Below are 72,089 nucleotides of genomic sequence, written 5' to 3'. Positions count from 1 at the left end.
AGACACAAAAGCATTTCACATATTTTGGACCTGAAAAGGGCTCTAATGAAAGTGTTCAAGAAAAATAAGCATATCCCAGGCTAATGATATGGTATGAAACCTTACATGGCTCATTTCTTGAATTTCATTCAAATGCAAATATGCTATGTACATCCAGCTTTTGCACAGGCCACTAGAAGGCAGAAAGGCAGTACTCAGAAATAATTATGAGGCAACCAATTTACAATTCTGTACTTAGGTACAGAAAATTTAGAATTTTAACATTAGTCACTTATGTATGCTTGTGCTGAAAGTGTAATTCCCAAAGAGGTTACAAAACTTGTACAAAGGCATAGGATACAAAATTAACACTTTTTAAAGGATATCAAACAGAAATACCACTACTCAGAGATACAACTGCAAAATATGGCCCTGCAGTGAACAGAAAGTGTGGATATAGGATATTTTAGTGGGAAATAGCATCTTTATGTTGTTATGTACTAACATTATGACAAAAATTAAAGAAGATCATAAACTACCCTAATGTAGCCATGCAAAGAAGTAAATTGGCGTTAAAAAAAACATATATACACGCTTCCATTCTCCCATTCACTCTACTTGAGCTTTAGGTTCAACTGCAGTACAAAGTCTGAACACTTACTGTTTCTGAAAACTTGCTGATATTTAAACAGGAAAAAGATAAAGAGAGGACAGGGTGTGAGCAAATGCTTGTCTCTGCCTTCCAGACATGCTAGTCAATGGTAATGAGAAAACGTAGGAGATTATTTGATTTTCTGGAGAGCAGCAAGATGACCTCTCCTTAGGAGCTGAAGTGGAATGTGGTTGCCACTCCTCTCCTGGACTGTCTCTTTAGTTGTGTGTGACTCAGGCAGGAGCATACTCAGAAGCAGATGGACAAAGACATAGTCCTTCCTTAGCAACAGAAGAAGGACGTGATAAAGAGCTTTAAAAATGCCAGCACATCTTGCCAATCACATGGATGGGAAATTGCTGATGGAACAATTTGCAAAATGTCTTCTTTATCGTTGCAACAGGCTTTAACTGTCAGATTTTAAAATTGATATTTAGGGAATTGCTGCTTGCAAAAGCTGAACCACAGAATTCAGTAGAAACCACAAAGCCAACGAGAAGCCTGGTTAGTTAGTATTCATGTATGCGGCTAAATTTCAACTTCTTCTCAGGTTCAGGAAGAGCTGCCAGACACATTGAGGGAATCTTGGCATTTGAAACGTTTAAAATATAATGTTTATTTTCCTTTATGCCCACTCTTAAAATTACAGAAAAGCTTTTCCAACATACACACTCCATGCTCCATACACCTATCATGTGCTCGCAAGGCAGTATGAACACTGTTGGTATTTAGTCTGGTTTAAGTTCCCAAGAATTACACATACCTAATGGACAGCTATAACAACACTGTAATGTAGCACAATCTAGGCATGTTTGTGTATATAAATCTCAAACTGCTATTCAATTCTACACTGTTTCATAGAACTAAATTAGTCATAGAGTACAGATACAGTGCAGAATAACGTCATCTTGCACAGACAGGCATGTTCTGCCCGAAGGCCTGTGCACTACATATAAGCAATATTGAACACACCAATACCTCTTCATATTTGCAGGCTAAATTCAAGTTTGAAGTAATCAGAGTCAAATCAAGACTGAAGTCAGGCTACTTTGCTTTAAAAAAAAAAATTATTTGTCCCAACTTTTCCAGTGTTTCAGTAAATACCACAGGTGTAATAAGTGTGTTTTGTTAGTTAGGTTTGATTGCTAAAGACCCTTGCATAAGTGAGCAAAAAAATTCTTCAGAATAAAGACTTGTGAGTTTGGGTGCTGAGCACATAACTATGTCTCCTCTGGGCCATAGTCCATACCAAATAAAGCACACGGAACTGCCTTGGGGCCCAAAAACTGGTGACATAACAGCTGCCCTTGTTGCTACCATAACTGGAGCTGATCCCTAGGAGGGATTGGAGCTAAAATTTGCTGCCTGTGGCCAATAAACACTGCATGCTAGTAACTGTAGGAAGAATTCACTTACTCAGTATTTGTTTAGGTCCAATTGCTGTACCTAAATTTCTTAATTAATTTGGTGTTAGAGAAACATAGGACATTTATTTGCAAAAGGAAAATGCTGCGAAGGCCTCAAAAATAATAGTAAGCAGATCTACATTTTAGTCATATGTGCTAGAAATTTTTTTCTGGTGAAAACTAGCTTAAGTTTAATTAATTTATATCATCAGGACATGTGGAGTGCAGTTGCTGATTTTGCAGCTCCTGCACGTACCCAATTTGGAAGAACTATCTAAAGCAGGGATTTCACCTGAATTACTGAGAGCAATTTGGTTTAGTTACTGCTAAAATGTTACCATCACAGCCAGACTAGGTTGCTGGGTTTCCTTTTTATAATGAAGCTTTTCAAATCATCATCTTAAATAAAGATTATAATGTCTCCAACTGTGTTAATTTAATGGTAAATTTAATCCTAAATATGCAGAGCAGTGCAGTTCTACAGCAAAAAAAATCCCTAGAGACTTACCTCAGGTGTCTCTTTTAAAATATTATTATTTATCATGTTAAAATTGCTAGAAAGTTAATCTAAATGGACACACAGCTAAACAAATAAAGGCATAAATGCATGCCTGTACCATTACACTGCCCCAAACCCATACACATATTATATGCTTTGATGAATGCAAATAGATTGATGTATTGAACAGTGTCAGTTTTTACCATATTATATATTTCAGGAACTGGCTTTTTGATGTACTGTTATTTTATATGCTGTTCCTATTGTCGTAAGAAAAACATTCTGAATACAAATAAAGATAAAAACATGCAACCTCATTAGCCATCTGACCCATGAAATTGTAATGATCGTTAGTCTTGTAAAGCTAAGTAAGTAAAATTTTTATTAATTTTGCATCCGTTTTTGTGAACTGAGATACTAATATCTTATTAAACAAAACAAGCACATGAGCACAGGACCAAGATGGAAAATACCAGTACCTGTTTTTTCTTCATCATGTACTCCTAGAAGCCAATCATCAGCTAATATTCTACAGAAAACAGTCTCCTGCTACTGGAATTAGCGTATACCTGATAAAATTTAGAGAATATGCGCTGTTTATGTTTCTAGTACTACAGTCTCTTATATTTTAATGGCTTACTAAAGCAGTCAAGTATGCTAAAAGAAAGTTAGGCATCATCAGAGCAATATACTAGAAAGTTTGACCCTTCCTCTAACAGAATCTACTTTCCTCTGTGAAAATAGTAACCTCTTTACATCCCAAAAGACCATATTTTATTCAGAAATTGTTTTACTGGCTAAGTGAGCTGTAGTATTTATCTAAAAAACCAAATTAATCATGTTGTATATGTTGTGTACACAGAATGACATTTGACGACAAACAGCAAGAAAGAACCGTGAAAGCAAATAAAGGAAAAGAGGAGAAATAACAGATACCTATTTCAGGAAGAAGTGCAAAACATAATAGTGGTTACAACTATTTTAAAATGAGGCCACATTGCCCTGTACTGGAGAGTCCGTGGACAATCCCAGGCTTACAGGACAAATGCAGCCCTCCAGAGAAATTAACCAGATCCAGGTCCATGTTTTCTCTAATGGATTTCCCCCAAAGGAAGCTGGAAATAACATTTCCTATAAACTCCAAAGGTATTAATTGCAATCCTGGAGGCAATGCATATACTCATTCAGCAGAAAGCAGCACACTGAAGTAAGAAGAGCTATGGATCTCCTTATCAAGATTATGTGAAGAAAAAGACTCTAGATGCAGTGAGGACCTGAGACGAGGACAACAGGGTATCGGCATCTGAGTGAGTGGGTGTTTTATTTGAGAGGAGAGTCTCCAGTGTAAGGGGTAAGAGAATCATCTGAATGAGTCTGAATTCAAGACAGAAAGGCTGGGACGGAGGTTAGAACTGAAGAAGAGGTGAGGCTAAAAATGGGATCTGAGGAATAGTAGGGACTGAGTCCAGGAAAAGTTTTGTGGAATCAGGAGAAAGCTGAAAGTACTGGGGTAGAAGTGGAAGAGCTTCCCACACATATATTTAGTACTCCTAACTTTGAGAACATAAAAATCCTAAAATTGTACAGACCATAAAATATTTAGATATATGTTGACTTCTTTTTATTTACCTTTCTTGCCAGGGACTTATTTCAGGTAGTACCAGCTCAGGGGTTCTCCACTTCAGTGTAGACTGAGCTGTAGATAATCCAGCTGTATATTTCTTTAGAATATGCTGCATTCAAATCCCACAGCAACAAATGCTTCTGAAAGACAGAAAAATTTTTTGCTTGAAAATTCTGTACTTAGCATTTCTTCCTTGGAAAAACACTAAATAATAATAATAATAATTTAAAAATCTTCATTTGTTAATAGGAAAAATACTTAAAATGTTTAAGTCCAAAACAAATACAAAATTCAAAATCACAAAATTTCATAGCCCTAGCAGTTCCTTGCAAATTGAACACTGGGCTTAAAAACCCAGTCAGTCCCAAAACTATGTATGCACTACTGGTATTAGAGGTATCTACTATATAGCATGGATTTCCGAAAAAGCAAACATTGCCATGAAAACTCCATCATGCATTCCCAAAATAACTCTAGAAGTTAGTGGATGAAAGGTATAGAGTACTTTAGAATGATATACAGTACAGCAGACTTTAGTAAATCAAAGTATGTGTCAAATAATCTCCCTTCAAAGAAATCATTCAGATTGATTTGTTCATGAGCACAGGCTGAAAACTGACTAAGGGACTATAAACAAAGAGAGAATGATAAATGACAGAGTATCAGTATTTAGGTACCCAGACATTATTGGACTGGTTTTAGTGCTGGACTTCTTTTACCTCCTTTAGCCAAGATAGAAAATTGGATGAAAAAAATTATTAGGTATAGAGGAGTCAGGTTTTGTATTCTGCTTACCTGGAGAGCCCTGTAACACAAAACATAACAAACAGCGCTTTTACAAAACATATAAAGAAATTAAAAGTATTTGTGAATAGAGTTAAAAAATAAAAGGTAGTGTTTCTATAATGACATAATCTCTTTTGGAGAACTGAAGATGTAAACAGAACTCATTCTGATTTTACTACAGCTTTTCCACAGTGGATCAGCACAGTGGAGTAGTGGCAAATGAGAACACGTAAGCTATCGTTGCTTCACATCATAGACAAATTGAGCATATACATCTCTGGAGACCATAAAAGCTGTTTCACAGGGTAGTAGAGAGTAATGCTGTTATTTAGTCTGTCTTGAACCTGTTGTGTGTCCTTGGGCATTTATTTCCGCTATGGCTCCGTTTCACTATGGGAAAATGGACAGAAATATAATGTTTCTAAATGAATGAGTATCCAGGACTTTTATGTCTAACTGTCTCTAGCTGGGAGTGGATAATATGAATAAGGGACCCCCTCAGCAGTGCATTTTAATTAGGGGTGCTAGGGTAAGCATAATTCAGGTAAAATGAAACACAGTTATGGCCACTAAAATGAAACTTGAAAAGTATTGTACCTAAATTCATGTTCAGTTGTTGGCATGCTGGGAAAGAAGCATTAATCATACAGGAAGTACCTTGCTTAGCTACAAGCTACACAAAGAGAAATACATGGACCTACAGAATGTGTGATGCACTTTGATCTTGAGACAAACTCCGCTAAGTATCGATGAGATTTTCTTCATGCGGTGCTCCCCCCACCACCATTGGGGCAAAATCTCAAGGCTGTCATGGAAGGATGTATGTCCCAGAGTGTGACAACCTATTCTGCCTTCATACTGGGTTATCTCTACAGGATAGTCTGACAGGAGCCCCAGATTAATTAGGAGGGGCTAAAGGCTGAGCTAAATCTGTCAAATGCAATCCCCTAAAGCATTATGGTGGTTTGGACTTCAAAGTAAAAAGCAAATGTGAACTATCAAGTCATCCAATGCTACAGCATAGGTCTCATTTGTAAGATGCGCATTAATACCTGCAGTAATATAGTCCAGAACCTTATTTTTAATGAAAAGGCTAACTGTATGTATTCTGACAGCTAACTGGAAATACATAACTTGGAATTTTTCCAATATCATAATCTTGAAAATTTCAATAAAATCTTCACAATTTTTCCAGTATGTATACTTCCTATATTTGCATAGGCATCTGTGCTTGCAATGTGGAAACACTTAATTTTTAGGCTCTTGGTAGTAGTAAGATACTGGGATCCTCACCAGTAACACTAACTTAAGTGAAAGCATACCCCTTTACACCAACTCAACATATGATTCTCTATGTTATCATGTTGTGTAATAACAAAACTTTTTAGCAATAATTTATCTGAGGGGTTTTTTTTTCAAATGAGCTATCAATAATTTTGATTTCTTTGTTTCCATCCATCCATAATTTTCAAATATTTATGTATTCAGTACTAAAGTGTTGCATTTTAAGCATGAAGTCAAACACCACAGACCATTTTTGTTGTATTTTAGATAAATCTTTTCATTCCAATTTGCAATTAACAAAGTGAGCAGCAGCTTAAAAATGCAAAATAAACATCATGATAGTTCATAGACTATGGGATACAAACAGAATTAATTATATTTCCAGTTGAAACAAATGAAGTGCTGTTAAACTGTTCTTTTTCTTGAAAACTTTAGTTTTTAAAATGCATCAGAAAGAATATCTTTTTTGCCCAGTCCCTGCAATATTGCATTAAACATCATCTTGAAATACAAGCAACTTTTTAAAAGCCACCATTTTGCCTCAGCTGAGTATAATCAGTGAAATGCAAATTGATGTGTAAAAATTGCCTACAGTGCTTGATGTAAATTAAAATTACTCCTATAAATTCAATGTTCAAATTATCTGACAACTGCCGTTGTATTAATTTTGCTGCTGAATACATTAAACAACTGCAAATTCATTTTCTCACTCACATCACAATTACTTTAGATGCTGGTCAGGAAGAGCTACTAAATATACCAATAATCATTTAATATTTAAAGCCTGTTTAAAAATACGAGATTTATCTAAAGTGAATGACCTTCCTAGTGTTGGTATTTCTCTCGCAAATTTAAAAAAAACCTTAATGACAAAACCTTCTGTAAAGTGAACAAGTTGTATTTCTTTCCTAGAAAACACCAACATCAGCCAAAAGAAGTCTTTGCTGTTCCTTACAGGAGAGAAAGAATATATCCAAACTGCAAGTTAGGGTAGCCTCACAAAGACATGCAAGTACACTCATGTATATTAAAACAGAGGCACGGTCAAGGCTGTGTGGGCAAGGACTAGATATATCAAATGAGCTGCAGATCACACAGGAGGACAGTAACAGAATTAAAATTCAAGTCTCTGAACTCTTATACTAGTGCCCGGGCTTCTAGACTAACCATTTTTTCAAGATACTTACAAGGACTCTTACAAATGAAATTAAAATCACTTCACCCTTTTTCTCCCCTTTTACTTTGAAACTTTGAAGAGATACCAGAAGTGTAGAATGTGTCTCATGCTTTTGATTTTGAGTGTTTACCCTGATTTAGCACTAGTTCAGATATGCTGCTCAAAATAGACATCTGTGAAACATTTATTGTATTTGAAGGCTGTATTTTTTTTAAATACAGCTAAAAGGCCTAGCTATATTCCCAAGGTAATTTTGTCCTTAGCTAGTACTAATTCCATGGAGTTTCATTTCGCTTAGCAGCCTCTGTGTCAGGGTGCAGCATGGAGAGGTGCTGCCTTGCACAGGAAGGAGAGCCAGGAGTCAAGGGTAACAGCAAGGCAGGCAGGGTTGTGCCCCCACCAAAGGGGACACGGGGACACAGTCCCACAGCTCTTGAGCAAGGTGAGCAGAGCAGGCCCAGGGCCAGAAGCAAGTTCAGCCATGCTCCAGTGATGGCCAGGTAAAGTCCACAGTGACGAGGCACAGAGCTGGAGAGGTGCTAAGTGGAGGAAGAGGCACTCTGACCAAGGAAGGGGACCCATCTTATTGCTACGTGGTATGACCATCCCACCTTCTGTCCTAGCTGTTAAATTAGGCTTAATGTCAAGTTTCTAGCAAATATGTCATGCTCCCAGACACTCGAATAAAAGCTGGAGGCAAGATACATTCTCTTTGATTTTCTTTTAGCCACAGGGCATTTGAGAAAGAACTGTCAGTCGAAACGTGTTAACTTTTCACCAAAACTGTGTAAATAAAACATTTCAGTCAATTATAAAAAAATATTTTATAGATTTTTTCATGTAAATTTAATTTTCCTAGTTTTCCTTATTTTAATTTTTTGCTAATTTTCTTGGAAATATCAGGACAAAATACTTTCAGATTTTTCACTAGCCCTAACAGTGTTTACATGCATACAAATAAGTATAACAAGGATCCTCATTACTTTGCAATCTTCAACCTTTAGACTGGATTAGGTTTTATTTAAACCAACTCGAGAACTGCATTGCCTCTTTCTTTCCATATCATACCCCACTTTTCTCACATGCATATAGGGTCAGAGACAGAGAAAGGCTTTAGGTGCAGAAACACCCTTGCAACTGAGATTACACATAATGTTGAATCATTTCACAGAAACATTCAATTTACCAGTTCCAATTATTATGTTCAACAAGTACCAAATTGCAAATGACTTTTTATGTTTAATATGTCAGTGTAACTTTAGGGTATAGTTCAAGCATTCACTGTAGTGATTTCTCCAAACATTAACACCTTCCCTTATGTGTCTATTTCCAGCTAAATAAGAGAGAAAGCAGTTGCTGGAGGTATTTCACATGTACAGTCTTGCATCTCCTTCACAGCCTGGCTGAGAAAGTCTTGCCTTTAATTAAAGAATTCATCCAGCTCACAAAAGATTTTAACACAAATTCTTCAGTCTTGACTGATTTCAGAAGTTTTATTGAAGCTGCAGAAAATTGCAAAGTCAAGTCACATACCTAATTCACCACATTTTCCAGCTTACTTCATTTTCATGCCACAACTTGTTTACAACAAGACAACCCAGTTTAAAGTGGAAAAAAATATTTCTATATTCACTGTAGGAAGTCAGTGATAAGCAGAAAAATAGGTATTAAATTCTGTTTTTTCCCAGGTTATATCACTGAATATCACCAAAGTACTTACCTTTCCAAACTGCAAGTCCTTTCCTTTGGACTTTTGTAAATATTTATAGGGGATTTGATTACATTTGCCTCTACTCTCTTACCAATCTCTTCTGCCAGCTGAGTTCTTAAGTGCCAGGGGAAACAAAAAAATTGTTTCTGTCCTTTCACCAGCAAATCACTTTCATCCCTTGTTATCTCAGAGTAACCAACTTCAAGGCGTATTTGTTGTAACTTCCAGTATTGACTTTCTCCTCCCTCCTTTGTCACTGTTATCACACATGCCCCCCAAATAATTTTAAAAGGTTCTAAGTACCAAGGACAAGCTGTTTCCTAATTGTTGGGAGGGAAAAGCAACTTTGTTATTCAAGCTTGTTCCCATAAACCTTGGCAGATTGGTTCTCAGTCTTTTAACTATTACGAAGGTTTTTAAGACCTCTTGTAGCCTGTGGCTGCAAACTTCTCAATTCCCACAGGCCAAGCTCTCTGCTGGCACAATTCCCTTGATTTCTCTGGATTTAGCTTAGTAGCAAATTTGCCCTCTCTATGTCTTTGTACATTACTGAAACTGTTTTAAAAGGCTAGAGCGTACGGATAAACCTGCCAGGATTTCATAACTGGACATAATATGGGGAGACGTGATATTATATGATGAAAGAATCTGCACCTGAAACAACAGAAGCAATACTGGCCTGGTGAAAGTTGGTAGTGTCAGGTATTCAGAGTTTAATGGTTAAAGATTGTTTCCTTACTTGATATGATGGAAATGGCAGAGTGAAAGTTTGAACAAATATTTAGTTATTTTCCATTTTCCACAAAGAAGAGTTTACATTCCTACTACATTTAAACTTAAGTAGGAATGTCTCTAATTTCAGTTGTATGTCTGAAGTTTCTTTAAAAAGTGTGCTGCTCTCTTCTATTTCTAGTCTTTAAAAAGTTTTTCAGCCTAATTTAACAATGCAAGTGAAACAAAACAAGCAATTAGCTAGTCATTAGGTACTGTAAATCAACATGGACCTTCTGAAGACAGTGAAGTGATATCATTTAGGTAACACTGCTGACTTCCTCCTTACTTTTTTTTTTTTTAAACTTGAGATTTTTAAGGAATTCTGTCATGATGTTGGAAAATAAATTCATAAATATTTAGTTTTTCCTTCTTTGACACCAGCCTTCAGTTCCAACAGTGAAAACTGGAAAAAGATAATATACTTTCTAGTGTTTTGTTTGATTTTTTTGTCAATAGCACACAAGCCATATTTATCTTCTAAATGTCAAGGTAGATTTTAAATGTGTTGTAATATATACTTAATTTTTTAGGGAGGAATGAATTGGTAATTAACTTTCCTAATGAAATGTGCTGTAATTTCAGTTAGATTTTAAATGGGGCATGACTCATATTTAAAAGGACCATTGCATAAATGCCTATTAGTTGCAGTTTAATGAGTTAATGCCCAACTCCTATTTTTTCTGTCTCTTTATACATGATTCTTACAAACTTATTCAGTACAAGGGAGCAACTCGCTTTCTTCAGAGTAGGATGAACCACTATAAAATGAAATTATTGAGCACTGTAAACAACAGTGCATTTCTTGCTAGTCCTTGCCTGTAACTGAACAGCAAATAAAAAGAATTAGAACACGAAAGCAGCAGAATCACATAGAACTTACCAGTTGCTACCCAAAAATAATTACATTGTTATCCTGGTAGTGGTAAAGCACTAGTCTTCATTGCTAATAACTCTCATAGGGCCCCTATCTTTACAAGGACCATTGCCTTTAAGTCATTAATGTGTAATAGATTTGCAGTGGTGAGTAAACAGGATTGATCCTGTTCTACCTCTTACCTTACCCTTTCCACTAATGAGGCAAAAATGCCTGTGTTTAATGGCTTTCCTCTTCTAGTGGCAGAGAAAGAACTTTGCACCTCAGTTAATTACTGTGTGCCTTGGTTTACTTGATTTGCAAAGCGTGATGTCTCACTGGAGAAAATGAGAATTTGAATACATGTCCAAAGTACTTTGCTAAACAGAATTGGACTTCAGCATATCCATGTTTACTTGCATTATATCTATAGTACTACACCCCTGAAAGGCATTCACTCCACAATATAACTTCACGAAGTCCACGTCCCAGTTCTCACCCCTATGAATCACAAACACATCTTATCTCACACGGATTGCACAGGAGAGATGTCATCCCTGTTCATACATGTAGATATGGACAGTGACTTATCACTGAACTTGGAGTCATCTCCAATAAAAAAAATTATCTGCTAGCTGAGAGAGCTGGTAAGAAAGTGGGAGATAAAGCAGATCCCTAGTGTGGATAAGGTATTTCCATTATAGCAATGTTTCTCAGACATAATACATATTCTTTCTAAACTTCTAATTTATTGCTATTATTATTTCTTATTCTTCACTGAATTTTAAAACTGTAACAAAAGGAAATTGAAAAGTTCATGACAGCAAAATCAAGCCTTAAGTGTATTTATCACACAAACAACTTTATCCCTGGGTATTTTATGCTCCAATTCAAACAACACATCTGTTCATAATTGCATGCATGACTCGGTAAGATTACTACAGGCTATAAATTTATGTCTATGAGTACTGGAAATATTGTAGGAAGACAAGGATAAAGCATTTGAAGTGGGAAGACCTTTTAAATAGTATATATAAAATATAATTTCAGACTTTAAAATATATCTTAACATGTTTTTTTCTAATTCAAAGCCGAGGTATATCTGTACCTAAGTCTGGTTGTATTGATGGTCTACCACACAATTACTCTAGAGAAAAGAAACATTTTTTAAAAAACTTAGAATTTCAGTCTCCAAGTAATCAATACTTAGATAATCACCATAAATCCCAGCTTCCATAACGATATACGTCCAACTTCCTCTGGAATAATTCTGGTCCTTTATTGTTCCCTGCTAAAAAAATCACCTTTAACATATACATCTCAGGTCTAGCATTTCAAAGTTTATTCTATCTCACCTTAAAGCTGAGAAATATTTTTTTTATTCCATAATACTGAAATATTGATGAATTTATAGCTCTTCCATCAGTGCTCTATAAAATCCTCCTTCCCCATAAAACTACATACTCCTCCCAACATCCAGTGGCATCAATATGCGAATGGCAGCTGTCCCACATTGTGCATTTCCAGAAAAGATTGAGTAGAACAGAATAAAACCAGTGGAAAGCAGCTTGTATTCTGAGCAGCATGAACGTCCTGAAAAAACAGTGAGATGGGAACTTTCTTCAGGCAATTTAGCTTGAAGACTGTGCCTATCACTAGAAATGACTTTCAGCAAGGGCTCTGTCTTGACCCAAGAACCCAATATTGTGAAGTTTCAATGCATTTATCATTCTCTTCTTTACTGCAACTCTACTAAGTTTATATTAATGCACAAGGAGGAGTTTACAGAGCTCATACACTCCTAAAAAGTATGTCTATAAATGAAACATAACTATTTGATGTGAGGACAGTGCTGTTAGTTAACATAGCATGGAGCACATCTGCCAGTGTCTCACCAAAAAAAAAAAAAAAAAAAAGAAAAAAAGCCATACTGTAAAAACATGATGTGAAATTTTTTTCACTTTTATAAACGCCTTGGAGTGTATATTCTTCCACATTATACCTCTAATACCTCTTCCATCATAAAGAACTTTCTGGCTGAACTTGCTACCCATGATGTTGCACAATATAAAGTTATTTGAGCAGAATGAAGAATGAGACCTTCTGCCCTTTGTTTTAGATCTGTATGGTGCTTTCCAGCCATTTACAGGAGTGTTTAGATTGAGTGAGATCCCTTTCTCCTTATGCAACTCTCATGCTCACAGCTTCAGTTACTGCAATGATATTCTTGTGTGTAATAGACTGTAAAGAACTGAAAACATGTATCCATTACCATTTCCTGATGACGATTCCAGATCTAATCAATTTTAACTTGACATTACAATGAACCTGGGGGTATTCAAACACCTTTTTCCAATTTTACAGGACCAATTGAATTTGCTGAACCAAGTAGAGATACCTACCATCATCTAGCATTAGACTGACCTACATTGCACATCCACATGAAGTAACAAATAAGAGGTCCCGACACTCCTGGGAGCAGGACTATTTCCCTGTTTACTCTTCCCAGTAGGTGGACAGGAAGTCAAGCCAATTGAAAATGGTCCTGCTAAATCTAAACTAAAAAAGAAAAATGATCTTGGAAAAAAAAGTGGGAAATGTTTTGGAAAAAAGAAAGTTCTTATAATTAAATTTCCAGAGCATGTGTTAGTGAATAAGAATAAAGACATTTGTAAAATGATTTTTCATGGAAAACACTGTTTTCTGAACAATTCTGTCAGGCCCTGTAGGGCAGCTCAAGGTATAAGGCTGACTCTCTCAAAGAGGAATTAGAGCCTCATTACTTTTATTCTGTCTATACCTTATTCTGTTTCCTTGGAAGAGAATGGAATCACAAAAAATGAAAGCTAAAAATTAGCTTAAGAATCCTACAGAGATCAGAGAAGTTAAGTCTAAAATTGAAAAATCTGCAGAAAACTTCAGAAGTTTAGCAGCTTAATAAAACAATTCCATTCAGGACTGAAGTTTTTATGTCCTTGAAAATGCTTTTGTAATGAGATAGATAGTTTTCCCATTTGAGTAACAGTATCTGCCCTTTCACTTAGCTTTGTCAAGGATTTTTTTATTCCCAAACGCTGTACTAATCAATAGTTGTTCAATAATATACATGATTACTGCAGTACGTACAACAGTGTTTTCTGCCTTCTAATGTAATAGAGAGCAAATATAAGAAGAGATTTGTTAACCCCTTTTGGATAGTATTCCATGAAGAGTTTTGTTAACCCTTTTGAGCTATTTTATATGTTTTAATTTATAAAGCTCAAATATCTAAACATGCAAATGACATTTTTCTAATTGCTTAAAATGTCAACAGAGGTACATCACTGAGTTGCTGAACATATCAAGCAGTCATTAAGAAATTAAAAAAAAAAATCAAATTACCTCTGTGCAACTGATTTATCATAAGAAATCATTGCTTTTAAATAGATAAAATGCATTTCAGAATTATATGAGAGAATAATTTCCACAGCTAATAATAATGCTTCTCAGGAGTTCAACTGCCTGATTCTATAACCTGAAGATCTCAGAACTCTTCATAAAAACATGCCTTAGCTTTATAACTCTCTGAAGTCAGTAATGTTAGTCCTTTTATAGCAAAATGCTTAAACATTTGCATTCACAGGCTTAAAGGCAACCGTTTGCTTGATCTGATTTGGATCCATTACCTTCATTTTACCAACTGCAAGCAAGAACACAGGAAAGCTAAAGAGTGTTTATAAAGCCAATCTGTGTCAGAGAAAGAAGCTGAATTCAAGACGTCTAATTCCAGGACTCCTTCTGGAAGTCCTTCACTTCTAGTTATTAAAAATGAAATAAAATTATTTAAGCTTTTTCCTCCTCTTAGACACTTTATGCATTGCTTTCCCTGGGTGCAGAGCCTATAAAAGAATGAAATACAAAGTGTTCCAAATGGTTCATCTAAAATGAGTGCTAAATCAATGCTAAAGTTGTCATATAAACTTGTACACCTTCAGTCGAAAAGTTTAGGCTGCAATAATGTCTCTAAGATGCCTGGAAATACAAATGGATACTATCTAGAAGTCAATGAAGCTGCTGAGCTGAAAGGGCAACCTTCAAGATTGGATCAATGTATCATGCGGTGTTATAAACACGATTGTTGTTGCCTCTTGGTCTGAGATAGGCCTGTATTAATCAGAAACAGGAAAACAAACAAGCAAGTATTTAGTAGCACAGAATCTTTTTTGAGAAAAAAAAATTCCACTTTTGTTTAAACGCCTGTTTTTAAGCAGCAGTAATAGAAGTGGAGACCAGACTTACAAAAAGGGACTGATTCTACACACACTCGACAAATGTTTCAAAGGGCTTAACTGTCTTTTAAGAAATTAATATTATAGGAAATCCAAAGAGGGAGAAGCTGAGTTATGAAAATAAAGCAATGTTTGGAGAATACATTCTGCTCTTAATGTGAACATTTTACATCTCTAGGGTGTTGTGCATCCTAGGCCACATACCATGAAACTAAATTAATACCTGTCAGAGTCAATGAGACCATTTCTTCCGACATCGATGAACTTTGGTTTAGGCTATGTTTTCAGTGCAGAATGTGACAACGGATAAAAATACAAGAGAGACTATTCAGACATCTAGTGTCTGTTCCCACTTTTATCAGTACTCTATTGTATGGTCTTAGGCAACTGCTACCCTCATTATGCTTTAGTTTCCCCAACATGTAAACATTTCTTTGACTGGGGAATGTAAGGCACAACAAAACCACAAATAAGCATAGAGGCTCCTGTGATAACTTCCCGTTGAACTGGGTTATTTGCAGATAACACTGCCATATATAGTGATCAAAGGATGAGCATCTCAAATTTTCAATGTTGAGTAAGAACCAGCTTGCAAATAAAATCCTTGTTATCCATTAAGCACCTCTTGCAGACACTGTCAAGTTATGAGGTTGCTGAGTCTAACTTCCACTCCAACATCTCCCTCTCGGACTCTCAAAAAACATTTGATGCCCAGCCATGCCATAAATAATCCACAAAACCACCTTCATAACATTGGTAACATTGTTAACTAAACATTACTTTCTAACTGAATAGAACACAACTTAACCAGTAGTAAAGATACAACTAATGAAGCAGCACTCTTCATGACAGTATTAAACTGCTGTCCTTAAAGGCATATACATATGTAAACATTTTTCGTCTTGTTACATAGAGTGTGAGCAAATAAGAAAGCAAGATTTTTACACATTCACATTTTAGTGGTGTTCTTAGTAAAACTTACAAAAACCTTAACAACAAAAAGCCTGTTTTCATGATTGTATATACTGTGAAAAATTGTAGCAACCTTTGCTAATGGATATAGCCAAATTTATCCTCCGTGAGGAAGCTGTAATAGAGAGACAATAAAAAACCAACTGTGCAAATATTCCTGTCAGAAGCTGAGTAGACATTTGTGCAAACAAATAATATACATCCCTTCTAGTTAGGCAAAAATGGTCCTCAAGTATTTGGAGATCATGAAAATTAAATGTAAACACCTGACAAAAAATAAAACGCCCAAACCTACATATTAAAGTTTACTGACTGAACAAGCAACATAGTTCCTTGACCTTCTGCTTCTTAAGGTCTTGACCATTTGAGGAAAAAAGAGATTCCTTTGTTAAAATGACTGTTGCTTTTCTCAACATCTTGATACTTGGATCATTTTCAGTAGGCATATTGCAGATAAGCTGAAGGCTGATGATTCCTAGTTTGTGTTCAAATTGCCTGATACAAGATACAAAATTTGAACACAGCCTTTGAATTTAAAAAATATTTCCAAAGAAACCACAGAAAAAGAGACAGTTTAAAAAGAATGTATCCATATAATACTGATTTAAAAAAAATATAAATTTCAGAAACATTTTACTAAACCAAGCAGACTTTTTTTCTTCAGGAAATTGTGTTTTAAATCTGGAATCCATAAGCTGAATGCCAGTCTTTATTTTTAAGACACAGGAAAAGGAAAATTTGATGCCCACAAATCCTATGCTAAATATAGTAACTGTGACCCATAGTAACACCAACTATTTTCTAGCTACAAGAAAGATATTGCTAAATCTTTGTAAAGATAGTCACATTCTGCTTCCCATAACATTTTCCATGATTTCAATCTAATCTTGTTAGATAGGCATAACTGAGAGCAGAATTTTAACTGTTAGTTTCAATTTAGTTAGATTTACCATAGGTAAAGAACTCTCTCCCTATTTATTGCCAAAGCCATACACCAAATAAGATTGTCTACTCTAGAGATCAAACACTAATCACATAGAGATGTAATTAATCTTGCTTTTGGTGATTGCCAATTCCCTTTATATATGCTTACACCTATATTTAAGAACTTTTCAAAGTATCACTGAAGCACGTGAAATATTTTACTCATTCTCCTCTCCAGTGACAATTAACTGTACATAATTCATGGATAAAGCCTATTTTACTATCTTTTGTTCTTTGTAAAAATCCGATAAAGGCTGATAATCACATGTACTAGTTTCTGTATGAGCGCTCCAGCATTCTTTTCCCTTCTGGTTTTTTTTGTCTGTAGTACAAATGTGTTAAGGATACACCAGTGCATGGACAGCCTCAGAGACAAGCATTTTTATTCAGATATGCAACATAAGAAAAAAAAACTTCCTCAGACGCCTTCAGGGACAGTTACAGAAGCCCTGATTTTCAAAAGTATTGGGCACTGGCCATTCCAGCTAGCGTCAGCTGAAGTATGTAGACACTGGAGAACCATGCAAACACCTCCTGCTTCCTGCTGTCGCTACCTCCCATTCCCATCGTCTTTGCAAAAGGCACAGAAATGCAAAAAAATTTAGTCAATTACCAGAGTGGAAGTTTAAATGGATGAATTGACATGTGCAAATGGACAACTTTTAAATTGTGATTGATCTCTCCTATATGTCTATGTGCTCTCACAGGACCAGCACTAATGCACTGTTAACAAGTGTTCCATCATCTGATTTTAAGCTCACTGAGAAACTGGATTAAAGATTCAGGCATGAGTCGTGACTCTGTACATCTTTCTATGCAAATGTAACAAATTGTTGAGGATTCAAACATTATAGGTGGCTAATTTCCTTAAATTGTCTCATTATAAACTTACAAGTTTTTATTGTTGTTCCAAGCTGATTTTCTGACACTTCTTCCTTTACTAGTCTTTAAAAGTAGAAAGAACTCTCCAACTTAGGAAAGGGTCTGCTTGCATCCACAAAATGAATCAATGAGAATGAATCAATGAGAACTTTTGTATTATTATTTTTCTACTATAAATAACAACTAAAACCTTTATGAATCACAATAGCTGAAAATAGCAGTAAGGTTTGAAACAAAATAACAGGTGCTCTATAAGAGCTCTGTTCTATTCAGCTGTTTTTCACATGTGTACATAGGCAGCACCATTCGCATGCTTTGGCATTAAAGAACTGAGTGGACAGACAGACAAACACACACAACAGATGCTAGTAGAAAGTTTACTGTCAAAGCAGTATTTCACAAACAATATTAAGATCTATACTAAAGATGTTCAAATTTATAATTGCCAATATAAAAAAAACCCCAAACAAAAAAACCTCACAACCACCATCCAGTTAATCAATGACAGAAATCAGCTTTGTCACTTCAAGTGTCAATTAAATCAAAAATATCTGTTAGCACTGAAAAAGATTTTCTGCCACAGAAACATACTTAGCGTGATCAGATTTCAGTGTGGAGATACATACTGAACAAGGAAGATGCAGAACACAAGCTCAAAACCTAGGGGTCATATTTTGACAGAGCGCGCTGAATAATTCCAAAATCTTTAGCTTTACAGGCACTAAAAGGAACCTGATCTCAGATCATGTCTTGGGGTTAGGACACACAGCCCTTCTGAATAAGAAGCTTTTGGCAGATTTGGTTTGGAAGAACATCTCTTCTGTTTTTTTTAATCTCTTCCTGTACACATAAGCCCAATTATACATAGCACTTTGTGAGCAAGCCTCTTTTGCTGCAAGAAAAGCTCCATTGTGGCTGCCAATTTACTCTTACCTTACCTACCCATTCAGCACAGCACAAGATGGCAGCTTCCAGCAGCCAGATCTCTCTCTCTCTTTTTCTGTCACCAAGAGAAAGCAGAACCTCTCCTGCAGAAATGTACTGGCCTACAGCATTGCTCTGAGCCATCTAATCAAATCATTTCAGCCAGAGAAACAAAGCTCTTAAACATAGCAACAAACAACATTTCACAGAGAGAGGAAACTGGCTGAGAACAACAATGTGAGCATTTGAGATAGTGCCAGCTTATGCAGCAGAGAAAAAAGACAAAAATTCATCCAACCACCCTAGGAAAAGATGTGAGAATAAAGGATAGAGTGCGGGAAAGGTGCCCTAAATGGGATGAAACTGAGAGGCATAACTTGAATGTGAGAAAGCAACATGGTATAGTGGTTGGTTATGCTACTGTAAAGAGTACATGAAACAAAGCAAACTGAGACAAGAGGGTTTTCCTCAAAATATTACTTACTGTGCTAGTTTTACTTAGAAACTGACAACTAGCCTTGTATTAATGTTTCATTATGAGTAGAGCAACTGTTTTCCTAAATAAAACTATTGGCCTCTACAAGGTTCTGCTCATAGATACTCTTTATTTTCAAACTTCTTTTGATGTGTATGTTTTCTGATGAGCAATTCAATCTACATGCAAGATCCTGAATTTCTATATTGTTCTAGCATCAGAAATACTATTTCAAAATGAATCCTTATATTATAAGGTCACAGCAGAGATAAGAATACACACCTGCTAATTTTGCACAGCCAGTACCACAGGCAAAAAAAATCTACTCAGACAGCAGACTAAAGCACCTACTCTGTTTTCATTGTCTCATAATACATTCCTTCCATGCAGAAAGGAGCTCAGAAGTTCTTGATTCTGATCTGACATTTGAATCATATGTTTTTGCACTAATTAAATCTGCCTACGTATCAATGACTTCATCACATCGCCACATTACCCCTGTGTGCTGATGACGCATTTCTTATTCATGCATTTTTTCCATCTCACTTAATCTGTTTTAATCATAGCCTCTTTGAACATATAGTTAACAGACGACTTCTAGTGTTGATGCTACTTTCAAGAATATTTGAACTGGCCAAAGTAGCATAATTTTGGTTCTTGGTTACTCATTACAATTATTACTCCATAACTACGTTCATTTAATCCACTTTCCCCTTTAATACTGTTTGTGTTAAAGACCTGTTCTAGTCAGGCAATACTTACAAACTACAATGCACAAATTAGTTTAGCTGATGCTATTCTTTAGTATTCTACAGTCAAGCTGCTCACTTTCATCAAGTGTAGATTTCACTGTTGATATCTAAAAAAGTCATAATGGGTGGAGGGTTTGGAGACAATTAGAACCATCTCATTGAAATCTCTTTACTGCTCTGATAATGCTAACATTATGATATGTTGTTCTTGCAGCCTTTAAATAAAAAAACCCAAAAGAATATTAAAACCCTCCATCAAAATTGGATGGCTTTAGGCATACCTTAAAAATCAAAACTGACGGTGTTCTTATAAGGAATAACTTACATTTCATACGCCCCCCCACTCTTGATAGCCAAAACAGAGAATCATGACTCTAATCTTATTTATATGCAAAATAGCATTATACATTCAGGAAAGGCTTTCAGTAAAATGAAACCAAACTACTGGATAGTTTCAAAGTATGTTGGTTTGGTTTACTGCCACCTATTCTGAATGTTCCATGCAACCTGAATAACTAACGTAGATTTGTGTGTGTGTATAAATATATGCATATCAATACAAAATTAATAATGGAGTGCCTACATTTCAGTGACATGGTCTTGCTTTTCCTTCATTATATGTTTCTTATACATACACATATGAAAGTAAATTCACACCAAAAAAAATTACAAGATCATTTTTAAAAGCATAATTTTATATCTTTTCTATGCTTACCTTTATCCCCCATTAGCAACATTTTGTGTAGCATTACTCTTGCACTGATATCATCATGTGTCAGATCTCACCATGATCACATGGATGCACAGTTGTCTCCTCCCTTCATCTAGGTCATAGATTTATTTGTTCCAGGCAGTGGTGGCCAGGTGGTTATGTTTGAGAAGTTCTGTTTCAAGATATTTTCTGTTTAGGAAAAGAGACATACATTTCTTTCAATAGTGTCAAAACCACTCTAACAGCACAGAGTCATTCATCTCTCTCTCTCTCTCTCTCGTTTAGGAATTTCTACCCACTAGTAGTTTACAGATCCAAACCAGAAATATTTCTAAATCCAACACAACTAATAAATATTTCTGCAATGTCCAAGAGCTGATTTATTATATGAAGAGGAAATAAAATCTATGTTGCTTATAGAAAGGCTGACCTACAGAAATGTAAGTTGTACTCTTAATGTTTCTAGCAAACATGCTGTTCTCTAAACAATCTTTTTTCATTGCATGAATAAATATGACTGCCTTTCGTTGTGAAGCAAGAGTAACTTAACTAAAATATGTGCAACAATGTCTTTTTATCATTACTAGAAGCGAATGAGAAGACTAGAAAATGTTTATTTAAGTTTGCATTGTCTCCCTTTCCTTCAGGCTTATTTTCTTCTCCCTGGGTCTAATACAGGGCAGCGAGGTTGTTGGCAAGCTCTGAACATATACAAACATAACACAGTTATACACCTCTTTCAAATTTCCTGAGCCAGAAGCATTACGGAGAAAGTTGCAGGACTTTCTTACATCTCCCCAGCCCTCTGTATAACCATACAGAGAGAAGAAATATGCAAACGTATTGTTTAAAAGGTAGTACAAAGGATGAACTTAACAAAACAAAGGAGAGTCTCTCAGGCATCATAGGAAACTTGATGAGCTGAAGTTCTAACATTCCCAAGGACATCCGCACCTGCTGCTCTTAGACACAAATTAACATGGACACTGAAATCAAAACTAAATGGATTAAAAGAAAAAAAAAAACATGCCAAATTTGCACAGCCAATGTTAAAGCAAAGGATTAGAGAGAAGAACTTTACTGCAGTCTCAGTCTGTGCCTAGGAAAATCATTATTAATTACAAACCATGTCTCATGATATCCCTAACCGACATAGCCTTGTTGGAACAAATCTGTATACTAGATGAATTCCTAAGGTGAACAGAAGCACTTTGGGCTGTATGTATCTTCTTCCCCTCCTTTAACAAAATACCCCAACTCACACTAGGTAATATTTTATTCAGCACATAAAATTACCATCTCTAATGGGTCTGCTTCACACTACATGAGACATACTAACAAGGCAGGAAGATTCACACAACAGCCCTTAAAACTCACAGGAGAGATTTCCAACTGATGTGAAATGTCACAGCTCCATTGACTTCAAATAGAGTTATGCCACTGTATGCTAGCTGAGGATGTGGTCTGCAAGCCTTTAGCTATCCAGCAGGCTAACTTATCATTCAGACAAAGCGTTAATGTCATCTGTTAGGTTTGCTCTGAAGAGTATATGGAAATTTCAGCCTGCGAGCCAGCAGGAAATACATGTTTTTACAAGCATGAATTCATAGCAGAACTGCTGAAATGAAGCGCTGAGTTCAGAACAGATCCTTCCATCAGAAATGATACCACTTGGAACATGCCACAAAAACAGCTCCTCCAGGGCTCCTCTCCGAAGAGGGACAGACTGAAGAGGTAAGAGGCAGTGTGAGAAATACAGGGGAAAAAAAATGAGCATTTTCAGAGAGACCTTTTTTCTCAAGAAGTATCAGATGTAAAAAGGAAAATGGATTAACTGTCAAAACAGCACTGTAAACATAAAAAGGTAAGAGATACAGCCCTATGGAAAGGTAAGATGTTAGGAAAATATGTGCTGGGGCTACCAGAACAGCACTTTTAAAGCATAGTTGTCAATCAAAAAAAAAAACCCAAAAACAAAAACCCAAACACATTCAAAGATAAAATGTTTCTGTCTAATATTGTTCTTAATAATGCTTGAAGTTATCTAAGAGCAATTTCAGGCAAGGATTCATGGAAGGAAAAAAAAAAAAAAACAAACCAATTTTCTCAGTTTATTTTATGCACTTTGTGGTACAACTTGCTTAGCTGTCTTCCATGTGTAGTCAAGTTCGGCACCAATCCCATGAAACTTAGGTTATTTAGCTAAAAGGAGGCTAAGACATGATGAAGTCTACAAATGTATCAAGGTGTAGGTACCTTTAGAGAGAATATACGATAACTAAGAGGCAATGCTGGGCCATGAAAAAATGACTGTACACTGGCCATTAGAGTCAGAATTATTGGTAGATTTTTAACCATGAGACGAGAAACATCCTGGAACTGTCTTCCATTTGGAGTATCAGAAGGAAAACCTTGCCTGCTTTAAAGATGGAATTATTTACATTTCTGAAAAAGAGAACATAATATGGGGCCTGCAACAGTGTAAGATTTGATACTGTTTGATAGGTTTTTGTTTCAAGGGAAGGAATTTGATGATCCCAAACTGATTCCTACTGTACAGGAATCAGAAGAGAGGCTAGGAGCTGAAAGTCAAATAAAATAAGTCCTACAGACTCGATTTCATAGGTTCAAGAAGGCTAGGCTGTTACTTTGTCCATTTAATTCACTTCACTACTTGCATTTGCATGGTCAGATCCATGCCTTTACAAAAAGCATAATGTTAGGAACTCTGAACATCCCAGGGGAGCTGGAGCTGATCAAAACCTCGAATTTCCCTTTTTGTGGTTAAACACAGACTTTACTAGAAGATTTGTTGTGCCCTGGAATGAAAGGGAAGGAACTTTAAAAAATACATCTGCACAAAATGCATAACTCTGTTAATTCTCTATTTCCTAAATGAAAGAAAACATGCAGCCCTTGATGACTGGGCATTCGTCAGACTGCCCAGAGCCTGCTGCTGTAGTTTGAAGAGCTGATGCTATCCAAGAGCCAAAGTTCCCATTGGGATTCTTCCAAACACTTCCACAGTTTATGCAGAGGAGCTGGGAATAAACTCAGAGTTCCCAGGACTTTCAGGCTTCTAGCATTTCTGCATGATGAGGCTGCACAAATACACAATACCTGGCCCTTGCAGCCCAAACTGTAGAGCTGCTTCAGTACTGCAGCTCCAGGAAACCTAGCAGCTTGCTAAGTGAGTTTGTTAGAAAGCAGACTGGTTTCCAATAGATGCTTGCCTGGCAAATGCAATTCAGTCGGGACTATAGAAAACAGGAAAAACATTCCAATTTCAGCTATTCAGCATTTTTTGAAGAAACACTGCTCGCTCTGGAATTCTTGACTATCTGTAGCTTATTTCAGCTGAAAGTAAATTCCTCTAAGAATATTTTTAAAATCCAGGGTAAATACAAAACAAATATTAAGCACAAAAAGACAACTAGAAGACTACATACAGGTGTCTGGAATATAGACTAATACATATGGCCTCATCTCTAACACCACCGATGCTTCACCCACAATTTCTACAATCATAGAATCCCTGGTTAGGGGATTTGTCTGCCTTGTAACTCATACAGGTTTGCTTAGCACTGTCACTATTAAGTAAAACTATTACTAATTAAGATAATTGAGTGATTTGAATTTAATGTGGAATTTGGTACTTCTCTGTAAAGTATATTTGGTTTTGCTTGGCAATAAATTAGTCAAATATTTAAAATTAATAAATTCAGAATAATGTATATATCCCTAATTTCAAGTAAATTGCTTACAAATACAATTATTACTTCAATTAAAGTACAGGAATTCAGTCTACTAAAAGATTTATGAATGCTGATCTTTAAGCTGTCCTGATCCTTTTGTCCAAAACTATCATAACTTGCTGTTATCCTCAACCATAGGTTTTTTGGTTTTTTAACAATGACAAATATAACACACCTCTAATGTAATATGGCAAAATCAAAAACTTCTGCGAAGTAAGATGCAGGGATTTACATCATCTCCAGCATCTTACTACAGTTTAAGGCCCAAATTCTGAAAGAACGCTTAAAGGGAATTCTCCAGGTGATTTGGTACATGAGATCAGAGAAGATACTCATAACATCACTTCTGGGATTAAAATCTTATGGCAGACACCTATGCCCACACAGAGACACTTCCTGGTATCTGGCTGGCATCTGGTCTATTCAAGACCAAACAGTTCTTTCTAACAAGTGCTAGCTTTTGCCTTTCAGTCATCTCAGATTTTTAACTGATGTTGCTTAAATCCATATAGATGCTTATTTTCAGAAAGATATTACCAAATCATTTATCTCAATCTTGTGTGTAATGGAATACATGATAGCATATTAATATATGCAATTCTATGCTAAAATTAATTATTTACACAATTAATTACTCAGGTAGCATAGTTTCTTCATTTTCTTCATTCAATTTATTTCCTAAATGTAGTTACTTTACTTAGTTGAACAAGTTAGACATAAATAAAGCATATTTGATTTATACTTTCCATAGGAGCTGTCTTCATTTCTATTTTTAAAAATGGCAGAGAAGACTAACCTAATCAAGTTACACATCTCTGTCATAATTTTTCTGAGGTTCAAACTGGTGGGCAAATCAGCTACCTGTTTGAAATCTCAGGAGAGAATGACCACAAAATAAGGCACACAGGATGAAAGTGTAAGGAGTCATGAAGGAAACCCTGAGACACGTGGAATGAGATCGAGAAGCTGGTGAAGACCGCTGCCTGCTGCTCAGGACTCTGCTAGTGAAGTGACTAGCAACAAGTGTGTATTGGAATGCATTCAAGTAAAAAGCAACACACTAGCTTGTCATGGGCCCATGAAGGTGTCTGTCCAAGCATCCACACTTGTGAGCTTGAGCCTCACTCCAGACTTGTACCAAAGTTTGCCTCCAGACAATCACAGGAGCAGAACATTAAACAAGGAAAAGGCATAAAGGCAGAAAGTCTCAACCAAAATCTAAATGAAAATGCCAGAAAGTGACAAAAGATAATTCCAGGCAAAACATCCACCAAAAGTCAGTGGATATAGTACAGAGAAAATTTGCAGCCTCAGTTGTTGGAGTCCTCCATAGATTAATCTGTTCCCAGTCTCCATATTTGCCCCTACCAGATACCTTTTAAATAACTGAATAAAACTAAAATTTACCCTGGAAGAAAATTCAATGTTCAACTTTTACAGCAGAGGCCTTTCCACAATCACACTTCTGAGATATTTTAGTTGTAGAGGAGCCAGATCAGTAACATCAACATCAACAGTTTTATTCACTACAAAGCAACAGGATAAGGCCAAGGAGAAGAGGTAGTATTTGTGTTACAAAATAAGTGAAGCAGGGAAGTTCTCTGCAAACACTTAACCTACGGAAGAGCAAAAATCTGGATTTGGGCTTTCCATTTTTCTTTTTCTCCCACTTGAACACAGTAGAAGAATCACTTTTGTGTCTGAAAAGTGTTAGCAATATTTGTCAATAGCAATTCTAAAGCTTGTATGTCTGGAAAGCTCTTTAGTAACACATTGTTTCCTAATATTTTTACCATCTAGATCAGTACTGATGAATTTCAGTTCTACTCAGAGACAGCGCAGCCTACAAGCGGATACTGAGTGGGAAACAGCCTCATTCATTAAGCTTTATGAAAAGTCACCCATTAGGTAAACAACCACCACCTTAGCCACAATTTTTAAGGGAGGTTGGGATTACCATGGCCAAGGCAAATGTGCTGGGCAGAATGGGAGCCAAGCTTGATTTTACTGATTCCTTTCAGCCCAAATGATTAATGTTGCCTGTTTATTCTCACAGAAAGTATTAACTATCTTTTTCAATGGTTAGCGCTCAGCTCTCAGGAAAACATAAGATATTTTGGCATTCTGTACTATAATCATTCTATATACCTTAGAAATAACAAGTTCAGTATTTTCATTCATGGTAATTTAAAAGAAATGCCTAGAAGAATAGTGTTATTTCTTGTGCTTGCATGTCAAACAATAAAGGCATATGAACACTGAAATTCATCCTGGTCTTAAGAGTTTTTTATTGTGGTGCTATGGTGTAGACGACTCATTGTAAAGTAAGAGACCATTTGCAAGCAAGCTTCAGGTCCAGAACGAGGCTTGAATTTCAAATGATAGCACATTTCAGTAGTGTTTTCAGAGAATGTCTTAAACTTTATATAGAAACTTAAACATATGCCGAAAAGAACATATCGCAAATATTTCACTCCTACGGTATTTTAGTTTTGGAGATTTGTCAAACATTAATCACCCTTTTTTTTCCTCTCATTCTTTAGGCAAAGCAAGAGAATAATCAAATGACACACGAATACAAATGTATAGACTTCTATTCAATCCAAAGCGAGATCAGGAGACTGAATGGGTCATAAATAATTTTACCTGTTCCATATTCCATGAAGTTAAATCTGAGTAGCTCAGAATGAGCTGGCTGCAGCTGCCTCTTGAGAAACTGCAATATATTTGGTAATTTAGGTCAAAATATCTTCAGGCATAGATTAAATCCAAACACAGGGACATATATCATTTAAGTTTGTCTTTAATCTTCCATATTGCTTCCATGCTTCCATATTATTGCAGTGAAAGAATATGGAGTCTGTCTGTATAATACCTGTGAAAGACCTTGAGAAAGCCACAATAATAGGAAATTTTATGCCTCAATATTAACTATAAATCAATGCACAGAAGAGAGAGACATTTTCCAGTATTAAGAAGTGGGCACAAAAGCATGACTTAAGCAGGAACCAAATGAAGAGGATGAAAGTTATAATGGTGCTCTGTAATCAACACAGCTGTGCAATAATTTGATTTTCATTATAATGACGCTATTTAGACATGCCCTGCATATTGAAGATTGAGCATAGTACATAATTATTGATTAGTTATAAACCATTTGTGTTTTATGTTTATTTCATCTGACAATAATTATCATACATTTGCACTAATTAATTCATCATCTTTTATTACTGGAGCTGAAAGGTAACTAGTGCGAAACAGCAGAAAGGGCATCGAGAAGAAAAGCAGGAGGCCCTATAAAGTAATAACATTATTTGCAATATAATACTACAATGATGCTCTTTACTTTTTTTATTTTTATAACATAAATAGGGGCAAATGATATTCTACCTAAAATTTACTTGAAATTACTAGTAAATTGCTCTCTAAAGCATGCTGAAGTGAAATTCAGCAAATATGCTGATGAGATGGATATTGACCTATCATTCAGTGTTAATGTTAATTTTTTTCATTAAGGTCTGTGAAATTATTGGTCATTTTGGAATACATTTTAGAAATTGTGCAGAAGATTGTCTGGCTTCAGGAGCAGAAGTTCTTACACTACACATCTCATACAACAGTGTATTGAAAACTTTATAAAATGAAGCTGTATAACGTTTTGTGAACTGAAGTTTGTTCCCTAAATAGAAATAAGAAAGCTTGCTTTTTTAATGACGGATGGCTTCATCAGCTAGTAATACAATTACTGTGCAGTACTGATATAAAAACACTGCGCAACACTGCGTGGTGCAGACAGCCCTAAGCCAGAGCCAAATGAGACAGACGCTACAGAAGTAGACACACATCAGCATGGCATCACTACTAAGCCTTACCAAGAGATGCAATACACTAAATAGCAATACTAATGTGCTTCTATTTGCAAAATCTGAGCTTGTAACTAAATGGCACTGCTATATTGTGCAGAAGTACCAACTGGCCCATAGCTATGCTGAAGATACACGACGCTCCATTGCACCTCGTGAATACACCTAAAAGGAATCAAATAAGGCAGTGATAAAAAAATTAGAAGGTATATAGAAGTATTTGAACTTTTCCTCTTTGAATACATATATAATACGATGGAAAGACATATGCAAAGAGCCGCCTGCTCTTCCAGAGGCCCAGATGCCCATTCCTTAGGAAGCATCCACAGATGACAGTGAAATTAGACATTGCTCTCTCTGTTGAGCTCTATGTGGTGTAGACAAGCCAAGGGCAGGCAATGACATGAAAGTTTATGAGCTAAGTGTCATGCTGGAGGCACGGTGTGATAAACAGCGTGCAGGGTGCAACCCAGAGCTCCTGCACGGGATGCCAATGGAGATGTGGCTAGCAGAGCCGTGCACTTGCCGTTATTAATTACATGCACCATGTGTATTTAGTCTACATCTTGCTTCTCTGGTAGGGTTCAGATTGTTTTTGAAATGTGAAAGACTGTGTAAAAGTGTACAGTGCAGTTCCTCCACATTACATGTTACTGGCTGATGATTGAAACAAATTCCAAAATTATGTTTATTTTGCCAAATACACCCTTTGTATATTTTACTAATGAATTTAATGCCTTTTGAGAGACTATAGTAAATTATACCTGTCTTGTTACGTGGGAGATGTATACTGAACTGGAAGACCCTGCTTTACTGAAGTGAGGGAAAGGTAATTTCAGACCACTGAGCCTGGTGGCTTATGAGTGATCAGTAAGAACTTGTGGTGGTGAGAAAAAGTGGACAAATAAGTTTCACTTTATCAAACTCGCATGGTCCTAGCGAATATTTTCCTACTTTTATATCAACTTTATTCTCAGCACATCTGTCAGGCAGCTTGTGGTGTTCTTAAGTATGGGAAAGCAAACAAATTACAAGAATTTTATATAAAACCTTAACACTCCAGAAACAGCAAGCAATTCTTTTCATGCTTAAATTTGATCTTTAGGGAGCAATAGGATAAACTCTCACAGAACAGCCTGATAACAACAAACAGAACCCTTGAATAAATGGAATTTTGAAGATAAGACTCACAGAAAAGCCAAAAATCATACAACAAAATGCTACTGAATAAATATCAAAACACTTGATATAGCCTCAGAGCAATATACATCACAACAATTTGCACTTTTATTTTTTGTTTTGTTTTTTGGCAGCTTCACCTGATTTAAACATGTTCCAAAGACTGCTTTAAGTCCCAGAGTTTGGCTCAATAATTTTGTATTTAGGATATTCAAAGGTATACTTATGGTACCTCATTTATTGTGGCCGATGATGTACTAGTATTTTCTTAAGCACACACAAACAAGGCAGTGATGAATAGATTGCTTAGGTAAAACAAGAAATGTGACTTAGTCATTTGTTTCAGCCCTCAAGTTGTGAATGATGATGCACATCTTTTACGTACATTCACCTCCCTTTCTGCCATTTTTCTCCCTATCAAATTATCCCTGACAAAATGCTCCGTCTAATACCTGACACCCATTCATGTTCCACTGATTTCTCATTCTCCTCCCTGGGCAGCTCCCTCTTCTCTTTCTTCTTACTTTCAGCTCCCCTGCTAATGATTCCTCCTGCAAATCTGCTGACATACCTGGGTTAGAGCTAGGCACCAGGACACCGATCACCTCTTGAAAAACAGACAAAGCAGTTGTCCTACACAAATTTCCTAGGTAAACAGGATACTAAGTCCAGGAAGCATTACATGCCTTTTATACAGGGTGATTTAGGAGTTCACTGGTATCAAAGACAGTAGCTGGCTTATCACCTGGACCTGATTTGGTACTAAGATAAAAGTCTTTATCTTTATGTGCAGTACAAGGTTTAGATAATGTATTAATGGCCCTGCAACTGAGAAAAAGTCCCAAAACGGAAGAGAGCTTCTTCTGATAGAGTTAGAAGCTCTGGTTTAGGGAAAAAAATAATAACCATATTTGCTTTTGAAGTCTGCTTAACATATTGAAGAATAAAGGTGCTGTTGTTTCCAGTGACTGTCTCTTTTCAATGGTACAAAAAGAGAATATGGCTCCATTCATTCTTTCATTCATTCATTGTTGATTTTCACACTGGGAACTACTGTAGCAACACACGAAATGTCATTCACTAAAAGAGGTACCCAGAGGTTCAACTTTCTAAGCTCTTTGTTTAAGTACGTAGATTTCCTTCTTGGTTATTTTCATATCCTGTGGAAAAGGCTTGCTTCACCCCATCATAAGAACATAAACAGAACATGTAAAGCAGAATAACTATGTTATCATCATAATATTTCCTATACTTGCAGATATTCTAGTTTTGTAGCCAGACTAGATATCTAGTGTAATATTACTTTCTCATAATGTATATTTGTGCCAGAAAATACCAACACAATTCAGGAAAGTGTCTGATAAAAGGGTTTTGCAAATTCTTCAGAATTTTCATCAGTCTCCTCAGAGCTGATATTTTCTGCCTATCTTTTCACCACGCTAGAAAGAGGCAGTGGGTCACATCCCCTGCTACACAAATACAAATACACAAATACCTTGCTGCAAAGGGTTAATGACAATCGAAGCACATTTTAGCATGACTGATAAATGCATTCATCCTTCATGTGATTATAATGAGGAAATTTATTATCAGTAGCAGAAAGACCATTGGAGAATGCTTACCTGATATTAGCTGGGCAAAGTTAAAATATAGACAGCCATTATTGATTATTTTTCATCAGACACCCTGATAATAGCTAAAAGATAATTATTTAAGGGTAATTCTTTTTTGCTTCAGAACTCTGCCCACATGAAATAGAACCGTGTTGTGCTAAATGCACGTGTAAACACGCACTAGAAAACAACTAGAGATGTACAACATGACAAAGCAGCACAGTAACAGGAGACGCATCATATTATTGCCTTCATTTTTACATCTGAACACAGAAGTAGAAAAGAGATTAATTGATTCATGCATAATCAAAGAAGAAGTTTCTGGCAGTCCTTCCCTAAAAGGGAGTCTAACTGAGCTGTAATTACAAGCCATGTCAGACACAACTGAAAGCTAACATGCATCATCCTCTAAATTAACTCTCGTAGCGCTGTCCTGCTCTGTAAAAAACCAAACTGGACTTGGCTGCCTGGAGCAGCTAAATTACATCTTCTGTTGACCCTCCTGCAACCTTGATTTCTCTCGCTAGATTCCCTGACACAACAGCTTCAGTGAAAGTGCTGTATATACAAATTTAATAACTGAAATTTTTACAACTGGTGATTTGTTTGTTTTATAGTTTACTTAGGGAAAATCAAATGGGAAGCTGTTGACACATTGTAAATCGGGTCACAATTTCTAAGCCATTACTAAATAATCAATAATAGTTAATGACTTGTTTGATGGCTAAATGTCAAGAGGAAAAGGCCAACAAGTTTAATGCTATAACAGATTGGTGTTAACTATATTAGCAAATATTTTTGCTGTTGAAAACTATAATTACCAAGTAAAGTAAACAATAACCTGTTTTTGAAAGAAAAATACCACAGCTGACCTATCTGAGGCAGGATGAGAGCCAGGGAATGCGTCCAGTCTTACAAATTAAATAAAAATAACTGTGATACAATACAGGTAAGTTTTGCTGCTCTGCAGTAGAGAATTTCTCTCTATACCTACCAAATAAATGGAAAGCATGGTTACCTTAGTTAAAAAAAAAACAAAACAAAACAAAAACCACATAACTTTAAATTATCTTTTCATCTTCCTTCCACTGTTTGATAATATACAATATATCACTGTTTTTAAATGGTACAACTAATCTGGTACAAACTAACCCCTTCTGTAGAAAATCCTCTAGTAGAGGTTCAGTCACAAGGAATCTGCATTAAACGTTTTTATGGAATACATTTGCCACCAGTATAATTTGGGACAGTTTTAAATACACCAGAACCCTATGAATCGTGGGCTTTGCCACTATCTTCTGTGTGTCTCTACACCAAACAAAATATGTGCGTATTAATGTGCACTGCAATGATAACTAAGGCACTCCTAGCTTACCATTGTTTCTTCTACTGTGTTCGAAGAAGGGCAAAATCAGTAATAAAAAAATGTGTAAAGTTGTTCAGAATGCCTGCATAACACAAGCTAACATTATTCAATTTACAGAAACAAATGACCAGATCATACGAAGTATTGACAATGATTTATCAAACCCTACTAGGTTTCTGAGTCAGTGACTGATTCCGGTTCCAACTTCTTTTCACATACACAGTCGATGGGAAATGTGATAATGCAGCACACACGGCATAAGGATGAGGCCAGCTCTAATGTTGCCTTTCAACTGCTTTCCTCACAACAGTCAACTTCTTTTGTTCCCCTTTTCCCCAGGTAACTGAGTGCAGGATCCTTTATGTGTGTATCCTTAGAACGTGCCTGTAAATTGAAGCAATTCAGTAGGATATTGGGGAAAATTATGTTTTCACCATCTCCTCACCCGGGGTCATCCAGTAATTACTTTCCCTGGGGATTAAACATAGAAGTGCTTCAGAGCAAACTAGTCACACCTCTGTCCTGAGACACAGGGAAGTGCTGTCCAGCAGCAACCCAGTCTGCCCTTTTGCCTTCAATAAGGTGAATATGGATTTATTTTAATGCAACTGCAACCAGTCAGGCCCTCAGGTCCGTTAGTGATTAAGAAACAATCATGCAGTGTGCGCTCAGCATAAAATTCCCTAAAAGAGGAAATGAGTCTGTTGGTATTTTACTACAGTTGCAAAGTCAAGCCTACTATAAATACCTCTGTCAAATAAATTGTTATTGGAAAAATACTATATTCAAAGAGGAATTGAATACCAGTTATCCTCCTTGTAAGCCTAAATTTTTAAAATGTAGTTTCATGAAACCTCAAAACGTTTTACAAATTGAGGCTTTATGGAATTCAATTTGACTTATACCTGCCTGATCCGTCAGCACACTTATGGTGATTGCCTCCACTGTCATGATACCTTCCCATCTGAGAGTCTTCTGGACTAAATGTAGTCTAAAACATCCAATCTCCAAAGCTAGTTTGCTATTACAGAATTAAATAGAACATTCATGCTTAATTGCACATAAATTTGATCATTCTACACTCCATAAGGGATTATGAAATAATCGCTTCTCCTTTCCTTGGCCTCAGGGGGGAAAAAGAAAACCCATGAAGTTTGCAAACTCCATTTGCCACACGCAAAGAATATTCTAACAGATGCGGAGCACTCTCAGGTTCACAGTAACTGCAGGATGTATGCAGTCGGTTGCAGTATCTGGCTTCATAGACAAAAGAGAATTACCAGCAGCTTTGCAACTGCCCTTTCTGGTCCAGTTCTGTGGTGAAAGGTCCACAGATATATTGTAGGGGAAAATATAGCTACACACTAACGCTTGTGTATATTGCACGTAATGAATAACGAAGACTAGAACCCTGGGTTAACTTGGTTAAAATTAAAAAAAGTTGTTCTTCAGTTTTCTAACTGCAGGACAATGCTCTGGAAAATATTAAAGAAATGTCCAGTTTAGCATACTCTGGGGATTAGAAACAGGAGGCTTCAGCTTCCTTTAAGATATCTGGTTTTAGCCATTTTAAATATAGGGTTCCAAAACAGATGGAATTTTTTTTAGTCTCATAAAATAGTTCTTTTGTTCTTTGATGAGATGGTTTTATGAAAATACAAATGGTATTGTAATATCATCTGATCACGTATTTCGACTTAATAATTCAGTGAATTTGCCTTATGTAGACATAAATAAAAAGTGAGTCTTAAATATTTCTATTGTGGCAGTATGAAAGGAGCTTGTTATCCTTTTAGAAAAGTATTATTCCAAGAGCAATTAAGTGTTCCTTTAAGATTTAACCAAACTGAAGTTAAAAACAACCTTTTTATTTAATACTTCTTTTGTAGCATCTAGTAGGTTTTACTCTGAGATTTAGCTGGTCATTTAAGATTAATGGATAAAAGCTTGCTTTATGCAACTTTTATTAACTGAAAAACATTCTTAATTCACATAATACATTACATACTATATGAAAGTGCAGTTATTGACTGTGCCAAGTTTATTATCCTGTTGAAAGTTAATGTTGTAATTGCTCCTGGGCCATTGTTTTTTTAAAACTAGTATAGGCCAATGGTGTAATTAACTGTGTGCAATTCAAAGAAGCCCAAGAGAATTCTTAGAGCTCCAGGATTATGGGCATATGTTTGTCAACAAACTGGACTTGGAAGTATAGAATTAAGTAATCTGACATATCTGGGAGAAAAATATTTATCTGCAATAAGATAGTAGAGAAAGAGGCTGGATTTTTCTCATAGGTAGCTTGTAGGTAAGGTAAAATTAAGAGTATATACAGTACATCTTGAGGGCAAGATTATTTTGAAGATGTTACCACAGAAAAAAGGAAAATGTTAAAAATTAATAAAACTCCATTTTACCAGTAGTCTCCAGCTGCCTTTGCCACAGCCTCATTTGGACCCAATACTTTTAGAGTTGACGCTATAGGACGAAATGTTCTCTCTCTGCCTGGCAGTAGTAGAACCTCACCCAGCTTGTCAGAATAGGAAAAAAGGCAGCATTATTCTCAGGAATGGCTGAGAAAGGATAGTGTTCCCATGCATGTCTTCACATATAGATTTCACTCAGTAGTCTCATCTCGGTTGCAAGACTACCCAAAACTAGAGTGAAAAAACTTCGAGCAAAAATTTATCTAGTCAGATATAATACACAAATACATCATGCAAAGTAAGCATCATCAGCAAGGATCTTGTCTCCCTTAGTAATTTGCCAGTTACTCAAGCAATTGTGTAATGTATTCAGCCTAAATTCTGGTCACACGAGCAGATTGTAATACTAAAATTGTCTAAAAAAGGAAAAAAGCTTTGCAAATTTAACGGAAGTTCATTTGCCAGTAGTAAAACAAAGGCAGGCAGACAAATGTTTTTTCCAGCAGAAATACAGCTGCAGTCAAATGTCCTTTGCAGCTCAGATAACTAACTTACGTGAAAAGTACAAACTATCAGGATTTTACCTTACTCCAGTTAGTTTAGGTTACCATCTTTTTTTCCCCCACAGCTCAGACCCAACAGATGATTTTATTCCACGGACAAGCAGTGCAGACTTCCTTCCCTCTGCCCCTAGTTACTCAAGTGACCAGACTTTCAAGCATCTGGGAAGGTGAATACTTGCTATCAGCTACAATTTAGATAACCTCCATCATGAAATAAGATTGTGGAGTACATATTTAAGACTGAAATGAATAAATACTCAGCAGTCTGAATAAGGTATCCAGAATCTGGACTAAATTTTATAACAGACCCACTTAAAAAAAAGGTTACCTTCAAAATTTACACCTTTGTGATGTTTATTTTTGCCTTTGCTTAAATGTTTTTTAAAGTGTGTGCTTCTGTGAGTGTTTTTACAACAATGCAAGAATTTCATATCTATCTTTACCTCTCTAGGGCCAGGCATGAATTTGCCAGGGGTATAAAACAGCTAAGTGAGAATGCATTAAGCTCTTGTACGATTCTAAAACAGTGGCACAGCTCCCTTTGCACATCCCTGGCACCAAGAATTACATTAGTTTTAACATCACTGACAATGGTTAAGTCTATTGCAGGAGAAACTCTTTAAAAAACGCTGCACAAAAGAGATTTTCATTCAGAATCTTTGAACTACTCTAGTTACAGAGAGAGGGGTTGGCACCAATGAATTAATGAGTATGTACAGAGTTGTAATAAGTGCAGGTGTAGCATAACATACTAGCACACTGCAGGACATCCTTGTGACTTTGTCCTTGCATTGTAAGAGCATATTCCTGAGTGGGTTGCTTCTTGGAGACTCTGACAAGGAGGTCAACCAAGCCCGCTTACTATTCTAAAACGTGTCCTTACAAATACATTTACACTGGCAGGTTCAGCCTCGCTGAATCCCATGCTTGTATCAAATTAAACCATTTCAAACATAAGAAGCCATTATCAGGAGCATGTCTGCTTTCTGCTCAGTCTAGCCCCACATTACAGCAGACAGGCATTCAGTGAGTGTTTAATCAAGGAATGCTTATTAAACTGCAGGTTTGTGCTGTTTCCAGGGAAAATATAAAAATAGAAACATACTCTAGCTGTCAGTCAAGACGATTATTTTAATGCTGCCACTCTGAGTTTAAAAAAGTTAGAAGCAGCTGAGTTTAAATACATACACTCTGTGCATATTCACTGTACTTCTGTAACTTATTAACCTTTTGCATTACACTAAGTTCAGTCTAAACTTCTATAGTCTGCAATTTAGCTACATTTTTCATTGTCATATACCTACAGTGTCTTCAGTAATCTTGTCCATATAATACTTCACCCTACTGATTATTCTTGTTAAAAGAGAAAGGTTGGGGTGGTTGGTTTGTTTGGTTGGTTTTTTTTTCCTAAGCATTTCTTAACTGTAAGTAAACTCAGAGTTGGAATGCCATGGGTCTTATGTAGCAGTATCAGGGAACAGGAATAGCTGAGCTCTACACTTTGTTTTTTGACTTTGGAGGGAAGAGAGAGAATATTCGTCACTAGAATTAACAAGCACGAGGAAAAGATTGGACTGAGGGAAAAAGTAGGAGAAGCTCTGGTGTAGACAGCCAGGAGACGATAGGAGACAAGCCAATTGATGTGAATTAGCTTGCTTCCTTTTTTCTGCTTCCACCATAAAAAGGATCAAGAAAATAGTCATGACTGAGCCATAACTTGTTCTGTGGTTTGCACCTGAATAACTGTAATTATCTGCTGTCACACCTCCCCACCAGGCAGATTGCAAGGCTGCAGATTAAGCCCCAGGGTGAGATGATCTGCACTTCAGTGGATACAGACTCGCTGTACCTGAGTATTCCATATGCCCAGCGGTGTGGAAGAACAATCACCAAATCATAGAAGTTTGAAAAGCAAAGAAAAACAAAAGAAAAAAAATCCAATTTTTGAGATAATTAGGCAGGGGGGAGTTTACACTATATGCTTAACACTAAATGACATTTACCATATGCCAAAATTAATCTCCGAGGACAACAGTGCTGGTCAGCTATTTTCCAATAAACTAATCTTTAATAGAAGAATTCATTTACTAGAAGAAGTTTTGATGACATTTTTATTGAAAATTGTTCCTTGCATCCAGAATGGAATGTCTGGTCAAACAAGGAGAAATACTAAATGCAAAACAGGAAGGAGATCAGTTTTAAAGGGAATCTTAACAGATGGAGAAGGCCTAGCATCAGGACCATAGTCAGTCCTGTTTAACCTCAGGACTTGAACTCCAGTTTCTTATAGCAGATGAGTGGAGCCGACTAGAGAAAGAAATCCTCTGTGGCACAATGTTCAGCCACCTATGAAATGGCTCTGGCAGAATCAATGCTACCTACCTCACAGAATGAGTAACCTCCTGCTCCCAAGCATTCCCGTCCTGGGGGGGGGGGGGGGGGGGGGGGGGGGGGGGGGGGGGGGGGGGGGGGGGGGGGGGGGGGGGTGTAATGGAAAATTTGGAAAGGAGTCAGTTTCACCCCTGTACAGATCAGGAAAAGTTTTTAAATCTCAGAAATGTTCACAGAACAGGAAAATCATTCACCTCTGCCCTTAGTAAGAAACATTTTTTATTTTATCACAAATGCTTATATAAAGCAAACGCAAAGATAAATTCCAGTTTTAATACAGGTAAAAACTGTAGCTGGGATTTAAACTCTGATTTACAATTCTTTTTGTATTGTATGAAAACATTTGAAATTATAATCTGGAATACTGATTAATGGTCAACCAAATATTCTGATTAAAAAAAAATTGGATTGATCAAAACTAGCCTAAATAAGTTGTAAAATATTCTAAGAGAACATGGAAGTTAAACTCGACCGAAGGAAAAAAAGCATTGGGTAAATTTCTTGTTCACTCTCAGACTGGCATATCTAAAAATCACTCAAGACACTGCTTTGAAAACATCCATATATTCATCATGTAGCAGTGCCAAATAGGAAACAGAAGTATTGTAGGAGCACTATTATAGACATCTCTTTGAATGCTTTGTTTGCTTACTTTATCTGAGCCTCAATACATGAAATACAAATGGGAAAATAGCCTAATAAAGGACAAACAGGAGAAACCACAATGCCAGCTGGCACGAAGCGGGTGCAAACTTCAGTTTCATTCCAGACAACTGAGAAGAAATAACAGGGGGATACAACTTCTTAATATTTATACATGCTCATAAATCCATATACTTTTACTCAAATCCACAAGTGCTGAATTATTGCACAATTCAACACAAAGAATAAAGAAGTCTGAAATGATTCGTTGCTCTGTTGAAGATAATGAAATCGTCTTTCATTCAACATTTCACCCCATAGTGAAAAACAAAATGCTATTGAGCCTTTTTGCCTGTGCATTCTTACAAGAGCTAAAACCATGAAAGGACAAGAACTACTAATTCATAAAACCCACCATCTTTTTAAAATGAGATTTGCTGGTGACTGAAGAACTGAGATTAGAGGCAAGTTCTAAAATAAATATTCTTCCTTCTTCATCAGTTAAAGTATATTAGAGTGCAGATTAAAATGATTTGCACTTCTTCACAAAACCAGATGTTCACCAGTTACTTTCTCTTCTGTTGCTGGAAAATCTGTTCCTCTGGTCTTGCCATTCTGTTCTTTCCATGTAGAGACATCACTACATCCCCATATTCTCATATCCACTAATTTCTTATCAGGTGTTCAGCACATCCCAGTAGGTGCTGAAAATTGAACTGTCAGTTCACTATGTTCCAGCCAACTGACTAAAATTAAGGATCAAACACAATAGAAAGAATCAAAGTTTCTTCAGCAGCAGAATTGCTGAATCATGATTTCCCATGGTTTTCCTCTTTGCAGATTCTCTACTATCTAACCATATGCTGGAGCTCTTGCTTCTGCCTTTCCTTCCTGAGAAAATTAAGGTAAAAACCCAAAGCTCATGGTGACAGAAATACAGATTTGCAAAGAACCTTGAGATCATCCAGTGGGATATCTGCAGCTGGTACACATCTCTCATATTAACACGGGAGCCATATGCTTTCCCTGGACCTTGCACTGAAGGAAATTTCCCAGACACAGACAGTATCTCCATCTACAGCACAACCATCTTTCTTTAGATATCATACTCTAATCCCTCCTTCAAAGAAAAGGTCTAAATTCTATTCCAGCCCTCTAATGTGCCTCAGCACTAATGTGGAGTGTCCCCACCATGACTACAGAAATACAGCTTGGAAGAAAATGAGCAAAGCGTGTGTGAGGAGGAGGTAATAAGGAGCTGAGGAGGAAATAGGAATAAATTAAAAAGGAAAAAGAAAAAGAAAAAGAACCCTCAATACCAAGAGATCTGAACCAGAATAATTCCAAGATATGCAAAGGAATGAAACAATCTACCTCAATACCAAGGGATCTGAACCAGAATAATTCAAAAATATGCAAAGGAATGAAACAATCTACCCTCTCCTTTACGAAGAACTTCTCTCCCACGTTCCTATTTCTAAATGACAGTAATTCCAGGTCTGTATTTAAAAGCCAACTGCTATATAGAAGATACAATTTTTTTTCCTTAGAATCATAAACTGTTGTTTAACTGGACACCCAAAAAGCTTTTTTGTTTTCCTTTTCATTAAAAAGTAGTTGTGTTTACCAGAAACCTTAAAACAAAGGATGTCTAGCAGAGTACTAGGATCAATGTATGTCTTAAACATTCTTTTCTCATAAAAGTATTTTCATTTGCTGCTCTTTCCTTCCAGTACAGATAAGCTGCTTCTAAGCCATAGCAACTGAATTGGGATTTACACATTTCACTCTATAATTTTAACTATCCAGGCTTGACTACTTGCTGCTCAGAGTCAACATACACTAAATAGGATTATTTTTTTTAAAATGAAATATACAGGATAATTGCTAGAGTTTACACAAGGCATTCTTTTCTTTATTGAAACTGTAAGCAGGGTAAATAGTGCTGTACTTTCCAATGCTAGGATTTCAATTCATTTCCAGTTAACCACTACAAGAAGAATATACTCTAAAGACTTTTGACTAGCCTAGAAACCTATCACTGTTACATTAAATCCATCAGTGTGTCCATCATAGTGGTTCAATAACTAAGCCACTAGCTGTGGAATTTGATTCTAGGCCAAGCCAGCTTTTATCTAAAAGTAATGCAAAGTTTCTTACTGTTATGGCTGTGGGAGGAAAACCTGAATCTGTAGTTCAGATGACAACCCAATAGAAGAGCAGATTAAAGGATAATAGTTTGGGTTCCTTTTATTTCATGATGCTTGAGTGCTTAGATTGGCCATGATGCACGCAGGAGGTTTAAGGTTCAAGAATGATGAAAGATAAATGCTGCAATAACAGAAGCTAGATTCAAAATATGTCTGGATCAACAAGACAAGATTCATTGGTAAGGACACATGTGCAAAACAGCAAAATAGACAGAAAAAATAAGGCTCCAAAAACATAGAATCACAGAATCGTTTAGGTTGGAAAAGACCTTTAAGATCAAGTCCAACCATTAACCTAGCACTGCCAAGTCCACCACTAAACCATGTCCCTAAGCACCACATCTACATGTCTCTTAAATACCGCCAGGGATGGGGACTCAACCACTTCCCTCGGCAGCCTGTTCCAATGCTTGACAACCCTTTCACAGTGAGGAATTTTTTCCTAATATCCAATCTAAACCTCCCCTGGTGCAACTTGAGGCTGTTTCCTCTCGTCCTATCGCTTGTTACTTGGGAGAAGAGACCGACACCCACCTCGCTACAACCTCCTTTCAGGTAGTTGTAGAGAGCGATAAGGTCTCCCCTCAGCCTCCTTTTCTGCAGGCTAAACAACTCCAGTTCCCTCAGCTGCTCCTCATCAGACTTGTGCTCTAGACCCTTCACCAGCTTCGTTGCCCTTCTTGGGACACGCTCCAGCACCTCAATGTCTTCCTTGTAGCGAGGGGCCCAAAACTGAACACAGGATTCGAGGTGCGGCCTCACCAGTGCAGAGTACAGGGGGACCATCACTTCCCTAGTCCTGCTGGCCAAATGTGGTGGGTTGACCCTGGCTGGATGCCAGGTGCCCACCAAAGCCACTTGATCACTCCCCATCCTCAACTGGACAGGGGAGAGAAAATAAAATGAAAGGCTCGTGGGTTGAGATAAGGACAGGGAGATCACTCACCAATTACCGTCACGGGCAAAACAGACTCGACTTGGGGAAAAATTAGTTTAATTTATTACTAGTCAAATCAGAGTAGGATAATGAGAAATAAAACCAAATCTTAAAAACACCTTCCCCCCACCCCTCCCTTCTTCCCAGGCTTAAATTTACTCCTGATTTTCTCTACCTCCTCCCCCCCGGAGTGGCACAGGGGGATGGGGAAGGGGGGTTTGGGTCAGTTCATCATACGCTGTTTCTGCCGCTCCTTCCTCCTCAGGGGGAGGACTCCTCACGCTCTTCCTCTGCTCCAGCGTGGGGTCCCTCCCACAGGAGACGGTCCTCCACGGACTTCTCCAACATGAGTCCTTCCCATGGGCTACAGTTCTTCACGAACTGCTCCAGCATGGGTCCCTTCCATGGGCTGCAGTCCTTCAGGAACAGACTGCTCCAGCGTGGGTCCCCCGCAGGGTCACAAGCCCTGCCAGCAAACCTGCTCCAGTGTGGGCTCCTCTCTCCACAGGGCCACGGGTCCGCAGGTCCTGCCAGGAGCCTGCTCCAGCGTGGGCTTCCCACGGGGTCACAGCCTCCTTCGGGCATCCACCTGCTCCGGCGTGGGGTCCTCCAGGGGCTGCAGGTGGATATCTGCTCCACCATTCACCTCCATGGGCTGCAGGGGGACAGCCTGCCTCACCATGGTCTTCACGACGGGCTGCAGGGGAATCTCTGCTCCGGCGCCTGGAGCACCTCCTCCCCCTCCTTCTTCACTGACCTTGGTGTCTGCGGAGTTGTTCCTCTCACATCTTCTCACTCCTCTCTCTCGCTGCAACTGCAACTCCCCTGTAACTTCTTTTCCCTTTCTTAAATATGTTATCACAGAGGCGCTACCACTGTTGCTGATTGGCTCGGCCTTGGCCAGCAGCGGGTCCATCCTGGAACCCACTGGCATTAAATTTATCGGACAAAGGGGAAGCTTCTAGCAGCTTCTCACAGAAGCCACCCCTGTAGCCCCCCCCGCTACCAAAACCTTGCCACGCAAACCCAATACACCACACTATTCCTGATACAAGCCAGGGTGCTGTTGGCCTTCTTGGCCACCTGGGCACACTGCTGGCTCACATTCAGCTGGCTGTTGACCAACACCCCCAGGTCCTTTTCTGCTGGGCAGCTTTCCAGCCACCCTTCTGCAAGCCTGCAGCGTTGCATGGGGTTGTTGTGACCCAAGTGCAGGACCCGGCACTTAACCTTGTTGAACCTCATACAGTTGGCCTCGGCCCATCAATCCAGCCTGTCCAGATCCCTCTGTAGAGCCTTCCTACCCTCAAGCAGATCAACACTCCCACCCAACTTGGTGTCATCTGCAAACTTACTGAGGGTGCACTCGATCCCCTCATCCAGATCACTGATAAAGTTATTAGACAGAACTGGCCCTGATACCGAGCCCTGGGGAACACCACTTGTGACTGGCTGCCAACTGGATTTAGCTCCATTCACCACCACTCTTTGGGCCCGGCCATCCAGCCAGTTTCATACCCAGCGAAGAGTACGCCTGTCCAAGCCATAAGCAGCCAGTTTCTCCAGGAGAATGCTGTGGGAAATGGTGTCAAAGGCTTTACTAAAATCTAGGTTGACAACATCCACAGCCTTTCCCTCATCCACTAAGCAGGTCACCTTGTCATAGAGATGAGCAGCAATTTTAGACTGCAAAGGTAGAGGACAGAATAAGAAACATAAAAGTATTGGTTTTCTCCACATTTTTCTAGTGTGAATGAATGCACTCTGAACTTCATTATATTCTGTGTATCTCATTAGTGCAAAGAAATTGGTAAATCACAGAAGCCAGAGAAGAACAGCAAAATTTATAGATACCTAACTTAGACTTAATTATAAAGGATAATTAAAAGAAGCAATGTACACACACATATAGCATGGCAACATACTTATAAGGAGAACAGGGAAGTGAGAGAGGAAGAAGATTGTTTACAAATATTTTAAAGCACCAGGAAAGAAGAGTAATTAGGAGTTATAAGGAATGAAGGAGAATATAGTTGTGATGGCTATCATGAAACACATTTGAACAGGAATTCTCTTCAGTTTTTGAAAAGTTCATCAATACACTTAATTGATCCCTTTTAACCAACAATACCCTGGATAAATACTATGAAAATGTATACTGGTAAACAACCTGTGCTAGCAAGAGTGACTGTACAGGACTGCTTCACGTCTAACTCCTATAAGGACTGGAGCTCCTATTGGGTAGAAGTCCCCTGAAAAGAAAAGTAGTGAATAAATCTATGTGTATGATTAGGCCAGTAGCAACAGAGCCATATACACACTGAAAAAAGAAAAAAAATTGAAGAAAAAGCAATCACCTTTCATATGACAGGAATGTATATTATGGGAAACAGATGATCTATTCCAAACAAATTCCCGTAAATTAAAAATGGTCCTAAAGAAGCAAAAAGAGCAGTATTCCAACTTCTGTGTCAACCTATACTAAAGGAGCCTTTCTGTCTTAATTTCAGGTTTGACACATTTTTCCTCTTATGAGCAAGAATAGCAGTAATTAGGTATCTTATATCAAAATACTACAGGGATATTAATGATCAGCTTATAAAGAAAAACCCAAAACCAAACCTCTGTTGATCTCAGTGAAGCCACCAGAATCCACACCAACTGAGAATCAGAATCCAGGTTGGTTTTGGGTTTGGGGTTTTTTTTTAAACTTTTTTTCTTACTGTTACTGTAAGGTAAATTTTACCATAATTTCTAGGGAAGAAGGAAAAATTATAGATTCTGGAATGGGAAAAAAAAGCACACCTTAGCTAACACTGCAAGTGAGCTAATTAGTGGATGTACTTTATTTCAGAATAAATCTGCCAACAATATTAACTTATAACACAAACATACTTCAAGCAGGCTTAAGAGTTAAAAGTAAGCAGCTATGAAAATATTGAGGACGGCTACCTCTCTCATCTCTGAAGAATCACTCAAGTTCAAAAGATGCTAACATTTTTACTTTTAATTAGTTGCCATTTTGATGTCAGCCTCTATATAGCATGAAAGAGAAGAGAGCATTGATGGGTGGATACGACAAAATCCAAGACATCACCTTTCCTTCCAGATTTCCTAATCATCTTTGTTACTCTCAGAACAGTGGGTGACATTCAAGAAAGTTACAATCTCAAAAAATCCCCAGCCTCCCTCAGTACAAGACTTCTTTCCTCTTCACAGCTGCAGTGAGGTTGTTCACTAAATAGCGATTCAGGCTCTCGGGAATAAGCACCACACTAAGCCTCGCTTGGAAGGGAACACAAACTCCCTAAGGTATGCCCCGTAGGCTCAGAGAAGAAACATGAGACTGCAAGCTGGCAGTGTTAATATTTGAGATTCTGTTGTTTTTTTCCCAGGAAATGAGGTAAGTCAAGGAGAAATAACATCTGTCTGAGGCAAGAACACACACACGCACATTTAAGTGCTTTTTGATGGTGGAGAATGAAAGAAAGGGGTTCTTTCCTTTTGACTTATTTAAGCTCTCCGTGGGTTTGTATACTGTTCAAGCTTTTAAAAGAGAGACTGAGAAAAATAGCAATCAATCGTGTCAGCTAAAGGTGACAAACAGAGCACAAGGTGGCTACTGGAGGGACACACTGTGAAGACAGTGGCTGGGCAGTGATCAATTGCATTAGGAGATGAAGAAAGACAGAGGGAGCAAAAAGAGGAATCGATCCAGTCTACTACATCTGCAGATATAGGCACCTGGAGCAGGTAGCATGTGACAGACAAGGGTTTAGTCTGTCAATAATTCATACTGCTTCACTGCATAACTTTTAGTAAGAGTCTGTCTTGAAAGCAACAGTATTGACATATGTTGTATGGTAGAGTTTTACTAAAACCTGGCATCTCCAGTCAAGAGCAATTCAAAGCACACTACTCAGGATCCAGTCACCTTAGTCCTTTCTGCCAAACGAGTTTTAGGCAAAACTAAACAGGCATTTGAAATACTGGTTTTGACAGAAAAAATAATAGAGAAGCACTTCCAAAACTAGACAGAAAGGGGAAGTCAAAACCAATCCTCTTTTAAATGGATCATTCAATCCAGCTCTACACTGTTGAAAATGCTATCGTTACATTATTTGGCCAGCATGCCTGCTGTGATATACTAATGAATTCAGCCTGATGTGATATACTAATGAATTCAGCTGATTATAAAGGCCTGGAATCTGAGTGGGAAGAATGCTCTAAGACATCTGAAAGCAAAGGCTGCAATTGCGAGATGCTTCCTGGGCCAAGGGAAAAGAAGGATGCTATTCACAGCCTGGATTGTACGCAGCAGCTAAGAGAAACATCCTGTATTACTGAAACATCACTAGTGGGCTGGTACTTAAAAGTGAATAGGGCTCAGCCTAATCCAATTTTTCCAAACCCTACACATTCAACTACACCAAGTGTAAAAGTAAATATGAAAAATAGAATTTTAATACTTATCCTCAGAAGAACACAGGAATAAGTCACCCCTCCAAAAGTCTCCCATATGTGAGTAATAAGCATCACAAGAAAAATTTGATTTTATTTGTAAAGAGGCAATTCAGCTAATTCTTTTAATAAATGCTTAACTGTATTTACTCGAGTTCCTGGATTTATTTACTAACTTCAGTATAGCCATTCTCGGGAAAAAAGATAGGTCCCTCAAGCAAAATGATGTCACAATTGTCAATTAATATTCCATTAATTAATTTCAAATCTTCTAAGTAACATTTAATTGGTACTTTATTTATTGTGATAGTCAATGTTATGCAAGGTCAAGCCTTTGATTAATTGCATCTTCACCGCTGAAGATGGAGATAAAAAACTGGTGGTGGCTATGATAACAAAATCCATATAGGTAACTGCAGCGTCTTTAATGAATTACAGAAAAAGTAGAATTACTATTTACCAAAACTCAGGCACTTATTAAATCACTTGCAAAGGTTCCAAATTATCCTTCCACACAGATACTCACATATTTAAAGATAAAAGGTTGGTTCAAGCAGGCACACACATTTTAGCCCTGGTGACATCCATTCCTGACTGTGTATTTTAAATAATGTCAGTCATTTCTGCAAGAAGCTGTCATTGCAGTGTGAATTGTCTTTCAAACCATGTGACTGTTTTCTTCCTGGCTGCTGACAAAGGCTCTGGTAAATTTTGTGACCCTCAACTGAGAACACTACGTGAGGTGCATCTAGATTTGGCTTCTCTAAGAAACTATTTCAAACTGTTGTACTGAAGAGTTTCTAAATCATCTATCCACTGCTGCTTCTCCTCCCTCTCTTCTTCTGAAACTGATGCATGGTTATTAATTTAGGACATGGTTATTAATTTAGAACATGTTTTGGTTCCTGCATTTGCTTAGTCTATATTATACAGCTTCTCCCAGATGAGCATGCTGTACACAAGTCATTAATTTGGTACAGAAAAGTTCATACTACGCTGAGCTACAGGTTCCTCCTATTATAGAACAGGCCACTTGGCTACTCTAGTGAAGTCTCTAGCAATCATTCACAGAGAAAGTAGAAATGATCCAGCATTCAGCAGAGTCCTAAATGTTTCAGAAATCTGTTTTCCAAAGCAATTGCAGGTACCCTGACAGCTATACTTAGGCTTTAAACAATGCCTACAGATAAGTACATTTCCAACCTCATTACAGTGCTATCAACAGAAGCCAAGCATTTAAAATGTTTTATGCATTGGCTGAACCATATTTTAGTTTATGAAGAGCAGGTAAGATTTGTTTCATCACAAATAGGCTAGACATTAAAGTAAACAAATCAACAACATTATTCTATGCTGTAAGATCAAAGCAAATATCGATTGCAACATTCCACTGCTGCCTACCAATATTTAGTGAAATTAATTTAAAAAGGTTGATTTTCTCACTTTCATTTTTAGTGATTATCCAGCACTTCATTAGTTCCAAATGTAAAAACTTGTTTAAGCCATGATGCCTGTCAAAACAAGAGATGGTAATAACAAGCCCTTGCCCTTAGATGAGCACAGCAGGTTTTCAGCTCCTCAAAAATAAAGGCAGCTGCAATAAAGACTACTTGTGGCTGTTGATGCAGTACTGTACATAAATCTTAAAATGTTCCATGCCATAGCCAATCCGTAATGAATTATACCTGCTTCATTAACTTTCAGATGTACAGTTACTCTGATCATTTTTGGGTGTTCATCTGCAATTTTCCTAAGGCCAACATCATTTGCTAATTATCTCCCTTCTCCAAATCAGACCTATCCACATCGTCACCTTCTTACCATTCAGAAATTGAGTCTCTTGTCTTAAATCACTAGTCATTAAAAAAAAAAAAAAGGGGGGGGGGGGGGGGGAGGAGAGACAATCAGCACTGAGTCATTTCACAGGACCAAAATGAGTGGGAACTCCATGACTTAAACAGTCTATATGAGAACTGAACTGCATAAATTTCTAATGTGCTTATAAATTAAGAATAGTTAATTACTAAATTCTTATCAGCTGTAGCATTGTCTCCACTAATATGTTTCTGCACACTTTTTTTGAAGAACATACTTTTGTGGCCAGATTTTTAGAAAAATCTCTTACAAAAATCTTCTCTGAACAGAACAAGGTTGTAACTAGAGTAATTTAGTGTCGGCGTGTGCAAAAAGGAAAAAAAATGGACAGGAATCTTACAAGTTTAAATAATTACCCCTGAACACAAAAATTAGCCTGTCATGTACCGAATGAATTTGTTTAAAATCCGTTTTTGCAAGTTGCACTCTGATAAGGGAGACAGGCTTTTAAAGGATGGAATTTGTTCTAATGATCCACCTGAAAAGTATTTTTTAATTCAAAATTAGAACTTTTATAGAGAAGTAATGGAGTATTTCTTTTTGATAAGCCACTTCACAGAACAGGGATCAGAATGCAAATTACAGTTATTTGCTCTAAGTGGTTTTCCATTAGAATGGCATTAATATGAAACATTTTCTTTTTCCATTTCATCAAGACATTTCACAGTATTTCTGCTACCTTTAAGACATGGTGTATTAATTTAACATTAAAATTATATATAAACTTGGGTGTATTATGTATGCTTCATTTACTTTTTGCAACATTCATTATCTTATTTTTCATGTTTGAACCTGTCAATTGATAACACAGCTACGTCTCCTTTCAGAAGATCAGGTTTCAGATCAGAGAAGCAAAGTCTAATTACAGGAGTCATTTGTGAAAAACTGAGGGTTTTATTTAATAAAACGATGACACAGGCCCTTGTGTTTAATAGTCCAAAATCTTGTAGGTAAAAGCTTTCTTTTTCTCTCTCCCTTCTTTTTTGTGGTTTAACCAGTAACATAAGTAACTGATAAATGTTTGGGGTTTTTTTACTCTAGTGTAAACAAAGGGTGCTGGCACAAACGTGCTGTAGTATGAATGATCTGTAGTACCAAGAACACAGGTAGAAATTATTGAATACGTCAAAGAAAGAAATAACAAACTTTTATCTGCGGCTTTTTCACAATGACTATTCAAAGCTACTCACACATACTGGTTGTGAACAGAGGGACACCACTCCACCAAAGGTAATCCAAAGGGCAGGTACAATCATCAGAGCACATACTGCATCACCCTTTCTTAATGCCTGAACATTGCAATTTTACCAGCTTTTGTTTTAGCTGCAGCACCTCTGAAAATTACTTCAATCCCCGTCCCACAAAGTATATTCTTTCTTACTTCTTACTCGAACAACAATTTCTGCGGTTCTGCAATGAAAATAGATATGTAATAGATCTGAGATAACCTTTTTCTCTGACTTGTTTTCTATTTACCCCCAATTTTTCCCGTATCTGTTTTCAAAAACGCCTGCACAAACAATTGTACTAGCACAGCTCAGAAGGTCAAAACATGCATGCAGATATAAATTCTGCTTAAGCTGACACTCCTATAGAAAGATATGCTCATTAAATGACACAGCCATGAGAAATGGTTCACATTAAGGACCCCTTTATAGTCTTGATATTCCAAGCCACTAGAAAGGTCATTGGGTAACCTGTGACAGAGAAGCTTTGAGCCTCTTCACTTTCTTCACACCAGGGCATCAAGAAAGCACAAGAAGTGTTTTCCTTACTCCTCTAATCTCTAATAGTTTCCAAGGATGTGAACCATCAGCAACCTATAACAAAGAAAACCTCAAGAAACAAACCAAAACAAACAGAATACCCTCTAAGACCCACTTGCTGCCACCACAAAGGTTATACAAGCTTTTTGTCTTCCACAATCAGCGTACACATGGCTTACTACATAGGCATAAAAAGCTAGGGGAGAGTCAGAAACAGAAAATACAGAATCAATTATCTGTTTTGTTATTTATGAAAATATAAAAAGGGGGGAAGTTTTTTGTCTTCCTCCACCCTGTCAAGTGCAATCACTTCCACAGTAATATGCAGTGGCCTGCACTTGTAAACGCAGCACTTGACACTTCTGGATTAAATTAGTAAAAAGAACCTTTTCATTTTGTTATGTTATAATTTTTATTCCCTTGTCTCGACCCTCTGGCTTTGTAGAGAAGACTAAGAACCGCCCAGTGGAAATTTCCAGCAGACAGGCTGTGAATCACAGTCCTGGAGGTCTATTATAAGACCCAGTGAAGTCTACAAATAAAAATTTTTTCATGCAGATCTCTTTAAAAGATGCAACACTGGACAAGGAGAAGAGATATCCAGTGACATATCTGTGGTAATTACCTGCCAGAAAAAGTTGTGACAACTATCAGTGAATACAAAGAAAAGGGAGCAATAGGAATTGTTCCACTGGAAGAGGCGGACAAGCAATAGCACTATAGTATGGAGATAATGTCAAATGAAGTAAAAGACTAGTGAAAACTTGTGCTGTCTATCACAAATGCAGAAAAATGAAGCTGGCAAGTGGAATGAAGGAAAAGCAGGAAGGAAAAAATATTCAGGATGACAAGCAAAGAGTATGTTATTAATAATTAAAGTGGAAATCCCTGCATTAGTGGCCACTATGGACAATTAACTACTGGTTTATTATTTATTTTAATTACCTGACCAGAAGGCAGTCCACATTAAAAAAAATCATTATATGTAGTAACATTAGGTTTCAAGGGGATTAGCTCTTTTATAACCTGTGTTAACTACTTTACAACAGCCATAATGTGTTTTTAAGTATGTTGGTTCTGTGGCTGCTGAGAAATCGGTCTCTCTTCATCAGTTGACTATTGATTTCCTATCAATCCAAACATTATACTGTTTCACCATTTCTCTTATATGTTTTCCATTATGTTTTAAGATAGCCTCACACATACAGTATGCAAAAATGCCATCATTTTTTCTTTTTTTTTTTTTTCCCAAATGTAGTAATTACTATCTAAAAGGAAGTAGTCCAAATCATTCAGTCCTTGTTCCAACAAATCTCCCAGAGTCAAATCCTCCAACTGCCTTATGTTTCTCAGGACACTCATACCACTGTGCCCTGCACATAAAAACATCACCAAATCAGAAAATGAAACAGACAGTGCAAAGTAAAAGAATCCTGTCTGAGATTGCAAGTTCTGAGCTGAAACACTTCAGATCACTCTTGTCCCAAAACATTTTCTATATCTGTATTTGTTTCAGTGAAAGAAGTGGTCATGCATTTCAGAGCAGAATGTGGCTCATAAATATTAAAACAAAAACAAATTAATAAAATACAATCTTTGCAGTATCTAATTCACTTCAGCCAGCAGAGCAGGGATCAGTACAAATCCCCATGGGGGGCAACAAGTGAAAAAGCCCATACCTCCACAATGAAGAGTTAGACTTGATCTCACTCAGCATCCGTTGCTGTCAGCTGGCCTCAGCATCTTATCTAGGCTTAAATGTCTTGATAGACTATCTACAGTATTGGGCTAAGGGGATGATTCATTCACACTACCACCATCTAAATAGGTAGACTGAAAAAGTCTCCAGCAGATGCAGTTGGACTCAGGAGAGTCATTTTATTTCAACAGCTTATTCCTCCTCAAATAACTTAGTTTAAAGCTCTCTGTTGTTCTAGTCCTTCAGTGGTGTGGTTGTGCTTGTGTGGCCACCCCACCAAAATTCCTCTGTGACAGCATTGAAAAGGGTGATATAAATGAAAGGAAAAATCCTGTTTCTTATGCTACATTTAAGAAGAATCAGAAAAAGCAATGTCAGTCAGCAGTCTCATGTAAACAAGTGTCATTCTAGATGTTACCATAAATGAATCCCAAATTATTTTGGAACAAACAAGATAAAAGTGCAGATGCAAAAACGTATCCGGAAAGGATATACTGAAAAGCAGAAAGGTGACAGAAAAAACATAGTTTTGCATTAAGACAGAAAAAAGTGAAACTTCAGACAGGTACAGAGTTGTGAATTTTGAGAGAAGGAATGAGAGAAATTGATGTCATTTTATGTACCAGTCTTATGGTATTTCACAGAGATTCAGAACCTATTTATAGGCCAAAATCATTCAACTAGCTCAGCAAATGGTATTTTCCTGCACTAGAGCAACGCCATCACTGGGAGGATTAAGGAAGAATACATCTGAAATACACACAAGTGTTTCTTTTATTGGAACAGAACTGAGATCATTAAAAAATGTCATAAAAACAAAATCAATCAATCAAGTTCTCTTACATGTCTGGTTAATGTCATAACCAAACCTTTTTTAGAGTTAGACAAGCTATCTAGCCAAATAATTGTTTATTTATATAAAACAAGGCTATGCTAATAGGAGATACTGCACGAAAGAGCAGATCAGCAGATTTTCTTATGATATCTCACTTTTAGTCCAATGATTTGCAGCTGCCAAAGGCGAAATCCACCTTCCCAATCCTCCCAGGCCTGAACTGCCTCCTTTTCCTTTCCAACGTCTCTGGTACTTGCCTGGCTTCTCAGTGAACCCATTCAGCTAAATAATAATTATTTGTTTTTAATGTCTTTTTCTTCTAGCTTAGGAAGACTAGCAGGCTCTCCAAGGAGTCAGATGAGCACCAGAGCTCACATAACAGATTAGGTTCACAGCAGCAGGAGAGAAAAGAAGTCCAGCCCTATCCTCAGTAATGGCTGATAGTCGTCAGCCTTCTCTTGAAACTTCACCTTAACTATACTGCCCTGAGGAAAATGCAGTGTGCAGAGATTCAGATTGAAGTCTCTATTCTAAATTAGACAGAACCAGGATCCATACCCCAGGAAGATGTTCCTCCTACTACAAATCCCTTCCACAGTGAATTAGTCTGCCTTTGTATTATCATTCCTTGTTTCCTGAATTTAAGAAATGTCTCCAGTAAAACCTTTACCGAAACAGTGCATTTCTGCAAAAAGATTTGATCTTACTATATCAACAAGTTTCACCTCTCAAACATAATATATATTCAAAAAGTCACAGCCAGTTGTCTATGGGATTTTTTTTTTTTTTTTTTCATACTGTGGAATAATTTATGGGGAACACATGACAGCAATTAGCTGGAGAATATGTCATGCAGTATAACTGAAATAGTATTTCTATAGAAAGACAGTAAATTTCTGTCGTGGTTTAACCCCAGCTGGCAACTAAGCACTGCACAGCCACTTGCTCACTCCCCCCATGATGGGATAGGGGAGAGAATTGGAAGAGTAAAAGTGAGAAAACTCATGGGTTGAGATAAAGACAGTTTAATAGGTAAAGCAAAAGCCGTGCGCACAAGCAAAGCAAACCAAGGAATTCATTCACCACTTCCCATCAGCGGGCAGGTGTTCAGCCATCTCCAGGAAAGCAGGGCTCCATCATGCATAATGGTTACTTGGGAAGACAAACGCCATCACTCTGAACGTCCCCCTGCCTCCTCCTTCTTCCCCAGTTTTATATGCTGAGCATGACGTTCTATGGTATGGAATATCCCTTTGGCCAGTTGGGGTCAGCTGTCCCAGCTGTGTCCCCTCCCAGCTTCTTGTGCACCCCCAGCCTCCTCGCTGGCCAGCAGAAGAGGCCTTGACTCTGTGTAAGCACTGCTCAGCAATAACAAAAACATGCCTGTATTATCAACACTGTTTTCAGCACAAATCCAAAACACAGCACTATACCAGCTACTATGAAGAAAATCAACTCTATCCCAGCCAAAACCAGCACAATTTGACATTACTGTTAAACTCTGCAGTCCTACTAGTACCTGGCAATTGCTCTTTACAGGGAGAGTGAATGGCTGATTACAACAGGCTGGAATTTCACTATCACCTTAGACATAAATGTCCCATCATTATTACACTTCTTTGCTCACTTTGAAATAATTATGGCACCTAAGAATGTTGTTTTAGTACATCATGCTTTTCCTGTTTGTCTGTCACTGCTTCTTACTAAGCTGCCTCTACTAGCAATAACTGTACCATACGCTCCTCTAATTCTGCACTCCTCCAAGCAAACTCTCTCTTGTAATGATAAATAAGCAAAGAGGCTCCAATCATCCCTTTTATAACAACCATGGGAAGATGCCCTTATAAATTGGGAGGCAGCCTAAATTCAGGACCGTGTAATTGTCTGGACTGATCTGCTTGCAAAAGAGGAACATGGATTTTAATGAAAACCAGCCAGTGTTTTGTTGAAGGTTCCTAGAGAGTGACTGACCATCTCATCTAGGCATTAAAAATACATCTCCTTCTAAGTCTTGTGACAACGTTCAACATGCTAAAAAGGGAATTGGGGTTTAAGCAGGCTGAGTTGGGGTTTTTCCTGGGTTTAAAAAGAAAAAAGGAACATTTCTTTCTTAAAGAGATCTGATTTATAAGCTTCCTCTAAGGTTTCCACAAGAAACTACCCCATTCCAGCCCTGAAACAATTATCAACACTAAATACAACGTATGCTTTACTTCATAAATATATAAAAAGTATTAGTTACCCAATAATGTGCTCAAAATACTGCTGCTAGAATCTATCACTGGTTTTGAACTGTTGGATGCAGACCTTAAGCGCAACAAATGGGAAATTATGCATTTGGATTCACTAGTTTGTGTGGGTGACGCAAGTACCACAGACTAATTCTCTCCCAGATAATTCTACCTACCTCAAAACCAGACCTTAAATATAAAAATTAATGCAGTTCAAGTCAGAATCCAAAAACTATCAATAAGAAGAAAAAGTGGAAACATGAAAAAAAAAAAAAGTGTTGAAACAATCAGCTTCCTCACAGTGGAAAATAATCCTTGGAGAAATTTTGTATTCTGTTATCAGAAATACATGAAAATTTGTAATTAAAAACCAAGTGATCAACTCTATTGCCTAGTTCTATGTTCTATGTGACAGAATTATAGAATATACTGATCACCTCAAAAAAATAATCTACATCAGAGTTTTTCAACTGGTTTGATGGATCACATGACTCTTCTGGGGGAAAAAAGCTCTACAGCCATACTACATATCTCATGTTGTCTGGAGGCTGAGAAAGTGAGGTGAAAACAAATCAGTACTTTGCATATCAGTCCATGCAATTTTATCATACATTTTGTTATTTTTGTCATGACACACCAATCGGGCGTTGACAACAGTCAAGAGCTTGATCCCTAGTATGTGGTGCCATTAGCCATCTATCCACTGCACTTCTTTGCACGCATATTTCACAGCTTTTTGCAGTTCTACAGATCACCTTTTGAGGTTTTACATCCATTCACAGCACTTTCAGAGAGTGAATTCACACACTCCATTCACACACAGAGCAGACATAGTCTGCTTCCACAGGTGCCTCTCTCCTCCCCCTTCTTCAAGAAAGATCAGTTTTACCTGTGATATCCCCAGCAGACATATGCCTGCTCTGTTCTGAAAAACCTTCAAGGACAGAACAATCTATCCCTTAGAAACCCTAAACATTTCCTGCTGTACTACATTTATGCAATTTGAGCCTATTTCCTTCTTGTCACAGACCTGGACACTGGTATTTTACTTCAAATTTCTTTACTTTAAATTTATTCAGTAAGATTTTTCTCTTTAAACACTCTTAGATTGTCCTCCCAGATTTACTGGCAAAATTGCCATTCTCTTCAGTAATGCAGTATCTGGATCCATGACAATAAAAACCACATTTTAATCCGATATTTCTTTTCTTCCATGACAAGCTTTCCAACAGAAAACAGGTTTAGTAAGTTGTCTGAACCATATGATATTCATCCAAGACATCTAAAGGAACTCAAAGATGAAATGTTTGAACAATTGACAATAACCTTGTCATTAAAACTGCCTTTGAGTCACAGCAAACATAATGCCAAATTTTGAGGAGGGTCTCAGATGGTTACAGAGAATGGATCAGCCAGAAAGACTGGCAGCCTTACTGGGAAAAGGGGTAGGAAATAAAATACATAATATTTTGCTCACGGATATATGGACAAAGGTGATACACTGAAAGGAATAAGTTATGGGCAAAATCTTGTCTCATAAATAGATTGGAGTTACTTGAATAAGTCTATAGGTATAAAAGGCAGATCAAGATGATAGAGTCAGCCTGGATTTCTGAAAGACTTTAAAAGAAAGTAACACAAATTATGAGAGCTGATCTTTCCAGGTAAATAACTTGTTAAGAAACCACAAGAGTATACTATGGAAAAGTTATTATATTTGCCCTGTTCTGACAGGAAGCCTTATGTCTGAATTTTCAAAGGCTTCCCTACAGATCCATTGGGTCTCCTAAAGCATTAACTGAATATCTCCTCCTCCTTATTTCAGAAACCAATGAATTTTCATTCTTTAAATGAACTTATTTCTACCAAAATTCTCAGAAAAACTGATTTTTAAAAGATGAAAATCCTTAGGAAAACTGATTTTTAAAAGATTCAGAGAAGGCAGCAGCCCTTTTTCCTTAAGAATGCTTGTTATTTAGAACTCGCACCACGAGAGAGCGACTTACCATCAAAAATACTGGTATAAATTAGTAGATATTACAAATACCATCCGTACTAATTGCTGAGAAGCACAAGTCCCCAGTTTAAGAGAAATGCTTCAAGGATTAAAAGGAATCTTGCCTTCTGAATTCCTGATACAAACTCATCGCATTTTAATTTTCCTCTGAGCACAGTCTTGCATTTCAGGTTGGGCATCAACAGTCTGCATATAGCTCCAGTGTTTACTCAGTTGCCAAAATTTGAGCTTCCTTAAATAAAAGACAGTAAACAGTGAGGAGTTACTAATTTCATCACCTGCCTCATCTCACTGTAAGCACTTTAAACTACAATTATTTTTATAGATCATGAAAATTAGGACCTTTTGGGACTTTGAGACATCTTATTCGAAGTGCTATACAAACCTTAGAGCGATCAGGATCCGTGTTAACTATTACAAAAGATGTGTGCCTGTGTACGAGCAGATAGGTAACCTGCAGTTCATTTGTAAAATGCAAATTAGCATCTTAAAGCAGAATAGTTTTTTTTAAACTTAGCATCATTGCAATTTTTATTTTTCATCTTATTTTTATCCTATGTTTCTTTCAGCTGAAAGCCCTATAGCAGCAATTCACCTAGTATTATGCATTTATATTAATAAAATTCTATATAATGTGTAATGGCACATTATAAATACATATTGTAATATGCAAACCTTATGAAAAGATCACGTTTGGGTTTTTTTCTAACTTGCCATTAGGCAAACTTACTTATGTTTGTGAATAATGTTTGATATATGTTCTTTCTGAAAAAGAAGGTATTTCTAAGCACTAATTTACACTAGCAAGAATTTTTCTCCCCAAAGTCAGCTCATTTGGATCCTTTTCAAAGTGATCAGCAAACTTGGGAGGTAATAGAACCGACTACACAGGGAAGAATGTCAGCCCTGCTTCCTTCCTGGTATTTTGAGGAAATAAAATACCTTATAAAAAAGTTCATTTCCAAGGTTGGCTGTTTCTTCTTTTTTCCTTTCAGTTGTCACAGAAAGAGATTTTATATAAATTACTAACATAACAGTACTGATAATTTTGAAAAGGTTATATGGAAATGGTACTAACATCAAAAGTCACATTTGGTGAACTTTATGACAGCTTTTGCTATGTTGTTGGCTGATTCAAATTTCCTTGCAGAATACCAATCATATTCCTACATTTGTAGAATAAACCATGAATAAAATATGAAAGTTTGACATTAATAAATATTAATTTACAAATCTTTCTTGAGTTCTATTCCATCTCTGGCAAGTTCTAAGTAAAATGTTAGTAGGCTCACTTCACAAAACTCCATTGACCTCTAATGATCATGATGAAATTTGCTTTTCATAATGTTCTTTCATGGGCAGTCCATAACACTTATGTTGAATAAGGTTACATTTAGCATGTGAACCACCTTTATGATAGCTACATAATAATTTTTATATAAATTAACTTGGTAACGAAAGAAAACACAAAATATATAAGTAGGGCTTAGTAATACGGTTTTAAAATGACAAATGTAAATTCAATTGGTGATAATGAAATTATTTCAATACAACTTCAATATATTTTGTTATTAAAACTAAGTGTGAGCAAAACATGATAATGAGACTTGTTCCTATTTTACATGATGATTATACTCTGAAAACTAACAGGATGAAAATTATTAATCACATAATAGAACTGCAGGTACTATATGAACAGTAAGAATCAAACAGGATGGACAAAAACTTATGTATGAAAGACTGAATATTCATAGAATGTCCGATGGTGCAAAAAATACAAAGAAAATATTAGGAAAACAGTTATCGCTTTGCTGTATCTAGTGATTCCCGAAATAAATCAATGAATCTATACACACTCCTTTCTACATTATTGTTCCTACGCAATAACCAGACAGGATGTTGAAAAGGAATATCTCAGGTTAGAAAAATGTAACCTTATGGAAATATTCAAAATCTGCTAACATTTTTTAAATATGACTGTGTTAAAGGAAACTATTTTATCTTTTTTTTTTTCCCCATAAAAGTCATTCACTTTAACAAAACAAAAAAACCTTCATTTAGAGTCAGGTTTTATCATAGCATTTAATACTATCGAAAATGCAACATTTTTTACACTTTTAGTTTCTTTCTTTTGGTGTTTGTGTTCCCAAACAAATTACAGATTTTTCAGGTTTTGTTCTGAATTAGAAAAATAATTCTTTTTAGAATGTTGCAATGTCCCATTAAATGTATATTCAATTTTTTCTGAAACTATTCCTAGAAACAGATAAAATCTTGGACTGCGCTGAACATCATTGTCACTTAGCTCCATAAGACAGGATCTCAGCCCAGTGCTAGGAATCTCAAGGGAACTGCAATCCAGTGAGCACTCCTGCAGCAGAAATGTTGAGCCACCTGTTTCAGAATGACATAAGGTAGCAGATCTACCCTTCTAATTTCTACTGAAAAGAATGAAGTTTAAAAAAAAAATGGAGGAAGATGAATTGGAAGAATCTACTGATTGTGTAATGAAGAATGGTTAAATAATTAATAAATTAGGTTGAAAATTCCTTATGCTGTTATGTACCGTGTAAAGCAACAGGTAGATTCCCAATTTAGCTAGACATGGTTCAAGGCCGCAAATATCCAAACTGGGGGACTGGCAATACAAGTGAGGTAAGTCATCCTCTTGCTATAGTTTCTGCTAAGCAATGATTAAATGATAGCTAATGATGTCAGCCTGCTCATCCTTTGTGGTTACCAACATACATTCCACATGATTTTGTACTACTGACAAATTATGGTAAAGTTTGATTGTCAGAGAAAAAAAGGAATGCTGACAAGATGAAAACCTGAATTTTACTAGTTCAAAATAGAAAATAAGATGTAAGTGAAAGAAAAAAAATTTTTTTTTTAAATGTAAAACTGAAGTGAAGCACTAAATCAACATGACCAATACAGAAACTTGTTCCTAATGGAATCTTTCATAGGAACAAAGACAGCTCTGGAAAAAGATTGACCTTAAAAATTAATTTTACTAAAATAAGCTAGCATTGGCTAGAGGCTAATTTTTTTTCTCAGCTTTGCATGAAGGTCAATCTCAGTCTGCAAATTAAACCCCAGGTAGCATAATAAAATTTCAAGGTACGGGTCTTAAGAAGTCAGCTCAGGATAACATTAGTATGCTAACAAAATACAGTTTACCATAAGAAGGGAACAAAGATATCAAGATGTCAGAAAAGGATATTTAAGATTGTTAACTCTCTTTTTGATGAGAAACAGAAATTTCCACTGGAAAGTAAATAAATATTCATGAAAGGGTTTGAGCCATGAGATGAGTTTCTCTGATTATGACAAATTTCCCATCCACATTATGATGAGGCTGTCATCCTGAATATGAGAAGGGAGGGGAAGAAATATGGATAGAGGTTTACTATCTCTCCAAGACAAGGGAGTATTCATAAGAGCCTTTCGTACCTCTTGGTGTTTCTAACGCAGCAGTAACTCACTTTCTGCTTGGCTGTCAATAATGGAAGAGAAGATTCTTCCTTTCCTTCTCTATCAAAAATGTTTTTAACAAAGAACAAAAGATATTTTTATTCATATTATGTATCCCTAGAAGGAATAAAATAAAGGTGTAGAATTACATAGACTCAGAAGAGTGTTATAAACTCAACAGAATTTTTGGATTTACTTGTACTCCAATATTTTCAAAGTTTAAATACATCCAGTTTCTGAAAGAAAATCCAATATGGGCATCCAACCTAAATTTCTTTCACAGCTCACATTTCCTCACAGGAGACAGTCTGAAATTTCCTAGCAGAACAGGACAGGGAGTTTAGAATATTTTTAGTAGCAACTGCCGCCTTTACCCTGTCACTAAAACCTAAGATTAATTCTCATTCACCCCTGGCTTTTTCTGTGTAACAAAAGCTGCAAAGAGCAATAGCCAGTGGAGTGGCCTGGGAAGATTGTGCTATGTTGTCGTCACTACTACTGAGACACAGATTTTTCTGCATTTACTTTTGGGTACAGAATAGCCTACCTCCAAGAAACAGAAACAGTAAGTCCAGAAGCATTAACATTTAACAGTAGAATTAACATCTGACAGAAAGACAAAACTAATTACTCTAGTCACTGTGTAGGACTTCTTTCATGTTCCTTTCCACCTTATGGATATAAAACCTTCCCAACCACTTAAGTCCACTGCAATTGTAAATCAAGCTAAACTTGCAATGGTTGGTTTATAAAGCAACTGCTCACATGCAATTTGCAATCAAACTTAGGCAAAAAGAGCAAAAATTAGCAGGAAGGCAAGCTATGAGTGAAGAGAAAGTTCCATTTCACCTCTTTTTCTAACATTTCTACACAGAACTTGTTATACCTCTCTCTACATCCTGATACATATTTGTCTCATTTACATTCAGACTTGCTGTCAATTGGAAAAACATTTAATTACATAAACAGATATCAAGTCTGGTGTTTGCTCCTATACTTTAGACATACTTGAATAATAAAGCCATCTCCAAATGTATCTTTCAGGCACAGAAAACTCAGAAGTTCCTGGAGGAAAAAGAAAACCTTTTTTTCTTCAAATCACTAGGCTTATATAGAAAATTGTTTTATCCTAAAATTTCCAGCTTCTCTTAGAACGGGTTGAGTCAGTTCATATCTCATTGAATGAGGTAACACAGTAAAACTGATGTAACCCAGCATGAATCATCACAAAACATACCAGTTAGAAAGCCATGCAAGGAACAGTTACTGTCATGGACAATAAACATAAAAATGTAATATGTTATGGTACTCGCAATGATGCAGCCAGTGGCGAGATGATACAAAGCATTTCAGCAAAGTACCACCTTCATCATTTCCTTTCTGACAAGTTTCACTAATCATTTCATAATGAAAGTCATTTTACTCCAACATCTAGTAACTTCTGATGACTTTAAACCTATACAATATTTTCTAACTCTTAAAATCAGTAATATTCCTATATCTAAGGCACAGTAGAAGTAAATTCAGTCACGTCCAACTTTAGCATTAAGCATACATCCACTTTAAAAGGACCATCTGCATGTCTTTTACAAAGAACTCCGACATGCAACAATTTTTCACAAACACTTGCCTTTGCTGATCTCAGGCTGATTTACACTACAGGACATTACTATAAACAGACTGCTGGAAAGTCTTGAATTTGAGTCACCTGTGCAAAAGATTGCATCATTATCTGAGATCTTTTTCTAGACTTGATTGCAATGTCTGTACAGGCCGCTCTTAGCTAATATGACCTATAATGGAATTCCCCCAAAAGAAAAATGGCACAGTATGGAGTGCAGACTAACTAAAATGCTTCTACCAAACAAGTATTGACCATGAGCCAGGTTCATATGCTCATTTTTTCCTTTAGTTTGTTACTCATGCAGGAAAGCCTCACTCATCTAGCTTGAAAAAAAGGGAAGGAGGGAATAAAACCCAAGCCAAACCAAATCAACAAACAAAAAACCCCACAAAAACAACCCACACAAACAAAACCAGAAGTAGTTCTTGTAGGGCAGTCCTGAAATTTGAAATCTCACTGTGTAGCTCTGTAAAGACTGAAACCCTTAGATAATAATTTATAAAGATAACACTAACAGGAATTAGCCACCTCTGCGTCCTTTAAAAATCCTAGCCTGGATTAATATATGTAACAAGACAGTCTTACAAAATGTAGCATCTATAAACAAGCTACAGTTCATCTGAGTAAACGAAGACTGCAGTAGCAGTCTTCAGTAGCAAGTAGCAATCTGTTTTAATGGACCATAAAGCAATCTTAAATGAAAGAAAATGAAAGAGCAGTTTAACTTTTTTTTTGCAAAGCCTTATGACAATGACAATATTTACAGCCCACACACAGAAACACAGATGGGCAAAAATTAATCTGCCAAGATAACTTTCCCCAAACTTGTGGTGGACTTGCCTGAATGAAGGTTTTATTATGATATGATTAATAATGCTATTCAGAAATACAGGGTCAAACAGCGGCATGGCAGTAAAGACGTGGGTAAAATTACCTATTCAGTGTAAAGAAGCAGATCACTCCTTTTTTACACAAATATGAAACCTATACATCACTGAATGTTGTCTTTCAGCATCTATCTACTCTTTTCACTGAAGCAATGGACATATAAACTACATAAAAAATTGTCTTGAATAAGAGAGTCTCTATGCTACAAATACAATTTAGTTTATCGATACTGCAACGGATTCTGTGTTAATTTCCACAACAGGATGAGGGGAAATTGGTATATCTTTTTGCTGTTTTTTAATAGACCAGTTTTTATGCTTCAAAGGTCAGTTATTTCCAGCAACTAAAATTAATTCTGAAATATAGCAATTTTCCCGCCTCATCAACACATTTACTTTTGTCATGCCATATCAGATATTTCAAATTTTCAGCAGAAAGTACAAATTCCTTCTGCCATTTGTTCCTGTTACGCAACTCAGACTCAATCTTACATGCATGTACAATTATGTTTGTAAAAAGGTTATCCTAGCAAATTCCACTTAAAGTGTAAGATTACAAAAGCTTGACGCAAGCCATTTATGTGGGCTGTATAAGAACAGTCTCCTGTTTTCAAATATTATATTGCCCTTCCTTACCTTCCTCTATAACTGTCCGGCAATCTGTTTTATAAACTCTTCCTCAAATGAGGCTACACTTATTAAAACACAAGGCAAAGTCCGTACCACATGGACTTCAGGCCATTCCCTTCAGCCAAAAAACCCTATGATTACCAGAGACAACCTTTTCAGCTGTATGGTGTTCAAGGTCTGAATTCCTAGGGGGAAAAATAAAATGCAACATTTTTATTGCCTATCTCAAAGGATGCAGTAATTAATTTTTTCTCAGTATAGTAATGTTCTTCATGGATGCTGTTATTGTTATGGTGACTGTTATAGGATTGCTTTAATGTGAAAATGAAGGCAGCATGACTAGAAACTTCAGAGGAAGATTTCTCTACAAAGATCAGAGATAGTAAGTGAAATACAGGATTAAGTAGAGAGTGTTGTTATAGCCCGGAGATTTTCTTTTCTTTCCCTTTCCCTCCTTCTTTCTTTTCATTTCTTCCCATAATAGTAGACTCTTGAATAAAACTGCCATAGTTGTTCAAATGAAATTCTAGTGCAAATTTCAACATACCAAACACCTTGGAAGGCTTTAGGATGTCAAAGTAACCTTGAAATATTTGATACTACTTTGTTTCCATCTTCCCTACTTGTCTTTTACTCAACATGGTGATTTGAGGCAGAAAAACTAGAAAAGGGGAGGGAGGAAGGTTTACCGTCAAATTTTGATCGAGAGACTATCTCTACAGTGCAAATGAAGCAACAATATAAATATAAGAAATAGAGCAAGGGATGAAATCACTATGATCATAACTCTAAATAATGTGTATAATGTCTTTGCTAAATTTGAATTTCAGGATGAAACTATTCACACGCTTAAAGCATATACTTCAGTCCTTTGCTGGGTCAGGGAATTTATTTGTAAATTAGACCTGGTCTATAACAAGATCTACGACAATAGTTTCTAACATTTCTTGGTCCACAGACTGAGAATAACGTGTTTGAATTGCAACATCATGCTTAGATTTTTCTGGACAAGAAACAGGATGCTCAGTTTTAAATTGTGGTTTGTGTGGATGCAAATAATGCCATATGATCTTATAAGCAATATGTCGCTCACAGGCTGGGAAACATCATCAATAGAATACAACAGATCCTTATCCACTTCAAGTCATATCCTCTCCTCTCTATATTTAAAAAAAATATTTTTTTTTAACATATTTTTTCTTATTTAACAGAATTACATTTCTTAGCTCAAAAAACAAAGTCTTATACTTTCAGGTAATTCAGTCTTTGCTGTCAATGATCCAGTCAGGCCCAAAGTTTAGATGCATTTAACTAGTACTTTGATAATAATTATCAGTATATATCAATAATTATCAGTATATATATTGATATACTGATATATATATATGATATATATGAACTATCAGTACATACATCTCTATGTCAATTATCAGTATTATCAATACAGAGTATTATCATAAATGTATATTATTCTCTTTTTCACACTTTTCCTGCTATATTCATGCAGTAATAGCTCCATTTCCTAATTCAGATTTTTGATTTATACTTGGCACCAAATGTTTACATCAAGATGAGAATTGGTTTCTTCTTAAATATCTGGAAGATTACTGTCCTCCTCCACATTTCTACTTTAAAAAAAAAGGCCAAAAAAAGCTTGGAAAAGATCTTTCTGGCTTTCTGAATGTTGTTAGCATCATTGTATAATCATTCTCTCTCACATTCTTGTACAAAGAAGTGAGATCCCTATGGACAATCAAACATCAAATGGTAACGCGTTATGTTGATCATGCTTAAAATATTACTTGCCTTAGGCCGTCAGCAAAATTAGCCTCTCTCGATGATTTCCTGACTTTTGAAGCTATAACGGTTTACACACGGTTTCACTAGGGGAAGCCAGACTCTTCTTTACCCTTAGAGATTCTTACTCTAAAATGCCTGCGTAGAGATTCTGCACAAACACAAAGGTCCCTCAAGATGAATTCAGGTGAGACTGAGTTTATACCAGTAAACAACAATCTGCAGATTTTCTCATACCTTCTTTAAGATAATAGACACCGTCATGTGAAAATAAAACAAATACAAAGCTGCTCCAAAATGTACCAGGCAAGTTTGCAATACTCTGAGTAGGTATACCTACAAAAAAGTACTCCTAGCAAAGCTGCCTGGCAACCCTGAGACAAAAAATTAGATTGCAAACTGAATTCATTCCCCATAGGACACAAATAGGATATATAAATACAAGTATTAATACATTCCTTGCTTTAAATAGCTGGCAAGAAACACAGTTTTCATCTATTCTAAAATTTCACTGACCTATCTTTCCCCTCATATATTTAAAATCCATTTTTAGAGCTCTAGCCTGATTTCAGGCATTCAGTCATGCGTGTCATGATATCACCTGGAACATGAAGTATTACAGATTTCAGCAGTAGATTCTATACCATTCATGTACTTCTGTAATTAAAGGCAGTTAATTATTAAGCCTCTAGTTTTCATAATACTCAGACAATAATAGCCAGAGCAGCCCAACAACCTAGGCAAACAAGTTGCTAGCAGAGATGAGACGAGAATAATACAAGAAGCATGTTCACAGATGTTTGTGCCAAGCCACGAACAGTATGAATAGGGGCTAGTTTCTGCCTCCTGCAAAAAGCATGGTGTTTGAACACCCTTGATGACTTAAAACCACATGGCTGAAAGGCTCAGCTATGTGGTCAGATCCACCCAATCTTTTTTTTTTTTTTTTTAAACAAAGACTTTTTTTTCAAACAAAGGATTTGGGGTTTTTTTGTTTCTTCAAAACACAGAGAAAAAAAATAATACAACAACTAAGGCTCTAACCTACGATTTAGAAAGACCTAGATTAGAAGTACTGCACTGTCTCAAATTCTCATCATGGTCTTGGGCATTCAGTTCCTAAGGGCTTGTATAAATTGAATATTGTACCACTTCTCTGCCTCACAGTGGGAGCATATATTAGAACAGCCATACCAAAGCCCTGGATCCTGACTGTGACCACAGCAGAAGCAGATGCTAAAGGAACATGTTTCACCACTGTATTTTGCCAGTTTTCATCAGTCTGCTGTATCAATTTATTTCATCTTCCTTAGATCTTGTATGGTGAGAAATAGTAAATAATTGTTCTCTATTCACCCTCTCCAGGCAATTCATAACATTGCATTATTTGCCCTCTGGTAATTTTTTTTTTTTCCCCAAGCTGGAAATTCTGCAAACGTTTAATCTCTTCTAGCAGAGAAGCTCTTCCACACATTCCACTGCTTTATTGTCTTTCTCTCTACACTTTACAGTTCTCTACTACATATTGTCAATATCGTCAACATTTTGAGCTGGTGGATTAAGACGACATTCACAGATTTATACAATAACATAACAACTATTTTCTGTTTTCTTCTCCATTACTTCCAAATGATTTCTAACATTGTATTGGCCTTGTTGACTGTATTAGCAAAATACTCAAGTCACATCAGAAAAATTGATTTTTACTAAATACATCCTCCAATTTTCTATCAAATGCCACTGCTGGCAGAATGCATTAGTATCCTTGTGTTGTACCCTGAAGATGCGAATATGCTGAAAGACCTGAATGATTTCATTCAAAAAAGAAAACCTATTTGTCTATGTAAATTAGTCACTCAGATATCCTCAGGATAATTATGGTATTAAAAGTCAGAAATTAAATTAGAAAAGTGAAGGACTGGTTTGAGAGTTAGCAGCACTCAGCAATGCCAAGTGCTAGTCCACGTCAGGAAATTAAAAACACTATGGTCAGCTGAAACAGAGAAAGTGGCATGGATAAATAAAGTAGGCTCATAACTGACTCCTCTAAGGTGCAATGGGACATTGACTGATTTCATCTAGTCAAAGCCTCATAATTTGAAAAGATATATGAAAATGGTATCTTTGGGAGCACAGGCACTTCTGACATCAGAGAGGTGTTATGATTCCTGTTTTGTTTTCATGGCCGCAAAAAGAAAAACATTGTCTTACACCATTTCATCACACCCTGGACTTTCTTGTTTGTATACTTTTCATGCTTGATACACCTGCCATTTCTGAGATCTGAAGATGTCACAACTTAAGGTAAGAAGGCAACAGATAACTTTGGCATTATCACCAAAGCTTTGCATAGTTCTGGGTCACAGATGTTCATAGCGTGTAACTAGTTATTCCACATGTGCTGGTGAACACATTGATATTGCAGAAAGTATTAATAAAAATACGTACAATTTAGGACAAACACTCAAGAACTTTTACTCTTCGGTGTATCCCAAATTGGAAACAAAAGAATATAAAACCACTGCTTTACTCATTCAGAAAGCATTCCCCAGAATACAGAGATAGCGGGCGGTGTAGACAGCATATTCCAGAGTAAAGAACCACTCTCTGACCCACTCTTCCTTCCAGCACCATGTGTTCACAACTGTCATGAGGAATGAGAATCAGCTAATGCCATGAACTTCACCTACAAATCAATAAGAAACTGGCACGATTCCTGGAAATGCAGGCCTAAGTGGTATTTTCTGGAGAGAACACACTAAGCAGACAGCTGCTTCAATCTGCAGTCACTGCAATTTCCAAATGGCTATCTGCTGTAGCCCACTGACAGTGTAAGCAGTAATCCACCCCGGAGAAGACAAAGGGAGAGGTCTAAGCCACGAGCAGCTGACATCCTGCTACAGACACTCGTCTGTAGCACCTCATGGAACCTGCCAGAGAGCAGATCAAACCCTCACATTTCTATTTTTACTTGCAAGGGTTTCTCTGAGGATTACCTAAGAATGAAAATCAATGGCTAGTACATATACCTAAGTACAACATTACTTTCCAGCTTAGGGGAAAAAAAAAATATTTAATGCCTTATGCTGCATAAAAATTTCTCTTCTGTACAGAGATATAGGATTATTGTTCTCTTAAAAGGCTAGAAGATGATGCTAAATTAATTCTATCACTGATAAACAGTTAATTTTCCTGTAAGAAAACAATAATCAGTTTGGTTTTTTTTAAGTCAGAAAACTACTGATCATTACAATGAAGATGTAAGAGATGAGAAGTCCTTAGGTGAAAACTCAAATGGCAGCTGTTAAGCAAAGACAGCACGACTAAAGCAAAAAAACATGCAGGAGAAGATGTAGATGCTGCTTAGTTCATACACAGATCATTGCTTGGGCCTCATCTGCAGGATTATTTTTCCTACAATACCCCACCCTTCTCTCTAATGACTCCACTTGAAAAACTGCAGCAATGAGATCTCTGACAAGGTATCAGCTAGTATTTAGGATCAAATATCCAAGCGTGACCAGTACAGCAATAGTTGCTAATTTCTCTGTAAGTACTAGTAACACCAGTTTGTACTGGTTATGGCTACAAAGCACTTCTGGAAGCAGACAGAAGTCAAAAGCAATTAGTCTAAAGTCTGCATGGCAACATGCCATGAATAATGTTCCAAATTGATGCCAAGCTCAAGTCCTAGAAACGGTTTAGCAGCATCAGCCCAACACACTACCTAAACTGAAGAAACTTGGCTCCCAACAGGGATAAAAAAGCTCCTATTTTCACCAAAATGGATCAAAACCTTCCATTTACTTTTAAGAAAACATACTTAATTCACATCACTGACAAGTAGAGTCTGTTAGAAGGCAATCTTTCCTTGAAAACAGAAATGTTTTTTTCCAGACGCTCTCCCAAACGATCTTCTACCTCTTCATTTCTGTATCATTCTGTCTTCTCATGGAAAAATGGAGGAGGAAAAATGGCAGAAGTTACAAATGAACACATGCAGAGAGTAGGTATTTATTGTTGAGGTATGATGCTCTATCATATAAGCTTGTGAGAAAAAAGAATCAAATAGCTGAAAACCATTTTTGTAAAACCTATAGAATGAAAACTATTTCCACATTTTTCTTTAAGAATTCCTTTATTTATCTTTGTATTAGCTGTTCGAAAAGCAGCTTGAAAAATGCAACAGTAGTCTCCACATAGTAATGCCTGTCTGAACTAAAACAAAAGCTCACAAATGTGGGGGAGTAGCTTGAATATATTAAGATCATATTAACTACAATCAGAAGGGACTACCAGTGGGAAAACTCAGTCAAGGCTATCCACTAAAACACTCCCTTTATAGCAAGAGAAGATAATAACCGTGTAAGCATACAATTCAGCAGTCCAGATTTTACTACTAGGGACATGACTACTGGAAAATACCTCCGTGAAACTTGTGAACATGGATGGCGATGAATATTTGATAGAAACTTCTGCAGTACTTTGAATGTCTGTATGTGACTATACATGCAACATATACATCAGTTCTTTTCTGTTACTTTTTTTGTTCTTCAGTTTAGTCAAAGAGATAATTTAACCCATTTTTTAGAAGAAAATGAGAATGAAAAGTTAAAATAATACGGACATAAAAAATATATCTTCTTTTTTATGATCAAAAAAGTATCTATTAAAAATATTTGTTGCTCAGAATGATCTACTTCTTGAAAGTTAGCTACTTATCAGCCATTCCATCCAGAGCTTTTTCTCTGAGATGACAGAAGAAAACACACACTTTACTTGTAAAAGTTATTAAATTGAGATAATTAAACAAGCTATATAGACATCTTGGAATTATTGTCGTCTTGCATTAATGCAGAAACATGTTGCCCAGATGAAAGATAGAATGATGAAGTGACTCTCACGCACTTGGTATTATACTTTGCCTCTAACACCAGCATTAACCTTCTGCTAAGTGACAGCAGATGTCTAGCCCATATAGGACAGAAATGCTGAAAACAAAAGAGGGTATATCCACATGTAAGTATATTTTATTTTCACGCTTAAATGAATTCTGAAAAAAAGATGATTACAGTAGCCCTTGAAGCAGTCCTCCTTTTTCAAGAACTTAGTAAATATGGTGTAAGACTTTTGTGCCGCACACGAATCAATCACATGCAGACATGATGAGACAACTAGTCTAAAATGAGTATGTTTAGAACCTAAATTAAATTTGAAATATTTAACTATACAATGTTTGAGCATAGTGGTGCCACAGAATATTCTTGAACAAGAAAAGCAGCTTATGCTCACCATGCTACAGTTTTGAACTGTAATTTTCAATATCAAGTACAGTATCAGCTTTAAAACTTAATTTAGGACATGTATAAGACCTTATTTGTAAATCACAAGAACACAGGTACATTTAAAAGCTACAATCAACTGTGTAATGTTGAGTTTTTAAAGATCTTATTTCACTGGAATTATTATTCACATTGTAATAATTTTCTTTTTAGCTGGAGGATACTTCTCAGTTGCCCGGTGCTGCTCTGGCACATTTAAAAGACCTGATCATCAATTTCTCTGAATCAAATTGAGACAGAATATTATGAAAGATCAATTTCCTTTGCAAGATACTATTGTTGTATTGCTTGCTTCTCTACAGCTACACTACTTTTGAAATAAAAATATATAGCAATAAATGTTAGTGTCTATGCCTAGGTACAAAGGCAGCAAATCCCCAAGGAGGCTGAGGGCAAGCTTACAGCTGGGGTTACGGAGTGAGAGGGTTACAGAGGCCTGTTCAAAATTGTGTCTAAATAAAGAAAAATGTGATTGTTACATACTTTAAATATTTTTTTACATTTAGGATTGAAAGCAAATCTTTCTAAATACTAATAATATAATTATATTTTAAAGCACACAGTTGTCAGTTTCCCCCTGAAGTCATCAGGCAACCTACCATCACACATTGTAGAGAGACCATTTTTGCCATTATGAACACTTCATTTATGTCATAAAGCTAATTTTCATGAATTAACTCTCTAACTTTACATTTCAGTATTACAATTACAGTAAACCTTAGTATGCTCTGTCTTTAGAGGTTAAAGCAGAGTACTTATTCAAAAGCAGAAAGAGCTATACAAAAGTTCATTAATTAAAAAAATCTCACTGACTAAAAATAAACTCCACCCATTACCAAGGAGATTCTAACCCCTCGTCTGACTGCGAGTCTCCTAATACTTTTTTCTTTTTTATTCACTCATCTGAAGAACTTTTGATATATGACAATGACCAAGCACAATCAGAACTAGTCCATTCATTGACACACTAATAAATTAATAGTTGATCTAATTAACCATTTGCCAGAATAGCTAGCGGCTACAATGTTATTGCTTGGATACCATCATTTCATTCTATCCAGGCAGTTAATTTCTAAGATACTTGTATTCACGGTGTTGCCAGTTTGGCGTGCTGGCCTCATTAACTCAGCTGCCTTGCTTCTCCAACCCTATCTGCCATACATTTCTGGGAGAGTCCCCTTATGCCTCAACACTGGTTAGTTCCTGTTTAGTTCTGTTCCATAGCTTCCAGTTTTCAAAAGACAAACTACAACTGAGGAAAGATGAATGTTTAAAGTAAGTTATCCTGGAGATGAGTGTCATCTGGTAACCTTTTCAGGTGGGTAAGCAGAACTGGAACATCATCAGCCAATACAGACAGCACTGAATCCCATTCAATTAAGATGCGGATGATGTTCAAATCTCTCATTCCCCATTTTCCTTTCTGGAATAGGCAAGTTGTCATCTGGAGGTTTACAACTGAAACTGAGTTGAGTTTTGCACTAAGGGCAATGCTTCAGTCTTCTTTTTTTAGCATAAAAAAATTCAGTGGTCTCCCATTCTCAAGGAGAAATCAAAAAATAACTTGTAAAATAATGCATTTATTTTTAAAATACAGAAGTAGGCTACTCAAACTCACTACCTTTTTCAAATCTTAGTATTAGAATAATGCATTTTTCAGGAAAGCCTGTGTATTATTAGAACTCACTAACTCTCTTGCCTATGCTATGTTTGGATTAATTGATATTTTCTCATGACCACTTGCTATAACAGAATTATCAGCAGCAACAAAATTGAAGAAAACTTGTTT

This window comes from Gymnogyps californianus, chromosome 8 (assembly GCF_018139145.2).
Source record: "Gymnogyps californianus isolate 813 chromosome 8, ASM1813914v2, whole genome shotgun sequence".
Lineage (NCBI taxonomy): Eukaryota > Metazoa > Chordata > Aves > Accipitriformes > Cathartidae > Gymnogyps > Gymnogyps californianus.
The sequence above is the reverse complement of the archived record's forward strand: the minus strand, read 5'-3'. Positions refer to the sequence as shown.